This window comes from Diabrotica virgifera, chromosome 4, assembly GCF_917563875.1.
Source record: "Diabrotica virgifera virgifera chromosome 4, PGI_DIABVI_V3a".
Classification (NCBI taxonomy): Eukaryota; Metazoa; Arthropoda; class Insecta; order Coleoptera; family Chrysomelidae; genus Diabrotica; species Diabrotica virgifera.
This window is the reverse complement of record NC_065446.1, coordinates 150,176,420-150,248,508: the sequence shown is the minus strand read 5'-3', so window position 1 is coordinate 150,248,508 and position 72,089 is coordinate 150,176,420. Positions and strand designations below refer to the sequence as shown.

At 33.8% G+C, this 72,089-nt stretch overlaps 1 protein-coding gene across 1 annotated transcript; it reads left to right on the top strand.

Annotated features, from left to right (window-relative positions):
- The first annotated feature begins 11,760 nt into the window (after window positions 1–11,760).
- On the top strand, window positions 11,761–55,119 carry LOC126883698 (uncharacterized). The gene is made up of 2 exons (XM_050649359.1): window positions 11,761–15,333; window positions 55,033–55,119. The coding sequence occupies exons 1-2, from the start codon at window positions 11,761–11,763 to the stop codon at window positions 55,117–55,119; spliced, it is 3,660 nt and encodes a 1,219-aa protein (XP_050505316.1).
- The last annotated feature ends 16,970 nt before the right edge of the window (window positions 55,120–72,089 follow it).

The following is a 72,089-nucleotide window of genomic DNA, read 5'->3' as shown; positions in this document are numbered from 1 at the left end:
TATAGCTTCTACATTGTAAATTGTTATAGGTGGAGGTTTCGGTTTGTCATTTGGCTTATTAGCTTCCCGAAGTGTCCCGAGTAAAGTACGTGCCTCCTAGCGGCGTGATACGGGCAACAATACATTGGCTTATTGGGCAGTCCTTACAGTAGGGATTCTGGCCTATACAGAAAAATGCAGGCGGGTGTGGGGTAATAATGCACTTTGGCTGCATTGGTGGTGTATTGGCTAAACGTGCAGGATAGGGTATGGTGCTGATAGAAAAGGCATTCAGGCATCAAATATTCAAACAAAATCTTTTCAGGCCATAATAATGAAAAGACCTTCTCCAATAATATAAAACACTTATACTGAAATGATGGCATCTCCTGAGGTAAAATGTGCCGGAAGTAAAATTAGCCTCCGTTCGGATTTCCGGGTGAGGACTATCTCAGGGGGAACACCATTGCAGGTTAAAAAAATCAGGATAGGGTCGTGGAATCTTGATGGTCTTACAGGTAAGAGTCTAGAGTTAGTGGATGCGCTCAAACGAACGAGAGTTCAAATTGCTTGCATTTAAGAAACTAGGTGGAAAGGACAAAGGGCAAAAGAACTAGGTGAAGGATACAAATTGTGGTATGCAGGGAGTAGTAAGAGTAGAAATGGAGTTGGTATAATTGCTGATAGTGAAATGAAAGATAACGAAGTGGAAGTTGTAAGAACGAGTGATAGAATGATGTCAGTGAAATTTGTAATTAATAAAGAGGTATTCAATGTTGTGTCTGTGTGTGTATGCTCCTCAAACAGGTTTGGGTGAAAATGAAAGAAGAGCTTTTTATGACCAATTAGGAGACGTCCTGAGTGATATTCCGTCAGAGGAGAAAGTTATAACAGGAGGTGATTTCAATGCACATGTGGGCCAAGCTAAGGCAGGATACGAAGCAATACGTGGGGGATTAGGCTTTGGAACTACAAGTGAAGCTGGAGATGATATGCTTGAATTAGCAACAGCACTAGATATGGCGATTGTTAACACATTCTTTAAAAAGAGAGAAACTCAATTTATTACGTACAAAAGTGGACAACATCAATCCGAAATAGGCTATTTCATAATAAGGAAAGAAGACATACGTGAATGCAAGGACTGCAAGGTAATAGTTAGTCAGACAGTACTGCCGTGCTAGGCACAAAGGCGGTAACTAACATTTGACAAAATGGTGGCAAAATCGATTTCAAAATTGAATGCTAAAATTTTGGCCTGTTAGGGATTTATGGACTAGCTAATAGTTTTTATGCATAGATATATGCCCCAGTTTATTAAGGGAACCGTTGATTATATTTTAAAACAAAGTTTTATATTAAAAGAGGTAGATACCGCTAAAACGTTTTATCAAAACTTACTATAAAACTAAGCCTATTAGCGGTATGTGGTTTACAGTTGTGATTGATATGAAATAAAAAGGTTTTCTGTGTATTCCAGTTTATTAAATTGAAAGAATTAAAGTACTATTAAATGTTATTATTTTGTTGAGCCACAATAAGACAACGACAAATTGACAATATTTAGTTGTCGTTATATCTGTTTTCTTTCAAGAGTCAATAAATACATATTGCTTCATTAATATTAATGTTCTATTTGCGATTCAATATAGACAATTTAATAGACAATCAAATACCATACCTTGTGTCCGGTACGTACACAAAACCTATTTAGTATTACAATGGTATTACCTCATAATTATCATTTTTTATAAAATCTTTTATAGTGCGTCTAATAATTTGGGCAGAACTGTACTTATACAACGAAAAACCAGAATCCGTTCAGATTGTTATAGCTGTTTAAACATCTGCGTTTTAAAGAGTTCTTCAACTGTAAATATGATTGTAAACCATACTTTTGACTTTCTCTTCTCAGCTATTTTTATTTTGTTTCTTGCAAACAAATTTTTGGATCATTATCCAGGTACCAGACGCATTCTTAGAAAATTTATAAGGGAATAAAACCAGCATTTTTGTATAAAACTTATGTAAAGGATTCTCAAAAGATTAGGTAAAGATATCCCAAATCTAGAATCCCGTATCTATAATAGCATTGTATAACTAGACTACTAGACATTGTCTAGTTAAACAATGATAATAGCTTGTATTGAAACAAAAAATGCAATAAATGGGTTGCATTGATTTAGTTGTTGCAACCTAACAAAGGGTTTAAACATACATATAAATCATCCACTTGGCGCAGATTCATATTGTTTAGGACAACATAAATGGTTAATTCTTGAAATACTATAATCAAAAATGAAAATATATTTCAATAGATATAATAATCTCGAAAAGTTCTTACCATCCTCGCTAATTATTTCTTTTACTAACACAACTCTTTTAACTAACACAATAATTTACCCTTGTAAAGTTAGGCCGAATTTACTTTGTAATACTAAGGCGATTTGGCGGTTTCTAAATGTAGGCGTAGAATTCTTGAAAGTAGATTAGCGGTAAGTGCAATATGCTAAGGTATATGGACGGCAACTGTAGCAGATACCGTCAAAACGCCATAGTATTTAACATTTGCCGCCAAATTGCTTAGTATTTTAACTGAAAAGTGTAGATACCGCTAACAAAATTGCAATTTTATTTAAAATATAATCCTTCTACAACTCCAAAGACTTTATAAATATATACTAAATACCCTATTCTACCTAAAAATACAAAAATCTTCTTTTCGATAAAAAATCAGATCCCGCCTTTGGGCTTAGCACGGCAGAGTAAGCCAACAACACAAGTTGCTTGTTCTGGACATCGAAGTAAAAAGTGAAACTAAACCAAAATATCGAAGAGGACCACAAAAAATCAAGTGGTGGATGTTAAAAGATGAGGAAGAAGGTCTATTCAGGGAAAGAATAGTAGAGAAAATATGTTGAAACATAAAAGGAAGCCCTACTACAATTTGGAGAAAAATGGCCAGTAGTATTAGAGAGACTGCTATTGAAATACTAGGGAAAACGTCAGGAAAAAAGTTTGAGGATAAAGAGACTTGGTGGTGGTCAAACGAACTTCAAGGAAAAATAAAAGAGAAGGGAAAATTATATAGAAAGTGGCAAGAAACCAGAGCCAACACAGATCTTCAAAACTATATGGTCGCGAAAAAGAAAGCGAAAGTAGCAGTAGCAAAAGCTAAAGCAGAAGCGTATTCAAACCTATACAATCAACTTGATACCAGGGAAGGCGAAACGAAGATATATAAAATAGCCAAACAGGGAGCAAAGAAAGCAAAAGATTTTAATCAGATTAGATGTATCCGAGATGAAAATAATAAAATACTAGTTCACGAAAAGGATGTCAAAAAGAGATGGAGAAAGTACTTTGACAGCTTATTAAATGAAGAATTTGACAGACAGCCTGTAGAGTCAACGGAGACAGTAGCAGCAATGGTCACCAAAATAACAAACGATGAAGTGGCTCAAGCGCTTCAAAAAATAAAGGAAGGAAAAGCGGTAGGACCAGATGATATTCATGGGGAAGTATGGAAAGCATTGGGAGAGACAGGAACAAGGTGGCTAGCAGGTTTATTTAATAGAATTATGGAAGTTGGACAAATGCCAGACGAATGGAGAAGCAGTATACTAGTACCTGTCTACAAAAACAAGGGAGATATACGGCAGTGTACAAACTACAGAGCTATAAAACTGCTTAGCCACACCATGAAAATATAGGAGAGAGTAATTGATAGACGGATACGTGAAGAGACCGACATATCCGAGAATCAAATTGGCTTTATGCAGGGCAGATCAACAACAGACGCAATTTTCATTATAAGGCAGCTGATGGAAAATAGAGGAGTAAAGAAACAAACGCTCATATGGTATTCATTGATCTTGAGAAAGCATATGATAGATTTCCTCGAGAGATTCTGTGGTGGGCACTCAATAAGAAAGGAGCCCCTGGTGTATATGTAAAGATTGTGAGGGATATGTATGAGGGAGTAACGACTAGTGTTAGGACAGGTGTGGGAGAGATTGATAAATTTCATGTGAAAGTAGGATTGCACCAAGGCTCGGTGCTTAGTCCGTATTTATTCTCATTAGTTTTGGACCAGATAACAGCGAAACTACAGGGTAACATTCCATGGTGCTTAATGTATGCTGATGATGTGTTAGTAGGAAATAGTGAAAGAGACTTAGAACAAAAACTGGAACAGTGGAGACAAGCTCTGGAGGAAAAAGGTTTGAAACTTAGTAGGACAAAGAGAGAGTATTTGGAATGTTCATTTAAAGATGGAGTTACTACAAGTAAAATGGTATCTTTGGATGGTGAACTATCGGGATCAGTATTACAGAGTAATGGAGAAATAGATGGAGATGCATGCAGTAGAATTAGGGCTGGATGGATGAAGTGGCAGGAAGCGAGTGGTGTGTTGTGTGACAGAAAAGTTCCAATGAAGCTGAAAGGAAAATTCTATAAAACAGCCATAAGATCGGCTATGATGTACGGAACTGACAGTGAAAAAAGTTGGGCAGTGAAAAAGAAAGAGGAACAACGAATGCATGTGGCGGAGATGAGAATGCTTAGATGGATGAGTGGAGTGACAAGAAAGGATAAAATTAAAAATGAAAATATTAGGGGAAGTCTAGGTGTGGCACCAATTGATGCCAAAATGAGAGAGCATAGGTTGAGATGGTTTGGTCATGTTCAACGTCGAGACGTTAATCATCCAATACGAAGAGTAGCTGAAGTGCAGATTCCTGGAAGGAGTAGGAGAGGAAGACCAAAGAAGACGTGGGGGAGGCAATTAGGCAGGACATGTTGGTAAAGGGGATTAATGTTGATATGACCCAGGATAGAATTGTGTGGAGAAATGCAATTAGGGAAGCTGACCTCACATACGGATAAGGCAAAGAGAATGATGATGATTAGGCTTATTAGCTTCGTTGTTTTCACCGGACGCTTCTCCCTCTTCTGACAGCTCGCTGAATCGGTTGTTGGTTTCGATTGGTTTCTGCAGCCAATAGTCGTTGATTTTTGTTTGTTTTTTTGGCATTTATTAGTTCTGGACTTCTGAGACTTCGTTTTGTACCATTTTGTACGGTTTGCCATTCAGGAGTGTTTTGTACTGTCTGTTGTGTGGATGTTGAAGGTAGGAATGTTGAGGTATTACAATGAAGTTGTGGAGTAATATTTGGATAAGTAGGTGCGACACTCGTTAACTGTTGAACTTGTATTGGGTGTTGGTCGTTAATATTCTGAGGTTGCTGATACTGTAATAATTGAGGCGTATAAATACCTGATTTTAGCATTCCATGCTGACTAGCAGGTGTGATGAACTTATTTTTGTCTTATTACCCTGGCCTACTAGTGATTTATATTAGTTTTTAATCTAATAGCACATAAAATAACATCAAAAGTATTACTCTACATCCCACCAAATTGAAAACAACTGAAACCATATCTGGTTACACCTCTGCGACTTCTAAAATTTGCAAGTCATAACGGATGCTGAGACTAAAGAAGATAAGGGAATTATAATTCACGTTCCATCTGCTCAGCGCGGAAGTTCGCGGAAGTTCCAACGAGAATGGTTCCTATCGTAATCCAATCAGAGTAAACATGTAAATCAAAAATGAATAAACATTTTCAATTTCGTTTCAACACGAATCTACAGCCGCATTGTATTCTAGTTCAATCAGAGAGTGCAGCAAGCACCTCTATCGATATCGAAACTTATTAGTCTCTCATCAGGAGGCACATATGCTGCTCTTTCTGACCCAACCAGGACAAACCCCGGCGTGCAGTTACGAACAAAACGGCAGGGATTGCAACGAACAAAATGGCAGGAATTCTCTAGCGGCAACTGCGAACAAAAGACTAAATTTTCAATCTAATAGCACATAAAATAACATCAAAAGTATTACTCTACATCCCACCAGATTGAAAACAACGGGAACCTTCTCTGGTTAGACCTCCGAGGCTTCTAAAATTGGCAAGCCATAACGGATGCTGAGACTTAAGAAGATAAGGGGAATTATACAATTTATAGTTCACGTCCTATCTGCTCAGCGCGGTAAAGTTCCAACGAGAATGTTTCCCTTCGTACTCCAATCAGAGTAAAACATGTAAATAAAAAATGAATAATAATTTTCAATTTGGTTGCAACACGAAACTACAGCCGCATTGTATTCTAGTTCAATCAGAGAGGGCAGCAAGCACCTCAACTGGTTTCGAAACTTATTAGCCTCTCATCAGGAGGCACATATGCTGCTCTTTCAGACCCAACCAGGAAAAACTCCGGCTTGCAGTTACGGATTGCAACGAACAAAATGGCAGAGATGCCCTAGCGGCAACTGCTAGCAAGTATTACTCTACATCACACCCGATTGAAAGCAACGGGAACCTTCTCTGGTTACACTTCCGAGGCTTCTAAAATTTGCAAGCCATAACGGCTGCTGAGACTAAAGAAGATGAGGGAATTTTACAATTTATAATTCACGACCCATCTGCTTAGCGCGGTAAATCTCCAACGAGAATGTTCCCTTCGTACTCCAATCAGAGTAAACATGTAAATCAAAAATGAATAAGCATTTTCAATTTCGTTGCAACACGAAACTACAGCCGCATTGTATTCTAGTTCAATCAGAGCGTGCAGCAAGCACCTCTATCGGTTTCGAAACTTATTAGTCTCCAACCAGGACGAACCCCGGCGTGCAGTTACGGATTGCAACGAACGAAATGGCAGGGATACCCTAGCGGCAACTACTAGCAAAAGACTAAGTTTTCAATATAATAGCATATAAAAACATCAAAAGTATTACTCTACATCCCACCAGATTGAAAACAACGGGAAGTTTCTCTGGCTACACCTCCGATGCTTCTAAAATTTGCAAGCCATAACGGATGCTGAGACTAAAGGAGATGAGAGAATTTTACAATTTATAATAAACGTCCCATTTGCTCAGCGCGGTAAAGTTCCAACGAGAATGGTTTCCTTCGTACTCCAATCAGATCAGACATGTAAATAAAAAATAAATAACCATATTCAATTTCGTTGCAACACGAAACTACAGCCGCATTGTATTCTAGTTCAATAAGAGAGTGCAGCAAGCACCTCTATCGGTTTCGAAACTTATTAGTCTCCAACCAGGACGAACCCCGGCGTGCAGTTACGGATTGCAACGAACAAAATGGCAGGAATTCCCTAGCGGCAACTGCGAGCAAATGACTAAATTTTCAATCTAATAGCACATAAAATAACATCAAAACTATTACTCTACATCCCACCAGATTGAAAACAACGGGAACCTTCTCTGGTTACACCTCCGAGGCTATTAAAATTTGCAAGCCATAACGGCTGCTGAGACTAAAGAAAATGAGGGAATTTTACAATTTATATTTCACGTCCCATCTGCTCAGCGCGGTAGAGTTCCAACGAGAATGGTTCCCTTCGTACTCCAATCAGAGTAAACATGTAAATTAAAAATAAATAACCATATTCAATTTCGTTGCAACACGAAACTACAGCCGCATTGTATTCTAGTTCAATCAGAGAGTGCAGCAAACACCTCTAAAGGTTTCGACACTTATTAGTCTCTCATCAGGAGGCACATATGCTGCTCTCTCTGACCCAACCAGGATTACCAAGCATTGCTCTGCGGCAATGTACAGCCCTCCAAGGCATAATATCACCACAGCAGAATATGAAGACTTCTTTAAGCATCTATCAAAAAAATTCTTAATTGGAGGTGATTGGAATGCCAAACATACACACTGGGGATCGAGACTGTGTACGACAAAGGGTAAAAATCTCAGACAAGCCATAGCTAACACAAACAGTTCTTACTTATCTACAGGGCAACCCACCTACTGGCCAACAGATCCAAACAAAATCCCAGATCTACTAGACTTCTTTATCCTTCATAGCATGGCCTTAAATTATTTTGACAAACAAGCATCCTGGGATCTGTCCACTGACCATACTCCCATAATTGTCACACTATCTACGCAAATTATAAAACGTCTGATCAAAGACCAACTGGAATGTATTCGAGTCCCACATAAATGAAAATATTAATTTAAATATAAGATTAAAGCAACCAGATGATATCGATAATGCTGTGTTTCTTCTAACCCAAACTATACATGCAGCCGCTAAAATAGCAACACCCCCTCAGAATGACAAAGAACCAAGTGACACCAACATACCCGTTTATATAAAACGTCTTCTTGCACAAAAAAGAAGAGCCAGGCGCATATGGCAAAGAAGTCGCAATTCTATAGATAAAAATGAATACAATAGATTTACACGGCAACTTAAAACTGCTCAACTAGACGCGAGGAATGATACATTTAAACTATTAATTAAAAGCCTATCAAAAGAAGACCACAGCATCTGGAAAGCAACGAAATTATTCAAGAGGCCTACACAACACATACCACCTCTACGGAAAGCCGATGAAACCTGGGGAGAAACTGAACATCTCTCACACGTTTTTAGTGCACCTGAATTTAATAACAATAATATCGAAGAACAAGTTAATAACTTCTTAGATACTTCATGTCCAATGATGCTACCAATCAAATGCTTTACTCCTAATGATGTAAAAGAACAAATTTCTAGATGCAATAACTATAAAGCACCAGGCTTCGACATGATCACCGGGCTAATATTAAAAAAATTACCCAGAAAAGCAATTGTCCTACTAACAATGATATATATAATAGTATCATAAGATTAACCTACTACCCGATTAATTGGAAGTTTGCACAAATAATTATGATTAGTAAACCAAATAAACCACCAAATATTACTACCTCATATAGACCAATCAGCTTACTTCCAATAATGTCAAAAATCTTAGAAAGACTTGTGCTTCAAAGAATCTCAGAAGACATCGAAATTGATTCAGTAATCCCAATACACCAGTTTGATTTCCGCGAAGCTCATTCAACTCTACAACAATGTCATAGGATTGTTAAAAACATTAATGTATGCCTCGAAGAAAAAAAATTTGCACTGCTGCCTTCCTGGATATAGAACAAGCCTTCGACAGTGTTTGGCATGACGGCCTCCTGTATAAACTTTAGTCATCCTTTCCCACTCCTCACTATTTACTCTTAAAATCATACCTCACAGAACGTCACTTTCAAGTCAGATTCCTTACAGAAACCTCTCATTACTATCCCATAAAATCCGGTTTCCCTCAAGGAAGTGTCCTGGGCCCCCTCCTGTACCTCATATACACTGCTGATATCCCAACAACAAATATGACATGTTCGCAGATGACACCGCCATCATATCCATCGATGATGACCCCCAAGTAGCATCAGGAAACCTTCAAATACACCTAAATCTACTACAAGACTGGAAGAATAGATGGAGACTCAAAGTTAACCATACTAAGTCTAATCAAATTACATTCACCAACAGGAACATCGTATGTCCGAGAATCACACTGAACAACATATAACTACCAGTAAAAACAGAAGTCAAATACCTGGGAATGACACTTGACCAAAAGCTTACTTGAAAAGCACACATCTTGGCAAAAAAAATCCAAATCAACATGAAAATACGTCAAATGAATTGGCTAATAGGCCTAAAATCGCAGTTGTCTACAGATAATAAACTTCTCTTGTATAAGTGCATAATAAAGCCTATATGGACATATGAGTGCAATTATGGGGCTGTGCCAAGCCTTCTAATACCAAAATCATTTAGAGAATCCAATCCAAAATACTCAGAATGATTTTCAACGCCCCGTGGTACGTTAGTAACAAAACACTGCATGACGATTCTGGTATACCATTCGTTGAAGACGAAATAAGCAGACTAACAAGAAATTATTTAGAACATCTGCCAGCCCACCCCAACGAGAAAGCAAGACAACTACATCTCCAACCAGAAGTCAGAAGAAGATTGAAAAGGGGTTAGGTGGAAGAGCAGACGTACGTTGACTGCTAAAGCTTCTCTGTAAAAATATATTGTTAAAAGTAACGTACGAACTGAATCTCGCCCCAAATTTATTTTCTGCTATTTTTGTATCTTTTTTTTTTGGAAGACATTAATAAAGACATTTATTATACAGATTTAGCCATACGGTTCACACTCCCTCTAAGGGGAAAATTAACTCGTCCCAGATACCTACGGTATCAAAAGAATTGAGCTCTGGTGGGACTCTTTCCGTGTTATCGAGCTCTAGGTGACTTGGTATGCAGGTGTATCTCCCAAAAATTTTCGTACACGTCTGGCCGTTGCGAGTAGTACTGCTTTCTGCATGGTCTTATAAAGATGTTCATTAAGACCCAGCTTTTTATGCTTTCGAGGAGGGTCTTCGGAATGACTCCAGTAGTAGACATAATAATCGGTATCGTCTGGGTACTTTGCATTCTCCATTGTCTCCGTATTTGAATTTCCAGATCTCTGTACTTGGCGATCTTTTCAGTAAATTTAGTACGTAGATTATTGTTGTTAGGAATCGCCACATCAATGAGGGTTGTTTGTCTCGTTAATTTATTGACTAATACGAGATCTGGTCTATTATGCGCCACTGTTTGGTCTGTGAGCACAGTGCGGTCCCAGTATAGCTTGTAGTTGCCCTCCTCAAGCATACTCTCAGGGACGTATTGATAATATGGGAGATGGTCGGTTTGGAGAAGTCCCAGTTTGATAGCTATCTCCTGATGAAGGATTTTTCCCACTTCGTCATGCCGTTCCTTGTACTCAGTTGCAGCAAATGCCTGGCAGCCCCCTGTAAGGTGTTGGATGGTTTCTTGGGCTTGACATCCATATCGGCATCTGTCGTTTTGAACATGAGGGTCTTTGATGATATATTTCAGGTAATTTATGGTTGGTATAACCTGATCCTGAATGGCCAGTAATGAACCCTCCGTTTCAGGGAACATCTTTCCTGATGTCAACCAGTAGTTCGACGCTATATTGTCGACATAATCTTGGCTGACCTCATTGGGATGTCGCCCGTGCAGAGGTTTACCCATCCAGGCGCGCACTTTTTCGTCCTTAGTAAGGTAGTTTATGCGCAGTTCTGCTTTCCTCAGTTTTATCGGTGTTGTGTCATCTACTGCGCAGATAGCGCGATGTAGAGTAGATGTTTCAGCCTGCATCTGAAAATAAGATCTTAAATTAGCAATTTGTTTGTCTAATTGCTCACCTATATCCATAAGTCCTCTTCCTCCTAAATTCCGTGGTAATGTCGTTCTTTCTACTGCACTTTTTGGATGGTGTTTTTGTGCCTTTGTGAGGTGGGTTCTTACTTTTCGCTGAAGATTTTCTATGTCCGTTTTTGTCCACTTAACAATGCCAAATGAATAGCTAAGCGCGGAACATGCGTAGGTGTTTAGTGACTTAAACAAATTTCTACTATTAAGGTGTGAGCGAAGCAGCTGTTTTACCCTTCGTATAAACTCAGTAGTTATCTCTGTTTTCATTTGCTTATGATCAATTCTCCGCGCTTGCTTTACTCCAAGATATTTATACATATCGTTTTCACCCATGGCCACGATGTTCTGGCCATTTTGCGTATCGAATCCTCCGGGCTGTACTTTTCCTCTGACTATATTTGTTGGGACACTAGAATCTAATATATACACTAGATATGATACGTTGTTGTGGGAAACCATATATAGTTTAGTTTTACGATTAGTATATTGTTTTAAGAAGTTGTCAAATAAATTAATAAGAAAAGTCACACTTTCACGTTTCTCTCTCGGCATAAAATATAAATAAGACACACAAGAAATTACATTATTGGCATCCCTGGTTAATTGTAAAACATGCAGAACCTAAAGCTAGAGAGGGAAACAATAAAAGGATCCCTGAAAAAAGTTTTTAGAGATATTGAAGAGGTGAATCCCAGTGACGAGAAGACAATACAAAGACTCCTGCAACAAGTTGATGATAAAGCAGAGCGAGTATTTCTTCTAGACAACAGCATAAAAGACATTCTATTTGCAGAAGAAACCAGCACGGAAACTATTAGCAAGGAATTAAATGATGAAGAGAACTTTCGTGACGAGGTAGGAAAATTTAGAATAGAATGTGAATACTTGATCAAAAATTTAAAAACTTTGAAAGATCAAGAAAATAAAGGTACAAAAAATGAAAAACCTGTCAAAAATTTACATCTGCCAAAACTTGAAATAAAGAAATATGATGGAAATGTCAAAAATTGGATAAATTTTTGGGGCCAGTTTAGAAAAATCGATGAAGACGCAGACCTTCCAAACGAAGACAAGTTCCAATACCTGATCCAATCAACAGAAGATGGCACGCCAGCTAGAAGCCTAGTCGAAAGCTTCCCACCTTCCGCTGAAAATTATAAAATAGCCATTGACCAACTGAAAAATAGATTCGCAAGGGACGAAATTTTAATTGAGGTATACGTTAGGGAGTTATTAAATTTAATTCTAAATCAACAAACCTCAAAGGAGGACCCAGGTATGGCTTTATCTACTTTGTATGATAGGTTGGAGACTCAGCTTAGGGCTTTGGGAACACTAGGTGTTACTAGCGACAAGTATGCAGCGATGCTTTTGCCACTTGTTGAATCCGCGCTACCTTATGAGTTGCTTAAAATTTGGGAAAGAAATAGGGCTTCTAATAATTTAAAATTTAATAATGAGTTGCAGGGTCTACTAGAGTTCCTGAAAACAGAAGTGGAGGCCGAAGAGCGTGTAAAACTTGCTCAGTCTAGTTTCACAGTTCCAAAAAGTATTGACGATAAGTATACTGTAGAAACCTTACATACAGAGAGTTTAAAAACCAAGGGTAAGCAAAAGTTTTCTTGTATTTTTTGCGAAAGCAATACACATGCCAGTCAGGACTGCATTAAAGCTCAGAAAATGACTTTAGAGCAGAAACAATCCATTATAAGTAAAAAACGGAGTTGTTTTTCATGTTTAAAGCAGTTTCACAATTTTCGGACATGCAAAACAACTGTCAAATGTATAAAATGCGCTCGCAAGCATTTTACATTAATGTGTCCTGATTTGCATGAAAAAGAAAACAAAAATAGAGATTTGCAAAAATCAGAATCTTTAGAAAATACATTAACAACTGTCGCTTCTGAAACTTTACTGCAAACGATCAATGGTAGGGTTATTTCTGATAATAAAAGGTCAATGACAGTAAGGGCACTGCTAGATTCGGGTTCGCAACGTTCCTATATAACTACAAAATGCGCGGAAGATTTAGGGTTAACTAAAATTGGACAAGAAAATATAGTTCAAGGTGTTTTTGGTGGGTTGCAGGGAGCTCCAAAGATTCATCGTTTGTTTAAGGCAGGTATAGAAAATTTAGAAAATTCATTCAGCATCGGGTTATCTTTACTGGAACAATCTAAAATTTGCAATTACGTTCCAAAACTAATTGACCAAAAGGTCCTAGATTTATTAAAAGATAAAAATATTTATATAAATGATTCTGCTTCTAAAGAATTAGAGGTTAATTTATTAATAGGGGCAGACATGTTTGGTCACATCATAACGGGAAACTTGGTAAACATAAATGATTCTTTAGTAGCTTTGGAAACCAAGTTTGGTTGGACCGTTATGGGGACACAAAAAAGTAATAATAAAATAAACACGTTTGTTTCAACTTATTTTACTGACTCATTGAGTACTTTATGGAGTTTAGATGTTCTGGGTATAAAAGATCCAGCAAAGACGAAATGTCGAGAAGAGTTAGACATTCGCACGTTAGAAAAATTTAAAGAAAGCACTGTGGTAAATAGTGAAAATAGATATGAAGTTTGTTTACCATGGGCAGAAGGTTATCCGGCTATAACCTCTAATTTTAATTTAGCTGAAAAGCGACTTTTTTCTACCACAAAACGGTTACTTTCTCTGAACAAGCTTACAGAGTATGACAATATATTCCAAGATTGGGAAAATACAGGAATCATTGAAGAAGTAGAAGAAGAGCCGTTGGAAAAGAATACGCACTACTTGGCACATCACGCAGTTGTCAAAGAGTCCAGTTTAACTACGAAGATCCGACCAGTGTTTGATTCGTCAGCTAAGGATGGTAACGGTAATTCTCTCAATGATTTACTAGAAAAGGGTCCGAATCTAATTGAGCTAATAATACCTTTAATTTTAAAGTTCAGGTTACATAAAATTGGGGTAACGTCAGACATAGCGAAGGCATTTTTGCAGATAAGCATTTCAGAGAAAGATAGGGATTTTTTACGATTTTTGTGGTGGAAAAACTATGAAAAAAGAGAAATAAAAATATTTAGACATTGTAGAGTAGTTTTTGGGCTAAAACCAAGTCCGTTTCTTTTAGCAGCAACAGTTAATTTGCATTTAGAAAAGGAAAAAACATACACAGAAACAGCTAATCAACTTCTTAACGCATTTTACGTAGACAATTGTGTTTCTAGCGTTAGGAATGAAACAGAACTTAAAAAATTTATTGATGAGTCAACAGAAATTCTAAAGAATGCAAAATTTGATCTTAGGGGGTGGACTTTTAATGAAAATAACGATACGTATGTTTCTAGCGTCAATGAAAAATTAGAAAATAAGGTTATCTCTATTTTGGGTATACAGTGGAATTACCAAACTGACATTTTAGCGTGTGATATAAAAAATTTAGACAGTCTTGACGAGATTCCTAGAACAAAAAGAGGCATTTTATCTGCAACGCAGAGAGTTTTCGATCCTATTGGTTTCACTGCTCCATTTACGTTAATACCGAAAATCTTATTGCAAGAGACTTGGAGCTTGAAATTGACGTGGGATCAAAAACTACCTGACGATATCAAAAAACGTTTCGAAATTTGGTTAAAAAGTGTTAAGTGTCTCAATTTTTGTAACATACATAGATATTTAGCATATCCAGAAGAAGAGAACCTAATAATAAATAAAACTCTTCACGTTTTCGTTGACGCTAGTAAATACTCTTATGCCGCTTGCGTTTTTATTAGGCTAGAATTTCAAAATTCTATTTCAATTAAACTTTTGTTAGCAAAATCACGTTTAAGTCCAGTTAAAACGATTACTCTCCCTAGGTTAGAATTAATGGCTGCTGTGATAGGTGTTAGGTTATTAGAAACTGTTAAAGAAGTAACAGACTTTACAGAGCTTAAAACGTACTACTGGAGTGATTCGATGGTTGTCTTAACCTGGATTAAAACAAAGGGTCTTTGGAATACTTTTGTAGGAAACCGGGTAAAAGAGATTAAAAAATATTCTGCAGTAGATCAGTGGCGCCACGTGCCAGGTGATATGAATATTGCAGACGTTTTATCACGAGGATGTAGCGGGAAACAACTTTTGGAAAAACAATGGTGGAAGGGCCCTGAATGGCTCAAAGAACCAGAAAATATGTGGCCAAAAGGAGAAGTAAGCGCTACAGAAGAAGAAGCAATGAAAGAATGTATGAAATTAGTTAATACTAATCTAGCAGAAAATTCGGAAGAATTTTGTCAAAAGTTAAATTATTTTGGAAAGTTTTCAAAAGTACGGAGATTAGTAGGATGGATTCTTAGATTTTACCACAATGTTAGGAACAAAAGAAGAAGAACATGTGTAGAAGCTAAGACAAACAACAAATTTGATTACTTAAATGCTCAAGAACTAGAAAGAGCTGAAACATGCATAATAAAATTTGCACAAACTCAAAATTTAACAGAAAATATAAAGGGGTTGAGGAAGTTCGAAATATTTGAAGACAAAAATGGAATTTTAAGGTTAAAAACCAGACTTGCATATGGCGATTTTTCACAAGAATTTAAGTACCCAATAATTCTTCCAAGCAAAAATACAATAGTAAGAAAACTTTTAGTTGAAGAACATGAAAAAAGTTGTCATGCTGGTCCGAAAATACTTTTAGGAATAATCAGAGAAAATTTTTGGTTAATAAAAGCCAGGAAAACTATAAACTCTGTAATTTACTCATGCGTCACATGTAAAAAGTTAAACGGTAAACAAATTGAAACACCTTTTGCTCCTTTACCTGCTAATAGAATAAACGATGCTGGGGTTTTTGAGATTGTAGGTATAGATTTAGCAGGGCCCTTATATTTAAAGGGAGGTGAAAAAACGTGGATAGTTTTATTTACGTGTGCAGTATACAGAGCGCTTCACTTGGAACTGGTGAAATCTCTCTCTACTGAAGAATTTTTATACGCTCTTCGTCGCTTTATTAGTAGAAGGGGGACGCCTAAAATCATATATTCGGACAATGGGACAAATTTTCATGGGAGTGACAATATTTTTGGAAAGTTAAATTGGGTAGAAATAGAGCAATTTTCAGGTACAAGACGAATAAAGTGGATTTTTAATCCACCCTCCGCTTCTTGGTGGGGCGGGTGGTGGGAGAGGTTAGTAAGAGTAGTAAAAGAACTTTTGCGCCGACAACTGGGGAAAGCATCGTTGCATTATGTAGAGCTGTACACAGTGTTATGCGACATAGAGTCGGTGATAAATCAAAGACCACTTACCTATGTTTCTGAAGTCGATGAGTTTGAGGTTTTAACCCCATCAAGTTTTTTAAGGCCATTACAGGGTAATTCCGATGAGGTTGTTGATTTAGACATCGTGGATTCAGAATTTTTTAAAGGTAGGTTTCGTCATATTCAAAATTTAAGGCAAATGTTACGCGACAGATTTAGGAAAGAATACCTTGCGGAACTAGTAAATTATGGTCAAAGAAGAGGAGATTCAGTGAAGGTTGGTGATGTAGTAATGGTTGGTTCCGACAACGTCAAAAGAATAAACTGGCCCATGGGCAAAATCATTGAAGTATATTCTGGGCAAGATGGCATCCAAAGGGTCGCAAAAGTAAAGACAAAAAATGGTGTATTGGTTCGTCCATGTCTACGACTATATAGAGTTGAACCACCTATCAATGATATTCAAGAAAATTTAAGAAAAGACAAAGAAGAATCAACAGAACAAGATAAGTCAGAAAAGGGTAAAAAGTCAAGGTATGGAAGAACATTGAAGACTCTACATAGATTCACTGCCGCCTGATTCCTGGGTCCGGAGAATGTTGGGACACTAGAATCTAATATATACACTAGATATGATACGTTGTTGTGGGAAACCATATATAGTTTAGTTTTACGATTAGTATATTGTTTTAAGAAGTTGTCAAATAAATTAATAAGAAAAGTCACACTTTCACGTTTCTCTCTCGGCATAAAATATAAATAAATCACACAAGAAATTACAATATTTAAAATACGGCACTTGTCTAGTCCGAAGTGCATGCTAATATCATTAGAAAAAGTTTCTACAGTTTTTAGCATCTCATCGAGTTGGTTTTGAGTGGAAGCCATTAATTTCAAATCATCCATATACAATAAATGATTAAGCTTCGACACCACATTGTTGTTATTTTTTATGCTAAAACCTGCCTCTGTGGAGTTCAATAGCTGAGATAGTGGGTTCATAGCTAGACAGAACCACAGTGGACTCAACGAATCTCCTTGAAACAGGCCCCGGCTGATTGCGATATTTTCAGTTTCGATGTTATTCTCACCAGGTATTTGAAGGTGAATTCTAGTCTTCCACTCCGTCATTATATGCTCTAAAAAGGTCACTATATTATCATCGACTTTATATATTCTCAATATATCTATAAGCCATTCATGCGGCACTGAAAAAAGGTGGCAAAAGGTGGTCACTTGTACTGAAGTTTTTTCTAAATCCGGCTTGTTCTCTTGCCTGGTATCCATCTAATTTAGTTTTTAATCTGTTTGTTAATATCTTGGTTAATAGTTTGTACATCACATTTAGTAAAGTTATGGGTCTGTAATTCTTTAGATCCTTTTTATCTCCTTTCTTAAATAGTAACAATGTTACTGCTTCGTTCCAAGTGTTGGGTATTTGTTTTGTCATTAATATTTTATTCATAAGTGTGTACAAAACTTCTCTAGTTGTTTTCCCACCATTTTTTAGCATTTCTACAGTTATCCCGTCTTTTCCTGGCGATTTATTATTCTTCATCTCCTTGAGTGCTCTTTTTATCTCATTCTTACTGATTTCTGGTTGTAAGTCGGAATTGACATTTTTTATTTTTATATGTAATTGCTTAAGGATTTCTTGTGTTGGTTTCTGTTTTGTATTGTAGAGGTTTTTATAATATTCTTGTGTTATTTGTATAATTTCTTCTATATTATTGGTCTCTATGCATTCTTTGTTCTTTATACTACTAATCTGTATGCTTCCAAGCTGTGGTTTTAAGCACTTCATATTTTTATTTTGTTCAATGGTTTTTTCCATTTTTTCTTCCTCTACTCTCCTTTGACTTTCCTTGATGTTCCTTCTGATAGCCTTGTTTACCTCTTTTTAATCTACTGTGTTTCTCTTATCTTGTTCTATTAATGTTTTTCTTTTGCTCATGAGGTTTTTTGTTTCCTGGGATATATAGTTTTCCTTTTTTATTCTTGTTTGTGCTACCTCTTTTCCCGCCTTTGCTAATGTATCGGTTAATAGCTGATTTATTTCATCGATATTTTTGTTTTCCAAATCTCTAGTGGCCGGTGTACTTTCCCTTATTTTTTTGTTTATATTCCTCTTTTGCTTTCTTAAGTTTTCCCATATCTAGTTTCGATCTATTTTCCATCTTCTTTTTTGTTTCGAATTGGCTATTAATGCTGAGTTTGGCTCTGACAAGTCTATGATCACTACCGGTTGAGAAACGATTCAGCACTGTAACATCTTTGATGATGGCTTTTTCTGTTGTAAGGATGTAATCTATTTCGTTTTTAGTATTGCCGTTGGGACTTATCCATGTCCATTTTCTTTGCGGTTTTCTGTTAAAAAACGAGTTCATAGCAAAAAGTTGTCTTTCCTCCAAGTAGTTCATTAATGAATGTCCTCTATTGTTTCTTTCGCCGTATCCATATTGTCCTATTCTGTGTTCGTCTTCGTCTATTCTTACCCCTAATTTGGCATTGAAGTCTCCAATTATTAGCGTCAATTTAGTTTTCTTTTCTTCCACAGCGAGTGTTATTTCTTCGTAGAGGTTTTCAATATCTTCATCTTTATATGTGCTTGTTGGTGCGTATACCTGTATAATTTTCAACGACGTTCTTTTTAATTTAAGCATAATGTAGGCTACTCTGTCTGATATACCCTTGGTGGATTGTATGTATCTAACAATTTTCTTGTTTATTATAAAACCAACTCCGTTGTTGGTGTTATCTTCATTACCTTTGTAGTACAGCATGTTTCCCGATTTTAATAGTATTTTTTGTTCTCCTTTCCTTCTTATCTCTGACAGACCGATGACATCCCATTGTATATGAGTTAGTTCTTCTTCTAATTCGTTGAGTTTAGTGTCTTCATTCATGGATCTGATGTTATATGTACCTACGTTTAGTTTAGTCGAATGTATTTTATATATATATATATATATATATATATATATATATATATATGTATATATAATATATATATATATATATATATATATATATATATATATATATATATATATATATATATATGCACAGATATCAAAGTGAGGTCCTGACATTACGCGCACTTAGTGAGGACCGGTAGAAAACGTAGACATAATCGTTTCAACTCTTCATAGTGACCTTGACAAGTAAATAGCAATTAAAAAATGACGAGTATACACAAAAAAAATTACGTATGTGTGCCCCGTATGGTTCAAGTATATTGCCACCCAAGTGAGGCCATTATACGCAGCTATTAAAGTGAGACTGTATATACTTTTTCGTTATGCGCACAAAATGAGGACAACTTTACGTGTATATTTCCTTACAGCTCATCAAGTGAGGACCATACAGTGTTGTCGATAAATATGAGATTAATCGTTTCTACTGCCTTTTTCTGTATAACACAGTAAGAATTATTATTGTTTCGATGTTTCAGTCACTTGTAGTTATAAGAAGGATGTGGACTCTTTGTTCTTGCTCGTACTGTTTGTTAATTTTATAACATTTTAGTACCTCAGCATTAAATCACGGTAGCCTTATCGGAGACTAGCGTTAATAAAGAAACAGTTTTATATTTTTTAATAATTTACGTTAAAGATGGATAGGAAAGCAAGAATTTTGAAAATAGCGTTAGTTGAGAACAATAATAATCAAAATGGAGGATACAGTGATAGTTCAGTTATGTGAAATTTATATTGAACTTAATATATAAATATAAAAGCCCGACTTTTGATCTAAGGGGAACACAGTTTTTACGGTACATACATATCTGTCATTTGTCAACCCCCTCCCTTCCATTTCCCCCACCCCTTATTTTTAAATAGGGAAGAGGGGCGTGTGCTAGCTCATTTGAAAGGATATTCAATTCTCTATCCAGTATTATTAACATTGACATAATTATCTATACAGAGTGTATTTTAGTATAGGTACTGTTGCCCCTGTCGATTTTCATTTTGAAATGACAATTTTCCAACCTTAATTTTAGTATACAAGATGATTTACTTAATTTAATTAAACTGAATGTACCTTTTTTACTGACTTAATTTTACAGTTATTCCACTAGATGGCAAATACAGTGAATATGTGCATATGTTTTATTTCGAATAATCATTTTAAAATAGTTTTAGTTTTCTATTTTCTCTGAAAATTGTTGCAAGCTTCTTGTTCTTATACTTAAAATCATGTCACTACAAATTTATACGAGACTGCATATTAAGAGTATAGAAAGTATTATAATATATGACATACATGCTTTTTTCCATTTATTGAAGATATTTCACCTTATCCTGAAACAATGCAATGTGACCAAGTGTCCTCAACTAAAAAAATATATCCCACTATTTTGATATTAAATGTATAGTTTGTACTATAAACCGTATTGAAATAGATTGCAACATGTGTGTGTGGTTGGGATATTGACTGCAAAACCTAAGGCTTCATTCGCCTAATCATATTTACCTTTGATTCTTATAACAATAAATAAAATTGATTAACATTTTATATCAATATTATTAGTGTTTTAAACAATATCAGTATGATCTATCAGTATGATAAAGTCAAGATAAACAATACTATAACAGAAAGCTTTGAGGTCAAACAAGGACTGCGACAGGGTGATCCATTATCGTCTATAATGTTTAGCATATTACTAGAAAAGGTTATACAGGAAGCAAACATTAATAGAACAGGTCTGATCTACCACAAAAAACATCAGTGCTTGGCATTCGCAGACGATTTGGTAATCTTGGCTAGGAGCAAAATAGAACTTATAGAAACACTCATGAAACTCGAGGAGAGGGCAGCAACCAAAGGATTGTATATAAATGAAGCAAAAACAAAGTATATGGAATGGACAAATAAGCAATTCGTTCGGGGGCAATACATAACAATGACAACAGCGAAGGGAACACAGTATAAATTCGAAGAAGTTGAGAGATTTGAGTATGTACTTAGGAACTGTCTTCACAAGAGATCCTAACTGTGAAGAAAAAATACAAAAGAGAATTATGTCGGGCAACCGCGCTATATTTGCTTTTAATGGGTTGTTAAGAAGTAAACATATATCACGAAGAGCAAAACTAAGAACTTACAAGACCGTAATAAGGCCGATAGTAACGTATGCTTCTGAAACATGGGTCACAACAAAAAAACATCAAGAGTTGTTATTAGTTTGGGAGAGGAAAATACTGCGCAAAATCTTCGGTGGGAAAAACTTAAATGGACAATGGGTAAGAAGAACAAATAAGGAACTAACTGAGCTCTATCAAGATCCTAACATACTAGCAGTAATTAAGGCGCAAAGACTTAGATGGTTGGGCCATGTGCAGAGGATGATTCCATCTAGAATTCCCAGAATGGTACTATCTAGTACATTGGCAGGGAAAAGACGAAGAGGAAGACCGAGGTCACGATGGAGTAATGGAGTTAGAGAAGATATGAGAAGAATTTACTTAAGGAACTGGGAAACAAAAGCGACTGACAAAAGGGAGTGGAAAAGAATAGTACATCAAGCCATGGGCCTATTAGGCTCGTAGTGCTTACATATTATAATATCAGTTTTCTAATATTATCCAGTTCCATATCCAGTTCCGAATCCAGTGGTTATATTTCTTCCGTATTGTTTAGTTTCGCTTCCAGTGATTGTATTTTTTTTCTTGTTTTTTTTTTAAATATTTATTTATTATTTTATTACTATATTTTTTTATTGTGCTCATAATAGATTGCAACATTGTCTACAGACATGAATGCAGTAACAATAAATAAAAAAATCGGAGATCCACACCCCGGATTTGAAATCGAAACCTCTGCTTTACGAATCCGAGATCCGAGGTCTACCCACTAGGTCACTAGGCTATCGCTCTTAGACAATATTTTTTCCTGAAACGGGGAACTTTTAAAGCCGGGTCTAGACTATGTAACAAAACATGCTAATAACAAAGTTGTACAACAAATTTGTTGTACAACTTTTTTATGTAACTTGTTATAATATAGCATGAGTATCCAGACTATATAACAAAAAACAAAACAACAACATGCGCATAAATTTTGCAGCATTTTAGATGGATAGCTGGTAGGTTAGGTAGTATATAAAATTGCGTCATATAAGTATGGAGGATCTCTTCATAGCAACAGCAGCTTGTGTAATATTGTGGAGGCGACACCGGCGTGTTAAATTAATATTTTGGATGTGTCCTTCATTAGCAGCTCGAGCAAAATATAGGTAGTGGTACAGCTCTTTTAGCTGATCTGGAAAGAGATAACATAGACCCATCGACAGGAGACATTAAATGTGATGGCAGTTTTAAAAACTTCTTAAGAATAGAAAGTTCTGATTTTGAATTTCTTATAAATGAAATCGGCCATAAAATAGACAGGAAAGACATTTCGAGATGCAATTCCAGTAAGAGAAAGATTAACAGTTATATTATTAGCAAAGTATATTTTTTAACCTTTTTACTCATTGTTTCAGAGAGGAAGTATAACATTTCTGTAAAATTTAATTCCTCAGTATTATCGTCTTCACCTGTTCATGATTGAGTGTCACTGTCTGTTTGAATTGGTGTAGCTGGAGAAGTAGCGGATGTAGGTGTAGTAGACGGAATAGAAAGGCTCAGATATATTGTATGATTGAGTGCCTGTTTGAGTAGCTGATGAAGCAGTCTGCATCTGTGTAGCGAATGAAGTGAATGTTACAGGTTTTATGTCTGAACACTCTGCTCTGTAGAGAATAGTATTTATGTCAAATTTAGAGTTGATTTGCACCGATTTGCTGTTAAGGTTCCGCGTACTGCTTTTCTTTTGTTGGCTTGAGTTATAGGCGTACGTGCATTAGTTTTAACTACAGTTTCTGTATCTATTTTCACTTCTATTTCAGTCTATTCATCGTGTTTTTTATTTGTTTTTTAAATCAATAAATGTAGCTCATCCCATAGCAGTCCCATAATACTCGTTACTTACGAAATAGCTCAATTAAATGAGTAGTCAGTTCTTGCGACAATTTCATCGCGTAAATAACCCTACGTGAACAGAGCAAAGAAAAATCTAGCACAATCACTCCAGAATGAACAAGGCGATATGACTCCAACGGTTGCTGCTCGCGTAGGTACTATGCCAGAGAAATGTTTCAATAACATGTTTTTAGGTGTAGATCAGTCGCGGTGCGGTTTTATAACTTTCTTTGATGTTTACCGACATCTGTTGGATAACATAAAACATGCTATATAACCAGAAAAATGTTATACAACACTGTGTTTTAAAACTTGTTTATTTAAAATTTTGTAACAAGTTACAAAACTTTGTTATTTAACATGTTTTGTTACATAGTCTGGACCCGGCTTAACGGTAACTTCTTATAGGTAATACACTACAATTTCTGAATATTTTTTCTGAAATCTATCGAATGGTACCAAACACGACCCCCACGGAGGTGGGGGGAGGGTTACTTTAAAATCTTAAATAGGAACTCCTTTTTTTATTTCAGATTTGGATTCTTTGCGTAAAAATAAGCAACTTTTATTCGAAACGTTTTTTCTAATTACGGATAGGTGGCGATATAATCGGAGAAAACGGGTGTTGGAAATGGAAAATTAAATTAAAATATGGAAAGTCCCCACTAAAATGGAAAATTTTACTTAACTTTTTTGGTTTTAGAACCTAATAATCACAACCCAATAGGTCCTCAAAGCGCTCGAGTGACTGCACATTTAGCATACTTTGCTCCCCTACTATATATGTATTATAAATAATATGCGAAGTAATTATTAACCCAAACAACCATAATTCAACTTTTATTTACTAATAAAGAACTGGACGAAAGTGTCACATCAGCTTTTATGAAACACATGAATATTTCCATAAAAAGGTAAGTGATCTGCTTGAAATCGATATTCCCAAAATCATCTAAAAATTGTTTATACTTGAGTACTTTGAGACTTGTATGAAATGTGAATACCGAAATACGATTAGGAATCTCCATTATGTAATTTTTAAATAATACATAATTCTTAGGAAATGAAAGGTATTATACAAACGTGTTAAAAAATACTACCTACTGAAATTTCTTGATGGCAATAAATGATGAATTGGTTTATCGAATTTATTTTTAAGGTGATACAGTAGCGATGAACAGGTAGCCAAAACGCGTTCCAAGATTGAGGCTGTAATTTTGAATATTTTTTCGAGATATTTGGCACACGTATTTGTAATATAATAAAGAATGGCGGTACAGAGCCCAATTTGAAAAATATATTAATATGTGGAAATTACTCTGTAAATAAATACAATATTAAAAAAACGAGTCTGTACCGCCATTAAAAGAACAAAAAAATACACTTTCTTCAAATAAACTTTTTTATCAGATGCCTAGATTTTGTGTCATTTTGGAACTACTAATGAAATAAAAAATTTTAGTAGTTCCAAAATGACACAAAATCTAGGGATGGGATAAAAAAGTTTATTTGAAGAAAATGTATTTTTTTGTTCTTCTTAGTGGCGGTACAGGCTCGTTTTTTTAATATTGTATTTAATTACAGAGTAATTTCCACATATTAATATATTTTTTAAATTGGGCTCTGTACCGCCATTCTTTATTATATTACGAATAGGTGTGCCACATATCTCGAAAAAATATTCAAAATTACAGCCGCAATCTTGGAACGCGTTTTCGCTACCTGTTGATCGCTACTGTTTCCTCTTAAGTAAAATATGTCATTTGGATATTTTTTTAAACTCGATAGTCCTAGGGACATGTCGGTAGATCGGTAGGATCATCACTTTTGGGAGTTTTGGGAATATCCCAATTGACAACGCAATATACACCGACGCCGTCTACAACGAGCGACGAATCAGAGATGCCAGATTGGGGTACTTTCGCCCATTTTTAGGGTAATTTGAAAGCACATGGGAAAATTTTTATAGGTTGAATTGGTTGGGGAATTTTTCGGGAGGAAAATTGAGCAAACTGAATTGCAATATAAATGTATGTAACATATAACATTATATTAACATTATAACCTATCGAGTATTTGCTTCTGATTAAAAAAACCGAAAAATGGTTTTTGGAACAACCGCTTTTTTTGACCAGTTATAACCGTCAGGTTAAACCGTAAGTAAAAAACCGGTATAACCGAAAACCGGTTTTTTGTTCAACAACCGCCATCCCTACCTTGGTTGTTACAAATACAGTTCGCTGGAATAAGTTTTACCCCCCTTATTAACTTATTTATTTTTAGCACATAAGAAAAACGCTCGGATAGGTCGATTTTTAAAATAATCATAGTATATTATAGCGTCAATGTTTCGAAATTTACGCGATCCCTCTTCTTCAGGTGACAGGCACAACTTTTATTTTTTTAAATAGGAAAGTAAGTACATCATGTGACACCTCATTTAAAGGCTTTTTTCTACAACCGTGTTAAAAATGCAATTTTTAGAACTCCATACGTGCGTTAAAAATGCTACTTTAAGGCAGGGCCGGTTTTAGGGTTCTGAGCGCCCCTGGCAAAATAAAATTTGGCGCCCCTTCATATAAGAATATACAAATTTACTGCAAATATAAAAAAATAGGAAAAAATCAAAATTTTACCATAAAGAACTATGTAAAAATATATTTATTTAAAAAATAGTAGGATAGTTATTACTTATAACTTATCCAACATAGGGCATAGCATAGCGAGCACATTTTAAGTTCAAGCGACGAAGAAGCGAGGTAAAAGATAAATGCACATTATCAACAACCAGTAAAAAATGTGTATAAATAAATATTTAGATGGAAAATAAGCCACAATTAAATTGAAAAAAATAATTTTATTATCGTTTCGACGCCCAAATCGGGTGTCGTTGTCAAAATATAAAATACTACTAAATTAAACAAAAATATTCTGGCTTAGTAAAAAATTCGTCTAATAATTTATTTAATCTGACTCATTTATATCATTTAGTGTGTATAAATCTTCTACAAGACCAAAAAACATGTTGATTGTGCGCAAGATATAGCTGCATCCCCAGTAACTAAATTGAGGGAGTGGCATCCACTTAGCATAAAATAGCATGCGGATATTCTTTGCAAACGCGAGCTTGTACATCTTTATTTTTTCTCTTCCTTTTAGAGCCGTTGTGATATCCTTGGCCTTACAATCATCTATGCAAATTCAAATAAAATCATTCATTTTTTTTTATTATCTCATGAGCTTTTTATTATCTCTATGACTCGATACCTATAGAACCAAGCTATGGTTTTAGGTATCGAGTTACTAGGACAAACAATATGCTGCATACTAAAATTAAACCCGGTACGGTGGGATAAGAACATCAGTATAAAAACAAAAAGAAGAATATAATATAACACCATGACAAAAAGTATTCTGAATAATGGGTGTGAAAATTGAATAAAAAATACGAAAACCAAATGCAAAATAAGAGCAACAGAGATCGAATACCTAAGTAGAAGCTGTAGAAGGGATAGAATAAATAACATAGAGATTAAGAAAATAATGGTAATGAATTCAAGGGATAATAGACAACATAGGACAAAAGAGATTAACCTGGTACGGATATGGCAGAAGAGCAGACCAAAATCGTTGATAAACAGAATAACAGATTGGAGCCCGATAGGAAGAAGGAAGAGAGACAGACCCCGAAAATCTTTTAGAGATAAAATGGACGAAGCAATATTAGAAAAGAAACCTGCAGGACTGGAAAAACAGAAAGAGCTGAAAATAACGGTCAAGTGAAATAATACAGGAAAAACTATGGAAATCCAGGGTGGTCAAGAAAAAACAGGATGTTTCTAAATAAATGCGACAAACTTTAACAGTTAATTCTATATGAAAAAATAATGACAGTTTGCTCTATAAGCGTATGTCAGCAAATACTTCGTTTCCGAGATATGGGGTGTTGACATTTTTCTTACAAACTGACGATTTCTTTATTGTTCTAAAACCGGTTCAGATATGCAAATGAAATTTGATGTGTTTTAAGAGGTAATTATTGCGCATTTTTTGACATAAAATTAATAATTTTATATCTACTGTTGAAATGGTGTGAATTTTTTTAAACAAAAACATAGTATGCCACTGAGATATTTCAAATAACAAATCATTTTGGAATTACTCGTTCAATTTATGATATATACAAAAATCTATTATTCCTTTTTTTCATACGTCGTTCGTGCCGTTTTTATGCAAAAAGTGAAACATCTTAACGCGTACAAAGTATTCGAAATAAATTTCTATATATTCATATTATGAAAAAGAACTTGTCAATTCTAATTCATATAGATATACCTGGTTTGTTTTTTTTTTATTTCAAATTACACACCCACGGACACACGACAATGTTGATAAAGCAAAGTTTACAGAACAGGAAGACAAAACTATTTAACCATTGAGGCTATAATGACAATCAGCAGTATAATAATATCACTGACTATTCATAAATTTGTTGATACTTCGTAAATCTGATCTTCGTGTATTTTAAGTATGTATGTATAACATTGTAATACCATAAAAGTGATAGGTATTACCTGACAAATGACCTTTAAAAGCCATAACAATTTTTAGGTTGCATTATTTTTATTAGAGAATTTTTGTGAGCTAGAAATAGTTTTCTTATTGTTACAATTATTTAATATTAATTGTCTTAGGAGTAATATTAGCCCAAAGATAATCTATAAAGTCCAAAAAAATAGTGAATGTAAAAAATATTATATTTTTTTTTGTTTAGCTAATGCCTCGGCAACTAATGGCCATTAGCATGGTAGGTACGGTAATTTTGAACAGTTAGGTACCTAGTTTCATGTGTAAGTAGTGTGTGTGTTGAGTAAGTGGCTTGTTACTTTGCAATGTCGACGTCATTGTCTTTGCAAAGAGACGCTAATTGTATCCGAACGTCTGCGGTCCCTCCGGTGAGAACCGATCCCACGAGGACAGAAACTATTCATTTATTAATTTATAATAAATGAAAAATTTCCGACCCTGGTGAGATTCGAACCCACAACCTTTCGGATTTTTTCGATCCAAAGGCAGGCGCTCTTACCACTGAGCCACGGATAGGGGCAAATATTATATTTATATATCAGCGTCTCTCAAAATTTGGCGCCCCCAAATTCTGGCGCCCCGGGCGGTCGCCCGGCTCGCCCGCCCCTTTATCCGGCGCTGCTTTAAGGCACTAGTGCTTTAAAATTTTTATGGCACTGCAATTCGTATTGATCGTATAGGCAATTTTGATGTAATATCAAAAAAATATAAAAATGGAATGTCAGTCAAGTTCAAGTAAAAGTTTTTGTAGATATTGTCCTGTAATTACGTTTGTAGAAAAAATATTGCATGATATGCGTGTTAAAAAGTGCATTTTTAAGGCACTCATGTGAATTGCAGAACTCGCTGTCGCTCATTCTGCAAACTTTCACATGCGTGCCTTAAACGTGTACTTTTAACACTTATATCATAAATAACTATTGAAATACTGATTACAAAAATTTATAGTATTTTAAGCCTTTCTGAGAGCATATGCGCAAAAATTTCGCTCGAATTATTTTTAAATGCGTTCATTTTTTTCGAATACTGAGAAAACCTTAAGTATTTTTAAAACATTTAAACGCAGAAAGAAATATTATTGTATTATCCATGGTCGAAAGTCCTTGAGAACTTCTATAATATTTATTTTAATAAGTCACTGGAGTGAAAAAAAATAGTCTGATTTTTAATTTTAAATATATATTACAAAAGAAACTTTGTGTTCATTATAAGGGACTTTCTGCCCTCGGGAATAATGTAGTCTTCTATTTTGCGTTTAAATTTTTTAAAAATACCTATTAGTTATCTCAGGATTCGAAAAAAATAAATGCGTTTAAAAAGAACTCGACCGAAATTTTGCGCCTACGCTCTCAAAAAGGATTAAAGTATTAAACATTTTTGTACTGTTTGAATTTATGCGACGATTGACGATCCACTGTTTTAAAGATTGGTTGAACAGATGTTGCCAGTTGTATGGTCCTCACTATGTGTATCGTAAGTTATTCAACAGGGCATAGAATATACATGGTTAGAAAATATACGCCAAAGTCAGCGCCTCTATGCGGAAAATCTCTGAACTAAAAATTGATGTGGACCATACAAAGTGAGGTCCCACTTTTTTTTGTAAAAAAACAGTGTTTGCTATCAGTACATGTCTACGAAAAAGTCTTACATTGATTGACTAAGTGAGGTCCGTATACTGGACCTCACTTTGTACAGGACCTCACTTCAACCGCAGTTTCTTTTGATATGTGGCTCACTTCATACGCTGGGAGTAAATATATATATATATATACAGGGTGTCCCGAAAAGAATGGTCATAAATTATACCACAGATTCTGGGGTCAAAACTAGGTTGATTGAACCTCACTTACCTATATACAATAGTGCACACAAAAAAAGTTACAGCCCTTTGAAGTTACAAAATGAAAATCGATTTTTTTTCATATATCGAAAACTCTTAGAGATTTTTTATTGAAAATGGACATGTGGCATTCTCATGGTAGCAGCATCTTAAAAAAAAATTAAAGTGAAATTTGTGCACCCCATAAAAATTTTATGGGGGTTTTGTTCCCTTAAACCCCCCCAAACTTTTTTGTACGTTCCAATTAAATTATTATTGTGGCACCATTAGTTAAACACAATATTTTTAAAACTTTCTTGCCTCTTGTACTTTTTCGATAAGCCCAGCCTTTATCGAGATATTTTGAATATTTGTAGAATCCATCACATATTTGTATATGGTTAAGTGCGGTTATAGAGACATGTTAATAATCTGAAAATTTATTTATAATTTACATTTTTAGGTATATTTTGAAAAAGAAGCCACATCTCGATAAAAGGTGACTTATCAAAAAAAGACTAAGGGGCAAAATAGTTTAAAAAATACTGTGTTTAACTAATGGTACCACAATAATAGTTTAATTAGAACGTACACAAACATTTGGGGGGTTTAAAGGAACAAAACCCCCACGAAATTTTTATGCAAACATATTAAAAAAGAAGCCGCATCTCGATAAAAACTGGCTTATCGACAAAATACTAAGAGGTAAAAAAGTTTTAAAAACGTTGTGTTTAACTAATGGTAACAAAATAATGAATTAATTGGAACGTACACAAAAGTTTGGGGGGGTTTAAGGGAACAAAACCCCCATAAAATTTTTATGGGGTGGAAAAATTTCACTATAATTTTGTTTTAAGATGTTCCTGCCATAAAAATGATGCATGTCCATTTTCAACAAAAAATATCTAATAGTTTCCGATACATTGAAAAAAATCGATTTTCATTTTGTAACTTCAAAGGGCTGTAACTTTTTTTATGAGCACATTTGTACTAAGGTAAGTAAGGTTCAATCGAACTATTTTTGACCCCAGAATGTGTGGTATAATTTATGACCAATTTTTTCGGGACACCCTGTATATATATATATATATATACACATAATATACCTATATATGTACAAAATTTATTTCGCCGACGCGATGACGGTCGCGATGATGGTCGCGAAATCAATCCTTTTTGCCCATCCTAAAATAGGTTTTACATTTATTTTAAATTTAAATGCCTCTACACAATTTATATATACATACAAATAATATATAGCATAAGCGATGACGGTCGCCAATTCAATGCTTTATCCCCTATACAAAAATCTCAAAACGTCCCTAAAGATGAAGGTCGCGATGACGGTCGCGAATTCAATGCTTTTTCCCCTATTCAAAAATCGCACAACGTCCCTAAAGAAGTTTTCACTTCAAAAAAAAATCTATCTGTCAAAAATATTTTATATGATAAAGTTGGTAGTATATTATACCACCTGCATTCAAACGGAAATAAATGGTGGGGGGGAAACGTTATTTAAAAATCGGTTACAAGGAGTTGTTCCTCATTTGAAAAACTTGAAACCTAGCAAGTGAGTTCATATTATGACAAAAGCGGTAAGTTGAAATTTAACAGTATTTAAAATTAGCAAAATTGTAGTAGACTTTAGAAATTATTTGAATTATGGTTAACCACGTGTTTAGCGATCAAGTTACAATTTTTGTGTTATACAGTCTGAATGAAATTCCTGAAACATTTGCAGCTTTAATTCATACAGTTAAATATGATATTTAAGTCTGATCAAATTCTGTATCACAAATTCTGTTAATTCAACAATTTGGTACGTAATTTGGACACTACAGATTAAGCTCTCGTACCAAGGCTTTTAGTCTAATTTAAATTAGTTCGCAGATAACGATGGTTAATTCAATCAGATGTCAAATATGTCACCACGTGTGTCTCATCCGATGGTCTAAGGAAAAACATTTGATGTACAAAATTCAAAAAAGTTAAGCATATCAAATTTATGCAACCACGTGGTCATCTGTATGTATAATGTAAGAGTACAATTACATTTACAAAAGGGGGTTCAGATACTTTGTTCGTGCTATTGGTGGACTGAGATATGAAGTGAGAGGTGATTAAAAATTTTTTGGAGCGTAAGTTTATTAATTGAAGTGAAATTTACAAATTTTGGGTCTAATAATATAAGTTATTGAAATTTAATTATCAAGAAAAAATTAAGAAAAAATTACAGAATCGAATTGGTGTAGTTGTTACGGACAATGACGTAAATCCGGCCAATAACGTTATTGGCCGGTCAATATCGACAATCATCATTCTGTTTGCCTTATCCCTATGCGGGGTCGGCTTCTCTAATTGCATTTCTCCACACAATTCTATCTTGGGTCATATCAATGTTAATCCCTTTTACCAACATGTCCTGCCTTATCGTCCCCCCCGGTCTTCTTTGGTCTTCCTCTCCTCCTCCTTCCAGGAATCTGCACTTCAGCTATTCTTCATATTGGGTGATTAACGTCTCGACGTTGAATATGACCAAACCAACTTAACCTATGCTCTCTCATTTTGGCATCAATTGGGGCCACACCTAGACTTACCCTAATATACTCATTTCTAATTTTATCCTTCTTTGTCACTCCACTCATCCATCTAAGCATTCTCATTTCCGCCACATGCATTCGTTGTTCCTTTTTCTTTTTCACTGCCCAACATTCAGTTTCGTGCATCATAGCCGATCTTATGGCTGTTTTATAGAATTTTCCCTTCAGCTTCATTGGAATTTTTCTCTCACACAACACACCATTCGCTTCTTTCCACTTCATCCATCCAGCCAATATCGACAATGGCCGGTTGAATTGGTCATTATCGACAATGGCCGGATATTAACGTTATTGTCCATAGAAATTTTACAATGATGATAATTTTAAATTCTTGATAGCATTTCTATCATTGCCCGGCCAATGTCGACAATGCCCGTTGTTAATCGGTCAATGTTGAAATTTTTTACTAAAAGATAGGTTATGTGTAGGTTTACTATTGTTTACTTCATGCGTGTATATTGTATATTGTTTTCGTGCTGAAATTACTCGTAAATTTATTTAATAAGTGTTATCATGGATATCAACGATGTTTTCATGGATATCACTCGGTTTGTGGCGTTCCGCCCCTTATAGAATCAAGTATTGATGGGAAGATAATATTTAATCATTGAAAATATTATTTAAATATTTTCGGGATTAACTTCTTTCAATGTTTATTAAGATACAACGTAAAGCAATCACATAATTGCTAAATGCTTACTGACGTCACATTTAAACGTGGCAACCTTGGTTCCCTCGCGTTGACAGTTAATGATTAGGAGAGGGGTACGAAGAATTTCAGCTGGGAACTGAAGGCCGCGGAACGCGCCATTGTTCTCCACTGGACGGTCTGAGTAGCGTTGCGGGGTCGTTGAGCGAAATTATTCATCTATAATTCAAAGTTCCAAATTTATTAAAGATTACAATAAATATTATAGTGAAGTTATCCAGCAGTGAACAGTGAATTTGAAGAATTTTAAAAAATATTATATACAATGAATTCCGCCCCGGTAAATACACATTTTATTAATTATTTTATTCAGCCATTTTGGAAGTCCTTGACATTTTTGCTAATTAAGTTTCACATAGTCTGTTTTCATGGTTTTTATGGTTTATTTTCATGGATCAAACTCATCTAGAGATAATTGAATATTCGTTGTTAATTTGTGCTTCCAGTTGGAAAATAGAGCTAATTTAAACTCAATTTTTTATATTCCTTTCAAGTCTACAGATCTCCTATCTTTTGAACGATGATCAAATAAGTATCCATTGCCTAGTCATACTATATTTCATCTTTGTATAATATATCTATATAATGTGTATATATTATAATAAAATATTGTTCCACAGTAATTATATTTTGTATTTAAATTGGAAATTACATGTGTTATTTGACCAAGGTCATCTGATAACAACTTGATAAAAGGTCAAGCTGTCTAGTCATTCAAGTTTTTGGACTTAATGACCTATTTCTTCTTATTCCCATAGGAATAAAAACACATCCTCGCATCTCTTGCTTCTTTTTTTGACATTGGTAGATTGGTAGTAACACCACACTGTGTTTTTTTTAGCACCTACCATGAAATCTTAAAATCACCTAACAACAACACCAAGGCCAGACCACACTGAGAGAAACAATCACTAGGCGACCAGCCTGGATTATTTCCACATCTTTTCTTTTGAGTACCTCCAGCTGCTTTCCACCAGTCTTGAGTACCTTCAGCTGCTTTCTACCAGTCTTTCTCTCCTGTACCTCCAGCAGGACAGCTGCTAGCGAGAGTTAGCACCCTTGGGTGCTCATTACATCAAACCGAAGATTGTGTAAAAGGGGTTTGTTTGGGGAACATTTACTGTGCTCTTAGTAAAGACAGACTGTTTTTGTGATATTTAGTACATTTTTTAGAGTTCAATTGCACACACATTTTTCCTGCTTTATATTTTTATAGTATTTTTTCCTTAACAACATAATATTTAATTGATAGCGTTCCTCAATACTCTGCAATCTCTAAGGTAAAGATCTCTGAGCTCAGATATTTTCCCCTACAATAGTAGTCGGTACTCATATTTTGATTATTTTTATGCTGGTTTCCACTTTTATATAATTATTTAAACTTATTTCATTATTTTAGTATATGTTGAATTAAATTTTTCAAAATTAACTTCAAATATTATTCAAAATTTCAATTATTAACTTTATTTAACTTTAACGTATTAAATTCCTATGAACTTCTGGACTCTATTCCCTCAGAATAGTTTCTGGTTTCACTTGTTATTATTATTATAAACTACGAGTTAGAAAAAGGATCTGTTGTATCTAACCATAGGTTTATTTATTCGATAAAGGCTTGTGCCTGTCCAACTCACATTGAGTTATTTATATATTATTTACAATATCAGGTAGTATTTAAGGTGTACGTATTATATACGTACAATTATTATTTGATGAAGGTTCTACTAACCTAGGTGTAAGTTGTACTTTCTGTATTAGAGGTACCCTTATTCAGATTTTCTAACCTTATTAAGATTATTCTTAGATCACATTTGTATGATAATTTGGTAATTGACTTTCACTAGTATCATTTTTTTTTGTCATGTTAGAGTTACATACTAGTTACTTGTCTTAACTCGGAGATTGTGAAAATCTAGTAGTTACATTCAATAAATATACATTTATTGTGATTTTTTTTTCTTATTACTCCTTTGTCTTTAATAACACATTTTATAACTTAATAATCTTTAATAAGATTTAATATACTTGTACTACAAATTTAACATACTCTATAGCAGTGTAGAATACCTGGAAGAGGGTTAACCCAGTTATCCTTCTTCTGGCGCCCAAAAATTTATTCTATTTTCATTATATTATTATATTTACTCTATCTATTTTGTGAACATTGTCTTAATATCTTCTTTTCTAGCCATCATTGTCATTTCCTTTAATTTATTTTCTAGCCAAAAATAGGCGTGCAAATTGGCCGAATCCTTCCTTGAGTGTCAAGTGGCCATTCTCTTGCATATTGAGCTAGCTATTCAAGTTACATCTATCTATTCATAATTTTCATCTTCAGTCCTATATCAATTCTATACTCTTCGTCTTGGCATCTTTCCATACAAGTACTACTGCAAAGTAGTATTTTAGATTTCAGCTTCTTCAACGTAGAAGCCACATTTTTGTTCCTTTGGCTACATTAAGTAGATCTTCTTTTTCCTCCGTCTGTTGGAGTTTATCATTCTCCGTGCATCCACTCCAACAGAAAATCTTCTTCTTTCTGGTTACATCGGCTTCCCAACGTGGTGGCCTTATTTTTGGTCTGAGACAGTATTCATTTAGGTCAATTCTTCTCTTTTTATCTCAAGTTTCTTTGTTATTTCCGTTTGGTATCTCTATACACATCTTGTTACTTATTTATTTTATTTTTAATTTCTGATACATATCTGGTATTCTTATACGCTGTTTTGATTTTTGTTTATATTTTGGGACCTCATTATAGTATAGGTTTGTGCAACGTACATTTTGGGTTAAATTTGAATTTTTATTGGGAACTTTAATTTAATATTGCTATTAATAATATAATTCATATAACGTAATTTTATTTCTTCAGTCAATAGTGGTATAGTTGGAGGTACAACTAAGTGTTGATTATTATATATATATATATATATATATATATATATATATATATATATATATATTTTCTAGAGTGGTGGTAAGTTACATATAAATAAAAATTTACTTCCAGTATTTAGGTAGTAGGTTTACTTGAGTATACATTATTTATTGGATTATTTATCCATTTATTTGATCTTATTTATTTGATTATATACTGCATTATATATATATTATTTTTTTTACTGGCCATTTTGATTTTGTTGGTGTGTTGCTAATATTTTCTCGGTATATATTATATATATTTTGCGTGCAAACTTAGGTATCTTTCATACTTCTGTTCTTTGGACTATTTGTCAATAATTTTGCTCTCATCATGTGTGCTTTTAAAGCTGAACATCTTCTGGTGGATGAATTGGATTATGAATTAAAGATTAGGGACATAATGCCAGAGGAGTCGACAACTGTCGATAAAAAACGTAATCTTCTGAGAGGTGCTTTGAAACAAGAAGCTGGCAATAGGAGTTTTCTCCAAATTTCAGCTGTATCCATTCCTTTTGAGGAACAACAAAAAGGAATCACTGAAACATTGGACAGCTTGTCTAAAAAATCGAAAAGTTTAGGGGAACTGTAAAGGATACAGAGTATGCGCGATTAACATCTCGTCTAGGCCATATTTCTGCCCGTGTACACTTGTTGCATTGTCCTACCGAAGAACAGGAACCTTTCAAGAAATCTGTTTCTCTTAAAATATTAACACTAGAGGGTGAACTTGATTCTAGAGTTAACCCCATAGCTACCTCTACTCCTAATGCTCCAGTCAATGTACCTAGCTTGACGTACTCCAAACCTGTGCAAGTACACAAATGGGGTATTTCATTTACAGGTGAAAAACAGCACACTGATGTGATGTCATTTTTGGAAAGGGTTGAATGTCTTCGAGTATCTAGAGGTGTTTCTGAAGAGGATTTGTTTGCTGCGTCTGCTGAACTGTTCACCGGGACTTTTACATGGTTTAGGAAAAATAGGGGTAATTTTTCGTGTTGGTCTGATTTGATTAAAAAGTTGAAGTCAGATTTCCTTCCGTACTCGTTCCAGGACGACCTACTAGATCAAATTAAGAATCATAAGCAGAAACCGGGGGAATCTGTTGCTATATTCATTAATACTATATTAGGTATGTGTAGTCGTTTAGACACTCCTTTGTCAGATTTAGCTAAAATTAAAATCATCCTTAAATGTCTGTTACCCTTTTGTCATCAACAATTAGCTCTTATGGACATTCAGGACATTGATGACCTTACTGTAAAGTGCAAACGTTTGGAGGAAACGTTATCCTGGTCTTCTCAACCTCCATCCACATCTCGATCCTCTTCTAACTCTTCTTCTCAGCCAATTTCCTTTAGGCAACGTTCTTGGCAAAATAAGGGCCATGAACATAATTTTTCGGTTGTTAGTTCTCTTGTCTGCTGGAATTGTGATCAGCCTGGTCACCCGTTTTACAATTGTGGGATTCCTCAAAATCGTATTTTATGCCATGATTGTGGCCGAGAGAACACCTTTAAAAGAAACTGTTCTAAGTGTTCGGGAAACGAAACGTCGGAGGTCCGTCCCTGAACGTTTCTCCGTCCAACACCCAATCAGGGAATCAAACCCCATCGTCAAACGAAACTGCTGGACCAAGCACATCCAGCAACCCAAACCCATCTTCACGAAAAGGGAAAGGGGTGTCGTTCAAGAAAGCAGCACACACCACAAAACAAAATTAAACCAGAAATTATATGGGTGATACGTTAGCTTCGCTTGATTCAAGTGATCACCGATGTTCATTTACAAATTCTTCTTTGATTGGTAGTGTTCAATGTAACAATAATAATTGTGATAGTGATGTAGTTCCATTATCTATATTAGCTTCTAGTTTTGTTAATGATGTTGATACGTGTGGGTTAGTTCCATATAACGGTTGTAGACAACCAAATACTTTAGATCTAGATATTAATTCATTATTAGTTAGGAAACAAAATGATAATAGGCCATATCTCCCTATTCAAATTTTAGGACAATCGTGTTTAGCTTTGTTAGATAGTGGCTCTAATATTTCATTGATAGGGGCACATTCATTAAATTTATTGAAAAATTCTAGTATTCCCATTATGCCCATTTCATCTTTGCAAGTATCTACTGCAGATTGTACAGTTCAGTCCATTACGGGCAAACTCCAAATTAACATCACTGTGGCAGATTTATGTAGAGAAATTACATTTTATGTTATTCCTTCCGTGCAGAATTCTATAATTCTAGGTATGGACTTTTTCAATGCTTTCAATAGCACCTTAAGTTGTTCTGATTTTTCTTTTTCCATATCTGAATTTAATTTATCTACCCTTAGTGCTATCCATGATTTTTCTAGTTTATCTAGCTCTGAACAAAGGCAATTAGAGAGCATGATCTCTAAATTTACTACTCTTTCTTCAAAAGACAAACTAGGTCGTACGTCTTTAATATCTCACACTATTGAGGTGGGAAATTCTACTCCGTTCAGATTATATCAGTATCCTATACCTCAAGCCTGGCAGGCAGATTTAGAAAAAGAAGTAGATTCGATGCTTGCTTTAAATATCATAGAACATTCAACGTCGTCCTACTGTTCTCCGGTCTGGTTAACGAAGAAGAAGGATGGATCCTTCAGGATCTGTTTTGACGGTCGGAAACTAAACAGTATCACAACGAACAGGGATGCTTATCCGATCCCCAGAATAGATGTGATTTTGAGCAAACTTCAGAATGCCAAATACATCCCTTCTATTGATTTGTCTAAGGCCTTCTTACAGATCCCACTGAGTGAAGAGAGCAAGAAATATACTGCTTTTGCTGTCAGTGGTAAAGGATTATTCCAGTTTGTCACCATGCCTTTTGGTCTTGTTTCTGCTCCTCAGACAATGTGCCGTCTGATGGATTTAGTCATTGGTCCACAGTTAGAGCCCTATGTTTTTTATTATTTGGACGATATTTTGGTTGTCACTCCTGATTTTTCCCTTCATATGGAAATTTTAGATAAGTTATTTTTACGTCTTAAGGAAGCTAATCTAACGATCAATCTGGATAAATGTCAATTTTGTCGTCCTAGTCTTAAGTTCTTGGGTTATGTTGTGGATAACCAGGGGCTAAGGACTGATCGTGAGAAAATAGTTGCTATCAAAAATTTTCCTATACCTAAGACCACCACCCAAGTCCGTAGGATATTGGGAATGTGTGGCTATTATCGCCGGTTTGTACCGTCCTACTCTACCTTGTTGTCACCTCTTACTGATCTTTTGAAGAACAGGAAAAAGGGACAGAGCATTACTTGGACTCCTGAGGCTGACGAAGCTTATAGGCGCGTTAAAGATGCTTTAACGAGCGCTCCGGTCATGATGTCACCTAATTTTGATGAGCATTTTTATCTGATGACAGATTGCTCTAATACAGCTTCTGGAGGCGTATTATTTCAGTTGAAAGATGGCTCCGAACACCCCATAGCGTATACTAGTAAGAAGTTGAATAAGGCCCAGAAAAACTATTCAACTACAGAGAAAGAACTCTTAGCTATCATCCATGGGTTAGAAGCGTTTCGTTATTATCTGGAAGGTCGTAATTTCACTATAATTACGGACCATAGTTCCTTGGTATGGCTTCATAGTATGAAAAACCCTTCTCAGAGGCTTTCTCGATGGATATGCAAACTGGCTGCCTATTCATATAAGATTGTCCATAGAAAGGCAAACGGGGTATTGGTCGCAGATGCTCTTTCACGTGTCCACGATATTAATGTCCTAGATCTGTCTTCTTTAACTCCTGATGCGTGGTATCAGAATATGATTGATATGGTTACTCAAGACCCACAAAAATATCCTGATTTTAAGGTAGAGAATAATGTTCTGTATAAACACATCTTAAGTCCGATAGAGTCCTTATCCAATATGTCGGAGTGGAAAATAGTTGTACCTACCCCAAATAGGGAAAATATTCTGCATATGTTTCATGATGAAGTTACGGCTGGTCATTTTGGTTTTTATAAGACTTATCACCGTATTGCCGAATTATATTATTGGCCTGGCATGCGGAAGTCTATTAAAAGGTACATTTCTAAATGCATGGTTTGTGCTACTTGTAAACCAAGTAACCTACCACAAGCGGGACTTATGGGTTCCTTCAGGAACATCAATTTTCCTTGGCAGATGATCTCAATGGATCTCATTGGAACGTATTCTCGGAGCTACAAGGGTAATACCTATTGCCTGGTAGTTGTGGATTATTTCACTAAATTTCCTTTAGTTTGTCCTCTTCGTCAGGCCACAACTCCAGCAATTTTAAAATATTTGGAGGAACAAGTCTTTCTGGTGTATGGTGTTCCCCAAATTGTGTCGTGTGACAATGGTCCTCAGTTTGTATCAAAGGCCTTTAAAGATCTTTTAGCTAAATATAAGGTTCAAAAGACCTTTTACAATGCTGCCTACCATCCACAAGCAAATCATACTGAGAGAGTAAATCGCAGTATTGTCACAGATCTAAGGTCCTATACCTACCCGGATCACCGAGCTTGGGATCAATATATCCATTCCATAGCTCAGGCAATAAGGACTTCTGTCCATGAAGTGACCCAGTGCTCCCCAGCATATCTGAATTTTGGTAGGAATGTTGCGTTATCAGGTGATTATTTTGGATTAATTTCAGACAATTCCGAAAACCTTCCTCAAATATCTGAGAAACTTCATCGCTTAGATGATCTCCAGACGTTACCTCATATTTTCGCAGATATTAGGAAGAAGTTAAAAACTTCTTACCTAAGGAACCAGCAGCACTATAATTTGAGGAAACGAGATCTGCGATTCTTTGTTGGGGATCGAGTCTTAAAGCGCAATTTTGTCAAATCCAGTAAGGGTGATGCCATTTCTGCAAAGTTTTGCCAGAAATATGTCCCATGTACTGTATTAAGGGTAATATCTCCTTTGATTTATGAATTAAAGGACAATTCGACTAATAAGCGAATTGGTCAATTTCATGTAAAGCATTTATTGCCTGACAATACCATGGACGATGCTGATTCAACTTCATCGGAAGAAGATTAGCTTAACAGGGTTGTTGAGCTAATCCCTTCCTGTGTTTGCCTTTAGCTCGTTTTTATTATGGATTAGAATTAGTTTTAATTTTTTTAATCACTCGATAGTGCAGGTCCATAGTTCAATTTTCATCCTTCGGCATGGTTTGATGACTTCTAACTTCTTAAGTACTAGGTACCGAATTATTACGTAATACTACTTATATGAGTTATCATTTTTTTTTGTATTATGAATTGCATTTTAATCCTGAGGGATCAACTCTCAAGTATTAATTCAGCCAGTAATATTACCAAGTTCGATAAACTCCGCTTGTACTTTCAGTTTTACTTACTGAACCTCTTACCATAAAAGGGTTGTTGATTATTAGATATTTGGATATGTAGGCCCATACAGGTACTCTTGCTAATATAGATGGAACTATGTTACACTACCATATCTTAGGTTAAGTGTCACATGATGGATATTTGATTACCTACTTATTATTATTTTTTTTTATATAAATATCCTTTATATATCATGTTATTGGATTTGCCATATTGGAAACATGTGGTCGTTAATTTGTTATTGGGCTACTCTATTGACATTTGTCACTGATATCTTAAGTATATTATAATAATTCAGATCCTTTCTTTTCTACACAGTATAATTCTGGAATTAGTTGGAATTTAGGTGTATATATTATGAATTCTTGAGTCTTTCATATTTTTCCTTAGACACTAGTCTGTTGATGCTCAAAGTGGGTGAATACGTGGGTTCGAAGTTCAGCAAGGCGCGATTGCTATCCGATTTCGCAATCTATGTCTTTCATTGCAGAGTAGACAGATCTATCATAATATTTCTGGTCAGGGAATGTCTGCAGCATGTCCTAACCATTCTTGTGTAATTAGTCCAAATATTCCAGGTATACTTCCACATGATTTTGTTTATTTTATGTCTCTTGGTTAATAGTATATTGATGCTTGGACTATTCCGATACTTAGAGTCATGAATGTTAGTAATTAACCTTCCTGGACAAATGATTGATTTTTTTAGTATATCACCACTTCTTTCCTTTGGCATTAGTCGTTGCTTAGATTCAGTAGTATTTCCTGGATAATTCTATGTATGCGAGAACACATGAATCTACAGCTTTATTCAAAATTGGTAGCTCGTTCACGTCATATTTTGGCTTTACTATGGAATCATAGAACTTATAAGTTCATCCTTTATTTTTATTATTTAGTTTAGATAAGCTCATATTACCGGATGAGGGTAGATGTAGAGCTAATTTAGTTTATTTACTTAGTAGTGATGTGAATTGGTCCATAAATCTTCCTGGTCGTTCTTCATTGGATATGCTTTTGCGAATCTGGTGTCCATTGATAGTCTGACTTTGGATTGAGTGTCCGATTCCACATTTATTTTGGTTAATGTATTTGCATTCCTTTGGTATGTTTAGTATTTATATTATTTGGTATTGGTGAGAATTGTTCCATAAATATTCCTGATTGTTCTTCTCTGGATATGCTATTACGAATCTGGTGTCCATTGCTAGTTCAATTTAGGATTGAGTGTTCGATTTTTCACTTAATCTACTTATTGATTTATTGGGTCTTACTTTAGTATATTTACTTGTGTTATTCTACGAATTGGCTCACACCTTTGCCTGGTTGTCCGTCCTTGGATATACCCATTATAAATCTGATGTCCACGGATATTTCAACTTTGGATTTAGTGCCAATTCGACACTTATTTGTCATTATAAATTTAGGCTGTTTGGCTTTTAAGCAAAAACCTCGAGTCATTTTTGCCAGGACTTCGGGTGATCTTTTGCAATTCATGTTATTTGCTGCAGTGACCGTTCTGCTTTCCCTTGATCCCTAGTTGGTGATTATTTGTAATCTTGCGAATCAGCGGGGAATGATACACTACCACTACTTTAGTTTAATACTTTGGAAAAAAAAATTTCATTAAATTTTTTTTTTCGTAGTCGATGGGGAATGTGGCGTTCCGCCCCTTATAGAATCAAGTATTGATGGGAAGATAATATTTAATCATTGAAAATATTATTTAAATATTTTCGGGATTAACTTCTTTCAATGTTTCTTAAGATACAACGTAAAGCAATCACATAATTGCTAAATGCTTACTGACGTCACATTTAAACGTGGCAACCTTGGTTCCCTCGCGTTGACAGTTAATGATTAGGAGAGGAGTACGAAGAATTTCAGCTGGGAACTGAAGGCCGCGGAACGCGCCATTGTTCTCCAGTGGACGGTCTGAGTAGCGTTGCGGGGTCGTTGAGCGAAATTATTCACCTATAATTCAAAGTTCCAAATTTATTAAAGATTACAATAAATATTATAGTGAAGTTATCCAGCAGTGAACAGTGAATTTGAAGAATTTTAGAGAATATTATTTACAATGAATTCCGCCCCGGTAAATACACATTTTATTAATTATTTTATTCAGCAATTTTGGAAGTCCTTGACATTTGCTAATTAAGTTTCACATAGTCTGTTTTCATGGTTTTTATGGTTTATTTTCATGGATCAAACTCATCTAGAGATAATTGAATATTCGTTGTTAATTTGTGCTTCCAGTTGGAAAATAGAGCTAATTTAAACTCAATTTTTTAAATTCCTTTCAAGTCTACAGATCTCCTATCTTTTGAACGATGATCAAATAAGTATCCATTGCCTAGTCATACTATATTTCATCCTTGTATAATATATCTATATACCTGTGTATATATTATAATAAAATATTGTTCCACAGTAATTATATTTTGCATTTAAATTGGAAATTACATGTGTTATTTGACCAAGGTCATCTGATAACAACTTGATAAAAGGTCAAGCTGTCTAGTCATTCAAGTTTTTGGACTTAATGACCTATTTCTTCTTATTCCCATAGGAATAAAAACACTTCCTCGTATCTCTTGCTTCTTTTTTTTGACATTGGTAGATTGGTAGATTTTATATAATAAACACCACACTGTGTTTCTTTTAGCACCTACCATGAAATCTTAAAATCACCTAACAACAACACCAAGGCGAGACCACACTGAGAGAAACAATCACTAGGCGACCAGCCTGGATTATTTCCACATCCTTTTTCTTTTGAGTACCTCCAGCTGCTTTCCACCAGTCTTGAGTACCTTCAGCTGCTTTCTACCAGTCTTTCTCTCCTGTACCTCCAGCAGGACAGCTGCTAGCGAGAGTTAGCACCCTTGGGTGCTCATTACATCAAACCGAAGATTGTGTAAAAGGGGTTTGTTTGGGGAACATTTACTGTGCTCTTAGTAAAGACAGACTGTTTTTGTGATATTTAGTACATTTTTTAGAGTTCAATTGCACACACATTTTTCCTGCTTTATATTTTTATAGTATTTTTTCCTTAACAACATAATATTTAATTGATAGCGTTCCCCAATACTCTGCAATCTCTAAGGTAAAGATCTCTGGGCTCAGATATTTTCCCCTACAATAGTAGTCGGTACTCATATTTTGATTATTTTTATGCTGGTTTCCACTTTTATATAATTATTTAAACTCATTTCATTATTTTAGTATATGTATGCACTCCAACAGAAAATCTTCTTCTTTCTGGTTACAGGTTTAATAATTATATAAACTTAATAGTCAAGTCAAAATCATTTTTAAACTGTGACGAATACAATAGCCGAATAAGTGAAATTAAAGAAGCGAAAATATTTTCAGAACACCGGGTGCAAAAAAAACAACAAAGCACTATACAATGAAATTTAATGATCAAGCCAGCTCCCGCCAGCCACCTGCCTCTTGGAAGTTTAAACATTAATTTAAGCGAAAGGCCATTGTTCATTTGTGAAATAAACATTTTTTTCTGATTTATGACAGCAGTAAAATGTATTGTGAATTAAATAAATTACATACATTCTTCATTTTTCTGTTAAATAATTTAATTAAAAAAAATTTTTTTGTACACCCTTTATAATTAATTATATAAGTGTTTATGTTACTGAATAACCTTTCAAATGAGGTAGCACACGACCCCTATTGTCATTTAACCCCTTCGGTATGGTGATGCACCCGTGTGTATCATGCTTGACTGTCCGGTCAGTACGGTGATGCACACGGGTGCATCATGAGTTTTCTTTCGCCATAAGGCGGTGACACTATCTTCATCATATTTCAGGTATTTTTGTTCCGTCCGAATTACCTTATTCAAATCTAAAAGTGGGGAAACCACGCCCAAAATTGGGTGGTGTCCAGAAGGTGATTAGATTTAGTTAATTTGATTGGTGATAAGGTTGTTTGGATGTTTGACTGATGGGATTGTGTGGGAGGTGAAGGTACTGTGCTGCTGTTTACAACTTACCTTACTATCCCTTGCAAGACAATTCGGATGGTATTTCCCAGATTAGGAGACTGGGATGATATCAAGCACAAAATAATCTGGGGAATTCCATCCGAATTATCTTGTTTATATTTTTTACTAATTTTTGTTTAAAATGGTATTTTATGGAGAAAATTTAATTTAACTCACATACTATGTACAATAATAAATTTAATAAAAATAGTTTTATTACTAAAATTAGTGTTATTATTACATTAACTTTAATCAGTTGTAGTGTGATACTGTATTTTAACCGACCGCGTGGAGCCGCTCGGTAAACGGTCGAATCCGTATATAGCAGCCGACTTGCCGAATGACTGTCCGGCACGAAGGGGTTAAAAATCATCGATTACGTCATCCCACCCAGATGGATGACGTAACTAGTATGCCTATATGCCGAAATATAATTTAAAAATAATAATCGACCTGTTTCGGGATTTTTCCTTAAAGTCGCCGGTTTATGAAATAACGAATTTATTCCTTTCATTTGCACCATAATGTATACAAAAATATTATTATTTCCTTGTTTGTCTTTATGAATATGTTACCCATATTATGAGAAATAAAGACGTATCACATTTTAAGCACTTATTGACTTACACCGATTGGCTTCTGAGGCATCGATTTATCAACATTGGCCATTTGCTTCCGGCCACTGTCGTTATTGACCGGTTATTGATGAAAAATCTAATTTTACGTTAAGTTTTTACAACATTGGCTAATATTTAAGGGTATTGTCGTTAATGGCCGGGCGTTGTCGTTAATAACCAAGGAAAATGGACATTCACGACAATGCCCGGTCATTAACGTCAATGTCCAATTTACATCATTGACCGTAACATAGTCATAAGCTTTTGAGTTGAGAAGTTGTTAAAGTTTATACTAGAACATAATATGCTGGAATATAACCTAAGTCACACTGTGCACTTAAAATCTGTACTTGAGGGTTATTATTTGGTCTTAAAATTTCTAAATGTTCCAGGTTATTCAATATAAAACCTTGATTGCAAGTATGGAGGATGGAGAAACCTGTCTGTGTTGGCCTGATGTTGGGCAATATATGTAACGATCTATGTCGTTACATAGATCGCCCAACATCTCGGGTTTTTTGTTGTTTGTAGCATTTAATTTTACTTTAATCGGGACATGAAGATGCTGTGCAAAGTATAGACAGCGAAACCGGTCGTCAGTTGTAAAATAAATTGTTTGTGAGAACGTCTCTCTTTTCTTTACTACAATAAGTTGTTTATATTTTTTGAAACTGTTTGTTGAATACTACGCAAACCCAGAACTAGTTTATCTAAAAACTAGGTTTATCCGAAATAAATTCAATATTAAATAGATCTGGATCCCGCGTATACCTAAAAAAGTTGATTAATAGCAAGCTGAAAATTTGTTAATAGCTTAAGGGTGCCTAGTCGGACAAACTTTAATGTATGGGAACACTGGAACAGGGGAAGTTTTAATTGTGGAACAAGTTAAAAATTTAGAAACGTCAGACCACGAAAACGTCCCATGTATTTTGTCGGACAGAACTTCCAATTGATTTGTTACCCTTTCATTAAACTCATGCAAAAATCAGACTGCTATTTGTCACGTGTCATAATTCCTGTCATTTGACATGTTCTACGTGTTCCACTCATTAAAATGCGCAGTTGGTGATAAATAGCAGCCTGATTTTTGCAGGACAGTTAAATGAAAGGGTAACAAATTAATTGGAAGTTCTCTCCGACAAAATACAAGGGACGTTTTCGTAGTCTGACGTTCCAAATTTTTAACTTGTTCCACAATTAAAACTTTCCCTGTTCCAGTGTTCCCGCACATCAAAGTTTGTCCGACTAGACACCCTTAAGCTATTAAAAAATTTTCAGCTTGCTATTAATCAAGTTTTTTTTCATACGCGGGATCCAGACCTAAAAGAAAGAATTTTGAATCAAACCCGTCTTTCCACGATGATAGTCTTCATGAAATCCGTCTTTCTCTGTTCGATCAATAGGAGGCTGGTGAAGTGGGTTGAGGGGCTCACTCACATTTAATAATTCTAGTATTTGTCTGATGCAATGTAATTATTTGTTTAGTTTTATCAGCTATGAACTTTTGGTAATTCGCATAGTTCTTTTCTTTTAAAACAAGAATTATTGCAGTAATAATAATTAATGTAGTAATCTAATTTTATCAGCTATGAATTTTTGATAATTTGCATAGTTCTTTTCTTTTAAAACAAGAAGTATTGCAGCAATAATTATTTTTTAATTTTTTACTCCAAAGATTTTACTTATTCGTCATGGATATTCAAGTGAATCCTGTAGGACCCGGGAAAAGGCAAAAAGAGAACATCGGTGCGAATTGAATGGGAAAATGGGCAGCTTTTTTATTATTTAAGGCAGAATGAAATACTATACTATAAATATCTTATTTAGGGTACATTCCATGTCAAATCACTCAGGCAAAAAATTTTGGATCTCCGATTTGTCTGAAAATTGGTATATAGCTTCTGAGGGACGTAAAAATAAGATATTTAAGGTCAAAAAATCTTCTTCTTCTTTTTTTCTCAAAATGTTATTTTATGCGATTTTACAGTGATTTGGTGTTTATTTAAACAAATTTGCATTTTCTGTCGTAAAGTATCAATGAAAAACATAATATTTTAATAGAAAGGACTCAAAAATGTCATTATATGGCATTATAACAAGTTACTTTGAATCAAAACAAGTTTTTGATCAAATTTTATAGTGTAAAAAACGTTAAAATACCGTTTTTTACATTTTTCTCCATTCCAAAAATACATCATCATCGATTTGGCTGAAAATTTGGCCACAGATAGCCAAAAGATAGGACTTTAAGTGGTTAGAAGGATTTGAATTATATTACAATACCAAAAAAGTTACATGCAGTAATATTAGAGTCAAAAGTATATATTAGTCCAGTCGGGATAGCATTTGACCTTGAATGCCGAGCTGCCCAAAAGTTTATTTTTCTGATCTTTAGAGCAGTCAGTAGTAGCCTAAATTTAAAATCACGAATGAATTCCTCCGTTACGTTAGCCGCCATCTTGATTTTATAGGAGAACTTCTTTTGCTCAATATCTCCGCCATTTTTAACTTTTCGACAAAAATGGTAGGAACTGAAATTGTTCCAAATAAATCGTATTTATACTTATTACAATTTCTTTTTAACAATTTTTGTCGTGAGGTCGATATTTTTGACTTAATTATACTTACAGTAGACGCCTATATTTTTGACTATAATATTACATGTAACTTTTTTCGTATTGTAATATAATTCAAATTCTTCTCACCACTTAAAGTCCTATGTTTTGTCTATCTGTGGGCAAATTTTCAGCCAAATCGATTATGATGTATTTTGGGAATGGAGAAAAATGTAAAAAACGGTATTTTAACGTTTTCTACACTATAAAATTTGATCAAAAGCTTCGCTTGTTTTGAATCAAAGTAACTTGTTATAATGCCATATAATGACATTTTTGAGTCCCTTCTATTAAAATATTATGGTTTCCATTGATACTTTACGATAGAAAATGCAAATTTGTATAAATAAATACCAAATCACTGTAAAATCGCATAAAATATCATTTTGAGGAAAAAAGAAGAAGAAGATTTTTTGACCTTAAATATCTTATTTTTACGTCCCGCAGAAGCTATATACCAATTTTCAGACAAATCGGAGGTCCAAAATTGAGTGATTTGAAATGGAATGACCCTTAGATATGTTTTTAAAATCTACCTGAGTCTCCAACTTCTGAACTTAACTCTGGTACATTAAAATGTAATGCATTTGTCGTGATCCAGAGGTGCTCAGAGCAAGGCTCAGGTGGCCTAAGCCAAAAATTGAGTATTTTTAGATAAATACATCAATAAAAGCAGCACAAAAGATCTTCGGATTAACAAGGGTCTACACAACCTACCTCTATATTTAGCTAAGATGCGCTACATAATTTCTAGCGCCATCCCATAAGCATAATGGAAATACGAATGCAATGATTGCATTTATCTCAAAACTTCGATTTTGAGGTTCGGTGTTGCTCCGAGCGCCTTAAATACAGAATATTAAAAGAAGACGGCCAAAAAAGGATACATAAAAAGAAGGTAAAAAAAGCACATGCTAAGTACTTTATCGCTAACCGATTACTTATTATGAAAATAACCGTATGTCTTAAAACATTTTTAATGTTCATATTTATAAATTTCGAGTAAACAGAATTTGTTAGCAATATTATGATTCTGATAGAGCATAAATGCACTAAATGCATAAGCACTAATATCTGAAAGTAGAGGTGGATTTAAAAAATGCGACTAATTTCTCAAAAAGAATTAAATTTAATTCATAAAGAAGCGTCCTTCCTAATATAAGCTTCTTTATATATTGCTAAAGAAGCATCCTAATAGAAAAAAGGTATCAAGAATGTACTTGTCGGAAATGGAAAATAAAAACTATCAGGTTACTTAGTAGGTAATGATCAGTCATGAACAAGTTGAACGAATTTGATCAAACTTAACCATATTATTAAAATCAGAGATAAATAAGCATGAGTAATATAAACAAAGCATGAGTAAAAATAGAACACCATATTATAACTAGTAGTAAAAAAAAGCTACTAGAGAAAGAACAATTGATTTAAACAGCGGCAAAAATCAAAAACCATGGTTCACACAGAAAGTCAAACATTAAGCAAAATAACAGAAGAATCAAAGATATAAAACAAATAATAATATATTGCGAAAAATTCTCAAATGATATGGACCATGATTTACGAAGAGGTCAAACATAGGTGTGGAACATGTTGAGGACCACGAAGAAGCCAACTACTGAAAAACTACAAAATATAGCAGTAAAGTTAGAAGAATGCGCATCGAAAATATACACATAGAGTCAAAAGTTATGCATCACTAAAAATTATGCTCATTTTCATAGTGGATTTTTTCGTGAAGACATTAACGGATTCCGCTAATTTTTTTAATATTGTAGATTTTTCTTTGGTATTTACACAGATGGGCAAATGTTACCTTAAACTTCTCTTTTGAACCCACACGTAAGTGTGGGTATAAATCGAAATCGTATTATAGCCTTATGTTTTACAAACATTTTGTTTTTTGAATGTTCCTAATATCTTTAGAATTAAATAAATTAGACGGTTTTATGGTTTAACATGACGTATTTTAACTGAAACATAACTAAATTAACAAATAAAAAAACAGTTAATAAACCTTTAAAACAGAAAGGTACATAATGTTAACAATTCTGGTCGACAACATAAGAGTATGGTTGTCGACCACGTGAGCGGTATACAAAGCGCAACATAAGAGAAATGAGATTCTTTAAGGGAGGCTCTGTGATGTTGTGGGGTGGAATTTCCTTGAGAGTAGGTACGAATTTGGTGTCTACTCTGGAGGCTCTTTAAAGAGCGAGATGTACATTGCATAGAGAACTTTATGTGAATACTTTGTTCCTTTCGCAGTATATATAGGAAATAATTTTATCTTAGTGTCTGATAAGACATGGCCTTCTCACGTATCGCATGTCGTTAGTTAAAACAGATATTAAAGATTAAAATCGTGTAGTTTCTTTGTTATTAAAGATATCAGAGAAAGCAAAATGTTTACAAAATATGAGACTATAACATAATTTCGATGTATACCAACCGTTGTACCTTTTCGTCCCTACAGGGTGTCTTAAACTTTTGTTTCAGTTAAAACACATGTCCAAAAATAAAACCTTCTATTTTCTTTATTTCTAAAGATATCAGTGACATTAAAAAAATGTTCACAAAACATAAAACTACAATACCATTTTGGTTTATATCCACACATGTACCTTGTCCTCGCTACAGGGTGTCTCAAAATTGACACAAGAAAAATATGTCTGTTCTTTCACTCGGTATAAGTAAAAAAAAAGTTTGAGTAAACCTTTGCCCAACTGTGTAAGTACCAACTAAAAATCCAAAATAATAAAATAAATATTAGCGGAATCAGTTAACTTGTAATGAAAAAATCAACTATGAAAACGAGCATAATGTTAGGTGACGCATAAATTTTAAAACTACGTTTATATAAAGACGATAATGACGGGTATGGAAATATCTAGTGACAGGTATCTGTGGCAGGAAACAAAACAGCAGGCAACGAAAGCAGCGAGAATATCTGGTTTCCTTAGAGATATAATCTGGCGGAATAAATGTAGGTATGACCACGAAAAACAAATTTCGCGTTCATAAGTTCGACCCTTACTGACATAAGCAGCTGAGACAAGGGTCGAAAAAATAAAGACCAAACAAATGATGAGAAAAACAGAGACGAAAACCCTAAGATTCATAAGAGGTATCACACTCAGATATAGGATAGGACACGAAGAGACATTGAGACTGCTAGGGATTTAAGACGTAGTGAGATGGACAAGAGAACGACCATGCTTGTGAAGAGACGACGTAGATCGGATGGAACTTTAACATATTATGGCCAAATGGCGGAAGACACAGAAGCATAATACCAGCGACACATAGGAAAACTCAAAAAACGATGGTACGAGAGTTGGAGCTCCGGATTGCAGCAGAGACTGTAATAGGAGAAACAATACATAAGAAGAAAAAGAGAAGGTTGTGTGTGTGTGAAGAGAAAGAGATGGAATTAGACAAAGAGTCTTTTTGCCACAAAATTTTGTTATAAAAATGTTTAAATTTTTATCATAATATCATTTATAAACTTGATTAGGATATTATATATAGATTTGTCAGAATAAGATAAAAGATTGCTGATGTTAACTGGAAGGCTAATGTTAAGGTCAATTAAACCCAAATACATATAAGTTTCTAGTCTGATCCCTATGATTAAGACAATCAAAGAATACATGGTTCAGATCCCCGATGGACTGATTGTTACACGAACAGAAGGGAGTTTCATAGATTCCAATTCTATGTAGATGCTCTGGAGAAAGGGCATGGTTAAGTTTTAGCCGGGTTATTAATGAGAAATGTACTTTGTTATAATTGTAGTTAAAATAAGGTATACTTTTTGGTAATAATGGGTGAATAGAAAAGTAATGATTTCTTGATATCTGCTGAACATCTTCGTATTTGGACCTCCATCTTTCCCTGCCAACACTTCTGATAATAGAAAATAGGTCTTTAAAGTTGAGAATTTTTGCAATTTCTGGTATCTCAGATGTATTTTTTGCCATTCCATCCACTATTTCGTTTCCAACTACTCCACTATGTCCTTTAACCCACAGTAAAGTCACTGTTTTTTTTTGTAGATTTTAGATTACGTAATATTTTTTGATATCAAGAATAATGAAGTTTTGGGAATTATCTAATGGATGGCTACATATAGCTAGTAGTACTGCCTGAGAGTCTGAGACTATTACAACGTTCTCGCAATAATTAGAAACACACAAAGTTAGTGCTTTCTGTATGGCAGCAGCCTCGGCTGTAAAAATAGAATAACAATCACGAATTCGGTATTTTTCTGCATAATTGTTGTTTGAAACAAAAAATGCGAAACCAGTACTTTCATCTGTTTTGATCCATCTGTATAAATTATTCTTAAATTTTTCCCTAATTTGCTTAGTATGGATTTAAATGTAAGTTTTGTTAAAGTTGGCAAGTCTGAATAAGATGGCATTATAATGGTTGGTTTGTCTATCAGAACTTCAAAGTCATGTTCGAAAAAAGGAAATTTTGGTAGCTGTAAAATATAAGGTTGGTAAAGATTCGTATCGATAAAAGCTTCTGTAAGAGGAGGCGAATTTTTATCCTCCAGTAAGAATTTGTTAAATTTTCTGTCAAAAGTAGACCTATTTTGTGAACCATAGTTGTATTAAACGTTCTGTATTTTATGAGACATTTGTTTGCGTACGTATGTATAATATTTGCGTACGTATGTATAAAGGTGGTTCTTGAGCCTCTGCTAGAACTGCATGGCTTGGTGAGGACATCATAGCTCCTAGACAGATTTTTATAGATTTATATTGTATTCCGTTTAGTGTTAAAAGATTTGTTTTGCAAGTAGAGCCATAAAGAATACAGCCATAATCTAGAATGGATCGTATGTAGGATTTATAAAACATTAAGGAAATATATTGGTCTGCACCCCAACTTTTTTTGGAAACGAAACGCAGAAGGTTAATTCCACGCTCTGAATTTGTTTTACATATTTTATGTGGCTAGACCACAAGAGTTTTTTATCTAGGATCATGCCCAGATACTTATACTCTTCTGCTAAGGAAAAAGCATATTCACCTATATGGCATTTGCCTTTGATTTTTTGTTTACGTCTTGTAAAACATACAATCGAAGACTTCTCTTGTGATATGCTAAATCCCATGCTTTTAACCCACCTATCTATATTCCTAAAGTTACGTTTTAGATTAAACATACAATCATCGTAGGATTTATGGCTGGTATATAAACATATATCATCCGCATACTGTATTATTTTACATTTGTCATCTATCAGGCCATGCAGATCTGCAGTGTAAACATTAAATAATAAAGGGTTTAAAATTGAGCCTTGTGGAAGACCGTTATATAAGATTCTTGGACCGTGTAATACATTATTATGGTCACGTAAATATATTTTTCTGTTCACATACAAATTTAATATATTTACAGGTAATCTTTTATCGATACCACATGTCACCATTTTTGAATCTACTATATCCAAATCAACCACGTCATACGCACCCTTTAAATGTATAAACAAACGTAGCATAAAATCGTTTTTTTGAGAAGCAGAGTTGAATATCCGAAACTAAATGTATGAGAGCAACAATTGTGCCTCGACCTCTACGAAATCCATACTGTGAATAGGGAAAAACTGCTTTACTTTCTAAAAGATGTTCTACTCTCAATTTTATTAGTCTTTCAAAAGATTTTGTTACACATATAATAAGGAGATGGGCCTATAAGATGATGGAAGCTCTGGATTTTTGTTGAATTTAAGTATAGGACATATATTTTTTTATTTATTAAACACCAATAAGATGCTTAAGGACATTACAATCTGATCAAATAATGTGATCAATGAGCAACTTATTTCTGACTTAAATTACTACTAAAAAACTTAAGACTAAGGAAAAACTCGATAGTACCCCCTAGGTTCTGTTAATATATTGCACAAATTTTAACTTGTACCATCACTTGCACCGTTCACTATTTTTCACTTAATTAACTCGAAGTGTTTCTTCCTCTTGAGTCTTCTAGCTAGATCCGTGTTGTCGAGGAGCTGGATGGCCTCAACATTGACGTGTTGAAGAAGTCGTTGTTCGTGACTCTTGGCAAATTTTTCAATGGTCTTGTTAACAGTATCCATGTCTAGGTCCCTATGGAGATCACTGTTCCCATAGTACCATGGAGCGTTGACAATGCTCCTTAGCACTTTGTTTTGGAATCGCTGAATGATAATTAAATTTGTATTACTAGCGCAGCCCCATAGTTGGATGCCATATGTCCATATAGGTTTTATAATCTGTTTATACAAAAGTATTTTATTGTACGTATAGGACATATGACTATATTTTTTAAAGTATGGCAATATTCTTGTTTCAACAACAAATTATTAAAGATTTGTAAGAGAACATGTTTAGCATTTGATGGTAATTGGTCCAATATTTTATAGGTAAAACCGTCTAAACCAGGTGCTGTATTTCTGCTCTTTTTGAGAGCAAATTCTAGTTCTGAAAAAGTAAAAGGTCTTGACATGTGATCTATATTAGTATTAAAACGAAATATCTATGTTATTATCAGCAATATTACCTGGGACAGATGAAGGTGCAAGTTGATCTAGTAACTTTTTAATGAGATCTTCAGAAAGTTGTGGTTTTTTGTTGTACTGATGATTGTTGGAAATTCATTTTACAGTTCTCCAAATTTTTGAGAGAGGAGTACTTTTGTTCAAACTATTTAAAAAATTTATCCAGCTACATTTTTTCTTCTTTTTAAATAACCGTGTAATTTGGGGTGCAATGCTCTCATACATTATGTAAATATTATGGTTACTTTGCATTCGGTATGCTTTCAAAGCTCTTGATTGTTTTTTTATTATATTATGTGTACATTCTTCATGCCACCAATAGGGACTTGGGGTTGAAGGAGTAAAGGGTTTCTTTATGGGTATAGATTTAGAGGCCACAATGGAGATAGTTTGAACAAGTTGAGCTGTTTGCTCATCGTTCGAAAGATCATCGGTTGTTGAAAAAGTAGAAAGTTGATTCTCTAAATATGTATGGAACAGTTTCCAGTCAGCGCGGGAATCATTCCAGTTGGTTGATGGATTAATTAGAAAAAAAAAATGATTAATTTTAAGTTCTATTTTAATAGGAAAATGATCGGATCCCAGTGTGTCAGAGTGTACTGACCAGTTTATACGGTTTTTAAATGTAGCTGATGTGATAGTCAAATCAACGGCAGAGTGATTCCAACTTGGCCCGATTCTAGTAGGTGTTCCGTCATTTTGAAAGACTAGTTCGAGAAAATTCATACTTTCGACTAAAGTTCTACCATTACGGTCATCCGGGATCGGACCCCACATGCAATGGTTGGCATTAAAATCACCACAAAAAACTCTTTTATTAAAATCAAATTGTTTGAATAAATGTATCCAATCTGTTTTCCTACTCTGATGTCAGGCGGTCTATATATAGACACAAAATATATATTAATTTTATTAAGTAAGACTGCACACACTTCTATTCCAGTATTAAAATTATAGTTACTATTTATTATTTGATGATCAATGCTCTTTAGTATGAAAATACCTACGCCACCGTATCCGCTGTCACGACATTTCCAAAACAAAATTATATCCTTTTAATTTAAAATCTATTTGGCTTTTCAACCAAGTTTCGGATAAGATAATAATATCTACATGAAAATTATTAATATAATTTACAAAATTATCCCTATTACTAACTAAAGATCTACAATTCCATTGTAAAATATTTAACAAAAATTGACTAGGCTGATTGTGTTTTTACATTTGGAGGTTAGTGACTACTGTCATCGACACTAGTCCCTACATTATCCGTTTCTGTGTTAGTACCATATCTTCTAGATTATTAGAAATAAGTTTTCTTAATTCATTGTCTAAATTGCATATGGTTTGAGATTGGTTAGTAGTATCTATGAGTTGGTCTATATGAGATGTCACAAGTAATATAAGTTTCTCTTTATAATCAATAAATTCGTCCCTGTAAGGATTATAGGGATTATCGGATTAGATTTAGGGGTGGGTCTTTTGCTAGTTGAGGCAGAGGAATGGGGTGAATTGGAGGAGAAGTTGCTTTACGTTTGTTAGCTGTATTTGTTGTGTTACTAAATCTTTCTGCCGGTTTATTTAATGTGAAATTAGGGGTATTGTTAGTTGGGTTAGGTAAGCTTGGAAAATTAGTAATATTATTTAAAATAGCAAATATATTATTAGTAGTTATTTTTGCGTAGTTCGGGTTATGTAGTTGCTCTGCTTCTTTGAAATTGATAATTTCTGTTGCCATTATTGCCTTGATTTTCTCTGTTTCTCGTATATTGGACATTTTCTTGACAAAAAGGTGTGCTCGTTAGTTTTACAATATATGCATAGATTATTTTCACTACAAGTTTCTTCTGTATGAGACGTGTCTGTACATTTTTTACATCTATTCTCCTTGGATTTACATAATTTTGAGCTGTGTTCAAATGTGAGACATCGGTAGCATTGCACTACTGGATTTACGTAAGGATCGACTACGAAATTACATAAGTTATTTATTATGTTTTTGGGAACTTCATTGCCCAAAAATTCTACAATTATTATTTGTCTTGGTACTAATTGGGTAGTACCGTCGCTGTTGGGTTATTTTTCTTTGGATTCTCTGCACATTCACCACCTGATTTTCAGAAATGATTGCGTCTTTCAGGTAATCCTCTGAAAATAATGTGTCAACCATTTTGACCACGCCCTTTCTGTGCGGGTAAAATTTAGGGATATATGCTATTAGATCGTTTTTAATTATCAATTCATGATTAATTAATTTATTTGCTTCAGAAAAAGTTTTTATTGTGAAAATCCACAAGGAAAAAGTTTTCCTGCGGTTGGCTGTATACCATGTAATACAAAAACAGCAAATCCTGTATAAGAGGTACATTTTATATATTATACAGGATTTTAGATATACCTTTTATACAGGATTTGCTTTTTTATTGTGACTTTTACCCTATTAATACCTAGAGTTTTTATGTCTACTACGTCATTTTTTATTAAAGAATCATTTAACAAAAAAGAACCTACCCTGATTGGAAATAATCTTCCTGTACTAGAATTTTTATGTTCAATATAAACAAAGAATGGTGCCTTATCGTCAGATTTATACCTGTTATCAAAATCGATTAAATTATTTACAGACCTGTTTTTATCCATATTAGTTTTTTTAGAGTTGTTTTGGTCAGGTGGTTCACCTATTGACTCTGCTTCCATATTTACCTAGATTTCGTTGAAAAAATTTATGGCTCTAATAAACACTTTATTAGCACTAATTAAATAAATTTGCAAAATATCACAAAAGCAATTATTTTGAAAACACACACCGAAGACAATAATATTGGAGCGACCTTTACTCTATGATTGTCGAAACGATACTGAAAGAGAAAGTTACTTAGTGGAATTTCAAAAGTGTGTTCAATCCTAACTATAATTTAGGTTTTGGTACAACTAGAATTGACATGTGTTCAACTTGCTTAGAACAAACAAAGAACAAACGTTTAGACTAATTACACAGAGAAGGACGCAGAAGTTGTGTATGGCGCTTTTCTTATTTGCAATAAGACATGTTTGATAATATCAAAAACCGCAAACATATATAATAGAATAGTTAATTAAGCCAGATGTGAACATTTCTGTTGATATATTCATTGTAAATTATAATATGGTTTAACACAAGTTAAATCGTTTCACATTTGATTTACATACTATAGGTAATAGCAAATTTTTGGATAATTTATTGAATATGTCTGTGTTATCTAGTGCCATTTAAAATAAGGCATAAAGGATGTCGTAGATTAGTTTAAAAAAATCTAAACACGTTTTATATTTTAACTGTTAAATAAATTTTTAATAAAAAATAGTCAATATTCAATATCTTCATTATGTATAAAGCTTTAGCAAGCATTGTTTAGGAAAATATTTTATAAATTGAATCAAAACCAAAAACCGTCCCGATAAAAGTTTTTTCCAATTCTACGGTCCTCTGAGAGTCCTTCATTTTTTAGGGATTGTTAGTTTATATATGTGAAACTTCTGGGAAAACGAGTTTCTCCAGTGTGTTCATTTTATATAGTTTGTTTACTCTTTTTTCCATTTTGTTTCTGTCATCTGATACGGGTATAGCGTTACAAGCTAACAGGAAATTTAAAATGGATTTTGTACGGTGCTCTGCCTATATTTAATATCCCGCTTTGTATTACCTACGTGCTACAGCCACTATTGAAATGATAAGAAGGATTTTTAAAATATGCGTAAGTTGTATTTGTTTTTTATGCTCTCTTTTAATGGGTTATCTTTATCAACGCAATAATATAGATTATTTCATTCATAGGAGATTCTGACCAATAGAAAGCTACATAAATCTAAATTAAATCGATAATTTTTGATAATTTCCCGTCGTCAAGTATATTACGTCAGATGCCCTTCGTTTCTACGGAAAAATACATTCAGTGATATTAATGACAATTAATGTTTTAAAAATTATAAAAATGATGACTTTCAACCGTAAAATATTTATAACAACTGTGTGTTTAATTGTACCAATTTGTACTTACATAAATAAATTACAATAAAATTTTGGTTTTCAACAGTTTTATTCATGAAGTAATCGCAGCAAATTGCACTCGATCTCTAAAATTAATATAGAACTTTTGCCCTCGTGACACTTTTGACGTAATTTCACTCGCCTTCGGCTCGTGAAATTAAAACTCTCAAAGTGTCACTCGGAAAAAATTCAATAATTTCTTTCGGCGTTGAAAGAAGTAGGTGCTATGGATTATGCTATGTTCTAAATTATTGCTTTTCTTTGCTCGATCAAATTGACTTGGTGGACCATGTACAGAACACTCTGACTAGTTCTATCGCTAATAAGACTTAAATTTGAAATGTGACATATGTTTTCCCTTTGAATAGGAGTGTTGTAATGTTTTATGATGTAATACACATGGAATGACTATTAACAGTTCCATACAATCACAAAAAATTCTCATCCAACACTTTCCGATTTTCGAAGAGCAGGTTTCTCTTCGCTTTCCTATGATTCTGAAATATTTTTGAAGTTTTGTCTTCGTTTGACCGTCTCATTCTGTAAATCAATCGCCCCTGCTTAAATAATTTCATCCTCGGAGCCAGATCAATAGACTCAGCATTCTTCGACATTGAGCCAGTGAAATATTTTTATCTGCATCGGACGTGCTCAGCATCCAAATTTTTTATTATATCATGGCGACCTGTATTATTGTATTAAGGCTGGCGCCCAATTATACGGAACAGCTCGCTACCGAACAGACCGCGACGAGCAGCATTTTAATATTTTCGTGTATACAAATGGCTCAGCACGATGTGCTATGATTCCGTAAAGTAGGCGCTGAGCCATTTGAATACACGAAAATATTAAAATGTCGATCGTCCGTTCCGTAGCGAGCTGTTCCGTATAAGTGGGCGCCGGCCTTTAATCAAATTATTATAAATCAGTATGTGAGAGAAATAAAGAAAAATCAGATTTGACTGAAGCCTTATTATACAGTGAAAACGTTTGAGTTGAAATAAATTCATTTGATAGAGAATGGGCGACTCTGGAGATAAATCCCGAAACAGATCGATTTTTATTTTTAAATTATAAGTTTTTGGCATATTATATATCACACTAGTGACGTCATCTATCTGGGCGTGATGACGTAATCGATGATTTTTTTAAGAGGAAAGAGATCGTATGATACTTTATTCGAAAGGTTATTCAATGCTCTATTCACTAATGTAAATAATAACATAATTTTTTATTCAGGGTGCCCCAAAATTTTTTTAAATTAAATTAATTGAGAGAAAATGAAGAAAGTATATAATTTATTTAACTCGAAATACATTTTACTGTTGTCAGAAAACGGGAAAAAATGTTTATTCGATAAAGAAATATTGTTTTTCTATGGATGCTATACAATGTGCAACTTCTCTCACTACTTACATACATTTAAAACAAACATTTCCTCACGCAGTGTGAAAAGTCGGTCATTGCAGTGAGAAATATTTTTATTATTAATACATCTTTATTATTAATACTTTCTCCTTAACTGAGCGTATCTTATCAAATTTATTGTGTTTTAAACAATAAATGATAAAATAAATAAAAAAGTGACAGTTCAAATTGTTAATATTATAACTTCATTGTCACCAAATGCAACCTTATACACATTATTGCACTGTGTGTGGACTAACTTTGGCGTGATACTGTTTAAAATGTATTATATTTTTTACAAAATTTTGAATAACTATTATTTGTAGAACAATTTTAACAGTTGTTTTCAATGTAGATTTCAATCCCCTACAAATAGTTTCTTATGACTTTTGATGTAAAATAATTAGGGAAGCAGGAATTCAGCAGTTTAGAATTTTACATTGAGTTTCCTATAGCCTGTTTTCCATTTCACCACCCGGTATACTATTTTCGCTTAAATTCAATATTAAAGCTGCCACCCAACTGCCTCTTAGCAGTTTGAAAATTTAATTTAAGCGAAAAGCAATGTTTATTTTTCAAATGAATATTTTTTCTGTTTTCTGACAGCAATAAAATGTATTTTGCATTAAGGCCATGGGTACATAATTCGCAAATATTTTACGGCTATCCCTACCTTTTCTGTCTTTACATGGCAAATTACGTGTAGTAAGATTCACACTGGTATGGATATGTACATATTACTAGAATGTGATTCTACTTGACAATGTCATAACTAGCTTAAAGAGATGGCTTTTGAATGTGCTTGGATAACTGTTATTTTTTGTATAATTGCAAATTATTAATTCAGTTAATAAATGTGGTAATTTTTTCACTAGCTATGTATTCAGTGATTGCAATAATATGTACCTACAACAAAAACTAATACTCAATCGAGAAAAGAGCAAAAGTGTTAAAGTGATTTTTTAATAATATATTGTTACTATGAAACGCTTACAATTTTGAACATCTTTAAAAACAAAATACTTGGATCACAGAATATTATCTTAATGTATTCTCTGCTTCTATCTTCCATAAATAATACACAATAAATAACTTTTTATAAAGTTTACCTCTTAAATCAATTATTTATCAAATACACTATATATCAATATTATTTAATCAACAACTAAAAATATTCCCGATTCATGTCAAATAATTATTTAAAACTGTCACTAATTGTCAGTGTCTGACTGACAATATTCTATTCGACTAAGTGCGTTGTATGACAAAGATAGATTTGGAAAATATTACCACGGACATTGTGTTCATTTTTTCGAATCCTGAAAAAACCAATAAATATTTTTGAAAATCTAAACGCAGAATGAAAGACTAAATTATTACTGAGGGCCGAAAGTCCCTTAGAATAAATAAAAAGTTTATTTTGAATGAGATAATTGAAATTAAAAATAACACTAAATTTTCTCTTAGATTTTCACCCCTGTAACTTATTAAAATAGACAGTATAGAAGTTCTCAGGGACTTTCGGCCCTCGCTAATAACGTAATCTGTCATTCTGCGTTTAAATTTTTTAAAAATACTTATTAGTTTTCTCAGGATTCGAAAAAAAATGAATCCCTATTTGAATAGCATTGCAGCCGAAAAAACGTACCGATCCTCTTAAATTAATTACATACATTCTTCTTTTTGTCTCAATGAATTTATTTAATTTTTTTTTGGCACTCTAAATAAATTATTATATTAATGTTTATATTAGATGATAGAGTATTGAAAAACCTGTCGAATGAGCCATCACATGACGCCTATTCTCTTTTAAAAAATCATCGATAACGTCATCACGCCCAGAAAGATGACGGCACTTAAAAATCGACTTGTTTCGCGATTTATCTCCAGAGTCGCCCATTCTCAATAAAATTAATTTATTCCAACTCAAACATACTCACTATATGTAGAATCACGTTTGACTTTTTTGATCGTATATGTGGCTATTGCTTCAAATTTTTTAAATCTGACATGGTTTTCTTTAGTTTAATTTCTTTTATTAATGTAGTTACAGTCGAACCCGCTTATTAGAGTACCGCTTATAGGAAGATCACGGTTTAAGGAATAGAATTTTGAGATCCCGGAACATTTCCATTTACTCCTTAATAAATTTAATCGCTTATAGTAATACGTTTTAGTAAAAAAACCGCTTTATCTAATAATTATAAGTTACCAAAAACTTTTTACGTACAATTTCCCACAAATTTATATGTTTTCTGGTTTATAGGATCTGTCGATAATATATTTTATCACTTACTTTATTATGGGTACCAATTCTACCTTCCGCCAAACATTTACCGATCATAAAGTAGGTACCTACTTTTTCAATTGTGTAAAATCTTCTTATTGCTCACCCACCGCCCACGTCGGTCGTTGTCTGTTTAGATTTTTAGAAACAGTTGGAAGTCATAAATAACCGCTTTATAATATGTAAGTAATTTTCTGGAGGAAAAAACCAATGTCAATTTTTATCTATTATATTTTAAAGCAACAAGTGACTAATAATATATTTTGTAACAAAACAAATAGTCTCAGATTACCGATTATTTTTCCAAAAAAAAAGTAAGTCTGTTGTATGTATATTAATAAGAATATATACATATATACCTATATCTACATATTGCATATATTTCATACTTATTTGTGTCGGTATGCATGCACAGATAAGGTAGTTTGGTGTTTTAATAAAATAAGTAATAGTTACACTAGCTCCTGTATTATTGACATAAAAAGAAATAAAACCATATACATAATATATGTACATGTACATGTACATACATACTATGTACATGTACAAAGTGTGTTGTACTATTATGACGTATATTCGGTACATTAATTTCTGCTAGCCACCACTGATCGGTTATTAGAATATCCCGGTTATAGGAATATTTTTGCTTGGCACGAAGGCTATTCTAATAAGCGGGTTCGACTGTATATGTATTTCTGTTGCGATTATTACTTCGCACGTATTTGTTTTTGGTTTATGTAGTTAAAGCTAAAAAGAAGTATATTCCTTTACTATTCTAGACGAATTTCCTGTTTCAACTTCATTTACCTGCACCAATGCAATGAAAGATGGCAAGCATTAAAAAGCATAAAAAATGAAACAACAAACTAAGTAGGTAATACGAAAGAAAAATAACAAAGAAAATAAATCCTGGTATGATCACGACTGCGAAACAGACAGAACAATAACTCAGCCAGCATGACATGGATCAACAACCAGTCAAAACCAAATAGAGAAGAATAAGAATAACCATTGAAGAGAACAAATTTGACTGGTTAAACGAAAGCTGGAGGATATTGAATAAGATAGAAAAAATCATAAAATAAAACAATTTTACAAAAAGGTTAGAGCAACAAAAATACGCGCAGCATTAAAACAAGAGGACTAAAAAAACCAAAAAGGGAAACCGTGCTTGAAGACAAACAGATTAGCGGAAAATGGGAAGAATTTTAGGAAATAATGCTATTCACTACGGAGGAAATATACTGCGATGAAGAAGTAAGACCAATAGTAAAAGACAACAACGAAGGAGAAATTTAAAATTGAAAACCTCCGAAACGGAAAAGCAGCAGGAGAAGACGAAATAGCAGTGGGATTAATAAAATATGGAGGAGGAGAATTACATAAAAAATAAACCAGTTAATACAACAAATATGGACACACAGCAGACTACCAGACGATTGGAACAGAGGTATAATAGTACCTATATATAAAAAAGAACATGGTAAAAGTACGAGAATTATAGAGCAATAACTTTATTAAAACACCGCATATAAGATTCTAGAAAACATATCAAATATGGGACTTAAATTATGCACTAAACGAATATTAGGAGAACACCAGGACGGGTTCAGACCGAAAAGCTCGACAATTAATTCCATACCTACAGTGGAGCAAATAATTCAAAAATCGAGAGAATACAATAGAGAAATGCACCTAATATTCGTAGATTTCAAAAACGGTTTTGACACAATTAATCGCACGAAAATGATGAAGAAACTATAAAATCTTGGAGTCCTATAAAAATGAAGATATAATATGCTAACAATGAGCCTAAAAAACACCACAGCAAAGATTAGTTTCAGCGGAACAGCTTCTAAGGAAATCAATGTAAAAAAAAGCGTAAAACAAGGTGACTCTATCTCACCGAAATTATTCAACTTCGTATTGGAAGTAATAATAAGGAGGACAAACTTTGCAAACACAAACATTATTACAGATGAACTTCAATAAGTAGTATGTGCAGATGATCTATCCATCATAGCGAAGACGAAGATGACACTTCTAGAGATAAACCAACACAAAAAAAAATACATGGCAATAGGGAAGGACGACACAACTACTCAGCGATATCTTCTAACACCGAACAATAAATTTAAAACTCTATCCATCTTTAGATTAGAGAGTAGTGGTACGCCACTGTTTCAGTTGTGTCCGGATTAATTACCAGTTTTAGTATAAAGTGCTCAAGTTTAATTTGTTTCAAGTATATCAAGGTATTTATAAGCACTATATTTATCACTGCAGCATTTTGAACGCATATTTAATACTTCTGTTATTGAGTATTTTGTGCGAATTGTTCGAATATAACCTCAACAATTCAACTTCGATTTCCACGATTTCTTATCAATTAGCAATTAATTGCTTTGATAATTTACCAGTGGCATATCTCTTGCTATCTACCTAACTGATTTGTATATCCAAGATGCCTTCAAAAGTTGCTTGTAAATGTTGTGAAGTATTATTTAATGGTCACCTTATGGTTACATGCTGTGTTTGAAAGGATACCTATAAACATTCCTGTGTTGATATTACTTCAAATGAAGTAGGTATTCTAAATGGTAATAAAAATGAAGTCGACGAAGCCATGTCTAAGAAAGGATTGGAAGACGGAGACTGGGAAAATCGAAAAAAATGGAAGTCCTGGCTGACGGAAGGGAAACGGCATTAGCTGTAGACAACCCTTTATATATATATAGCATGAAGTGAAACCTGGTTGAAACCGGAAGTAAATTCTAGTGAACTATTTCCAGGTAACTATGAAGTTGATCGAAGTGATCGTACATTTGATCAAGTTGGGTTAACTTGTGGTGGTGGTGTACTTTTTGCTGTAGATACTAGTATTAAGTCTGAATTAGTTGATACGTCACTGTTTGCTGAAAATTTTCCCGAAATCGACTTCTTGGTGTGCAAATTGTATGTATCTTTCAAATCTTTTTATTTAGCAGTTATTTAAATTCCAACATCTATACCGGAGTCCGGCACTGATATCGAATAAGCACACATGCTTTTTGATCGATCCTGACAAACTAGTACATTTAACTTATAAAAACCAATCATAGAATTCTTACACTACGTTAACATGATGTTTAATAGTGTTAGTTCAGTGTGTATAGAAAAATATTTTCTGTGAGTAAGTACATATTTTTCTATTAATAAGTAATTCATAACCAAAGAATTTTATAAATCCGTCAATAAACAACACCAGTCATTGATCGACACCAGTTTTTTGTCGCTAAAGACAATTACCAAAACCCGAAGCGGAACAGGTCCGTACTTAGGAAAATCAAATGGTGTTGAGAAATGGAATTTGACGACACTAATCATAGCGATGAATTATTATCGCAATCCACATCACAAAAACCTTTATCTTACTCAGCTGCAGCCGGCAAACAACAAGAAGCGATCTATCCACCCAAGCTACAAGCAGTAGTTCTTAATTCTCTAAATGATGTTAAATTAGAAGAATACTTGTTAGCGGTAGGATCTCTAGTTAGTCTAAAACATATTATTTTTTCATCAAGCATCACCAACAATCGTATCTGTATTTATTTCTCAACCAAACAAGTCGTAGATGATTTATTTTCAAACAGTAGAGGTTTCATAAGTGTAAACAATACACAAATTCAAGTCCGTAGACTAATTACTCAAAGTGAAAGACTCCTAATATCCAATGTTTCTTCCACTATCCCGCATAAGGCAATAGAAAACGAACTACTGATCTTAGGGCTAAAACCAACCTCATCAATGTCATTTTTGCGAATAGGAACCAACAATCCTGAATACAAACATGTGCTCAGTTTCCGTCGACATATTTACGTATCTCAACCCACAGGCCCAATTCCCGATTCCATTTTAATAACTCATGAAGATATTAACAATTGAATTTTTTTGACACTAGACAACTTATATTTCCTTTGTAAATAACATGGCCATATTTCCAGTAGTTGCTCAGCAAATGCAAATCACTCAGACAAAGCTGTCCCAACTGCTACACTTTCAAACAGAAACGAATCTACTACGGTAACTTCAACAGAAACGACTACTATTACACCTTCAACAACATGCACCTCTACAAACATATCAAATAATTCAACGTCACTATCAAAAATATTATCTACAGCCAACCTAACATCTCTTGATACATCAACTACAGATAATACAATGCCAGTGATATCTAAACCAAATATACCCACCTCACCAGCCCAATCACCTCACACAGTCATAACTAAACACCCTTCATATTCCAGTCTAAACAATATTTCTTGCTCTGTTAATGAAAATAAAGAGAATCCAGCACCACAAGAATTTAGCGTATCCAACGAGGAAAATACATCAAAATCGTCCTCCAAACGAACTGTATCTGAAGCAATATCACCCCCGATTGAGACATCAGCTAGTGACGATGTATTTTCAAAGCCAACTCAGAAACAAAAAAGAATAAAAACAAAAACATCAACAATACCTTTAGAAACGCTAATGCAACCAATTAAAGTTTTATTCAATTCCGAAAAACAAATGTTAACTTTCGAGGAAACAGTTGATTTACTTGAGAACACTCAGGGAACACAAGATTTTCTCAGAGTTATAAATAAATATACAGTAGATATTCCAGAACTTAGAAAATTCTTATTTAAAATTCATGCATATACATCCAAGCGCTCATTAAAATTGAAATGTACAGCTGGTTCCTAAAAAAACTGATACGACTCTTAATAAGATTTGACTATTTTGAGCAGTGTATTTGATTGGTCTGACATTATATTATATTTATTATGACAGACTGTCAAAGTCAGTTAAAATAATCAAACAAACAACTTATTACATATGTTTTTTTTTTCTCTGATTCTGGCCTTGGTTTAGAACTAGAACCTTTAGCCACGTAATTGTATAACTTATCACTTACTCAGGTGTAATGTGTAGTGTGTGTGTTGAGTAAGTGTCTTGTTACTTTGCAAAGTCGACGTCATTGTCTTTGAAAAGAGACGCTAATTGTATCCGAACGTCTGCGGTCCCTCCGGTGAGTAACGATCCACAAGGACAGAAACTATTTTCATTTATTAATTTATAATAAATGAAAAAATTCCTGACCCTGGTGGGATTCGAACTCACTACCATTCGGAACTTTCGATCCAAAGGTTAGGCGCTTATTACATATGTTAATTCATAAATCGTAATAATTATTAAGGTCTAAATTTTTATATTATTTTCAATTTCTGCATTTTATAAAGAGTATAAATGATAGTTTTTACATAAAGTAGGGTTGTTGTTATCATTTTTAATCTTATTAAGGAATAAAACAAACGACTTAATTCAACAATACGTATATTAAAGCAAGTATTGTATCCAAATTAAAAGATAACTGGGCACTATCAAAGGCAGCAAAACATTTTAACATAAGCAGAACCACAGTTTTTCTATTAATAAAAAATGAAGGGAACAAGAAACTCTCGAAAAAAAGCGAGGGTCTGGAAGACCAAAGCTATACTAAATTGTGGTATGTAAAAATTAATATTTTGTAATATCTCCATCAGCAGCGATAACAGCTTGTATTCTTCGGTCCATCTGCGTGAAAGGAACTATGAAATTGTCTTCTTCAGAGAGCTCTTCCCAAACCTCGCTTTCTTTTGAGAGTTTCTCGTTCTCTCCATCTTTTATTAATATTAAAAGCAATTGTTCTGCTTACGTTAAAATGGTTCGCCACAGCAGATAGTGACTAACCATCATCTAATTTCCTTATAATTCTTAATATTAGTTCTTTGCCAGCATGTGGACCCATTTTTTGAGGTTGAACAGAATAAGTTATCTGACAAATTTTAAGAGTTAGCAGTGACAGTGACAGTATGTAAATAATAACTATTTATCCTTCAAAATACACTGCTCAATTTTCTACAAAATACGCTTTAAGAGTCGTATCAGTTTTTTTTGGAACCAGCTGTACGAAGGTAAAAAAAAATTACGAGACAGCTTACCAAATACAACTACGAGGATGAAGAACCTGACACGGATACATCGACTGAATTATCCCAGGAGCTGAATATTCAATAATTATAAATATAGCATTCAATAAAAAACTGAAAACGTTTGTTTTCTATACTTCCACAAAATTTATTATATCTAAGTGACTACAGCTGTTTCGGCGGAGTGCCTTTCTCAAGTAATATAGTTTACAATGTGTTTGCCTTTTTAATCTTCAACTGAAGAGGTTGAGGAGTGGGGAGCTGTTTGTCTCGAGTTGGTCATTCAGAATTATATCTGTATTTTTCAGTTTATTAATTTCCATAGATTCTAAAAAAGATAGCTTAAGGCCTTTATTTTGAATATGTAGAATTTTAAACTCTTCATTGAAAGAATGATTATGATCTAGAAGGTGAAGTGCGTATGTAGAAGTGTCTGTTTTTCTATTGTTGAATGCCCTTTTGTGTTCTGCTATCCGTTTGTCAAAAGTTCTGCCAGTTTGACCGATGTACGTTTTCGGACAGTCACCACAAGTTAGTTTGTACACACCACTCTGTAGTTGCTTTCTCTTTCGGCTTTTATTGTTCTTAATATATTTGCTTAAGTTACATCGGTCAAACTGGCAGAACTTTTGACAAACGGATAGCAGAACACAAAAGGGCATTCAACAATAGAAAAACAGACACTTCTACATACGCACTTCACCTTCTAGATCATAATCATTCTTTCAATGAAGAGTTTAAAATTCTACATATTCAAAATAAAGGCCTTAAGCTATCTTTTTTAGAATCTATGGAAATTAATAAACTGAAAAATACAGATATAATTCTGAATGACCAACTCGAGACAAACAGCTCCCCACTCCTCAACCTCTTCAGTTGAAGATTAAAAAGGCAAACACATTGTAAACTATATTACTTGAGAAAGGCACTCCGCCGAAACAGCTGTAGTCACTTAGATATAATAAATTTTGTGGAAGTATAGAAAACAAACGTTTTCAGTTGTTTATTGTTAGATAAAATGAACTTCCATCAAGTAACGGTCGAATCCATCAATTATATAGCATTCAATTTGTTACAATGGAATATAAATGGGTTTTATACCCATTACTAAATATACTTCCATCAACAAACTTTTAAAATTTTCTAAATCCTATCATATACATACAGGGTGAGTCATGAGGAACTGTACATACTCCTACCTCATATAGAGGCTCCTATGGGGAATAACAAATGACCATTAAAAAGTGTCTGCTCCCATTGTTTAATAATATACAGGGCGAGTTTCGCATTTTGACGTAAATTTGTATTCGTCATAATTCTTGAATGGTCAGATCGATGTGTCTCTTATTTTGGCCAATCGTTACACTATTACCACCTAATCAACTGATTTATTCAAACTAGAAAAAAATCAGGTCAGGCTTTAAAAAATTAGTTCGTTTGCGTCTTAGAAAAAATTTCACCCTGTATACGCTTTTTGAAAACTCTAATATAAATTTTACAAATTAGACAAATAGGCAATTAAAATGGCATATTTATTTTTTTCCGCACACGATTCCTTAATTTTTTATAAAAAAATAAAATTTGAATATGAATTAAAAGTTTGGTAAAGTGAACCATAGATTTAAAAAAATTAACTTTTATTACAAAAATTAATTTTTTTTAAACAAATATTTAATTTATGTACCATCCAACCAACTGATTTATTCAAACTAGAAAAAAATCAGGTCAGGCTTTAAAAAATTAGTTCGTTTGCGTCTTAGAAAAAATTTCACCCTGTATACGCTTTTTGAAAACTCTAATATAAATTTTACAAATTAGACAAATAGGCAATTAAAATGGCATATTTATTTTTTTCCGCACACGATTCCTTAATTTTTTATAAAAAAATCAAATTTGAATATGAATTAAAAGTTTGGTAAAGTGAACCATAGATTTAAAAAAATTAACTTTTATTACAAAAATTAATTTTTTTTAAACAAATATTTAATTTATGTACCATCCAACCAACTGATTTATTCAAACTAGAAAAAAATCAGGCCCGGATTTAAAAAATTAGTTCGTTTTGGTCTTAGAAAAAATTTCACCCTGTATACGCTTTTTGAAAACTCTAATACGAATTTTACAAATTAGACAAATAGGCAATTAAAATGGCATATTTATTTTTTTCCGCACGCGATTACTTAATTTTTTATTAAAAAAACAAATTTGTCAAAATCGGAATTTTAACCTAAAAATGAAAAAAATGAAATCACGGTTTAACTGGCTGCAATTCTGTTCCATTTTAATATTTTTTTTCTGAAATTTTTACAGCACATATCTCTTACCATTGTGAAGACTATGAAAATTGTTGTAGACTTTCAGTCTTCTTCTCGTAAAAGTTATGAATATTTAAAAATAAAAGGTGCATATTCGTGAATTGCAAAGTTAAATCGCAAAAATTAAGTGAAAAATTTTAAAATTTATCTATTTGATCACGTCTATGAATGTTAAACTATAAAGTCCAAAAGAAGTGTTATGGGGAGTTTTAGATCTAGGTGTGTCATAGAAAAAAAAAATGTTAAAACTTTTAATTTTAAGAAAAACGTTGTTTTTGTAAATTAATTTTTGGAAGAAAATTTAATTTTTTTAAATCTATGCAAAAACTTTGCCAAACTTTTTATGCATAGTCAAATTTGATTTTTTAATAAAAAATTAAATAATGGTGTGGGGAAAAAATATGCCGTTTTAATTGTCTATTTGTCTTATTTGTAAAATTCATATTAGAGTTTCTAAAAAACGTATACATGGTGAAATTTTTTCTAAGACCCAAACGAACTATTTTTTTAACTCTGGGCCTGATTTTTTTCAAGTTTGAATAAACCAGTTGATTGGGTGGTAAAATAAATTAAATATTTGCTCAAAAAAAATTCATTTTTGTAATAAAAGTAAGTTTTTTTTAAATCTATGGTTCACCTTGCCAAACTTTTAATTATTCATAGTCAAATTTGATTTTTTTAATAAAAAAATTAAGTAATCGTGTGGGGAAAAATAAATATGCCATTTTAATTGCCTATTTGTCTAATTTGTAAAATTCGTATTAGAGTTTTCAAAAAGCGTATACAGGGTGAAATTTTTTCTAAGACCAAACCGAACTTATTTTTTAAATCCGGGCCTGACTTTTTTCTAGTTTGAATAAATTAGTTGATTGGGTGGTAACATAAAT

What these genes read in the sequence shown, in the direction of transcription:
- LOC126883698 (XM_050649359.1), top strand. Translation starts at nt 11,761, where the DNA reads ATGCAGAACCTAAAGCTAGAGAGGGAAACAATAAAAGGATCCCTGAAA. An exon ending in ATATGTGGCCAAAAGGAGAA is followed by an intron (nt 15,334 to 55,032) that starts GTAAGCGCTACA and finishes AATATTTTATAG; the next exon opens with GTAAAACCGTCTAAACCAGG.